The sequence below is a fragment of the Podarcis raffonei genome, chromosome 9 (genome assembly GCF_027172205.1).
Source record: "Podarcis raffonei isolate rPodRaf1 chromosome 9, rPodRaf1.pri, whole genome shotgun sequence".
In the NCBI taxonomy this organism is placed as follows: domain Eukaryota; kingdom Metazoa; phylum Chordata; class Lepidosauria; order Squamata; family Lacertidae; genus Podarcis; species Podarcis raffonei.
In genome coordinates, this window is record NC_070610.1 from 29494080 (window position 1) to 29566168 (window position 72089).

At 42.2% G+C, this 72089-nt stretch overlaps 3 protein-coding genes across 6 annotated transcripts in view; all 3 read right to left on the reverse strand.

The window, feature by feature from the left end:
* The window catches only part of LOC128420684 (cytochrome P450 4V2-like), a 15314-nt gene extending 12949 nt beyond the window's left edge, over nt 1–2365 (reverse strand). The window contains exon 1 of the mRNA XM_053402414.1: nt 1998–2365. Within this exon, the coding sequence (XP_053258389.1) occupies nt 1998–2208 (211 nt within the window). The 5' untranslated portion in view covers nt 2209–2365. The remainder of the gene's footprint in view (nt 1–1997) is intronic.
* A 9975-nt stretch (nt 2366–12340) lies between these two features.
* FAM149A (family with sequence similarity 149 member A) lies at nt 12341–47235 on the reverse strand. Of its 4 annotated transcripts, none has more exons than XM_053402408.1 (14): nt 46425–47230; nt 32737–32847; nt 31088–31220; nt 29050–29192; nt 28035–28160; nt 27299–27475; nt 26150–26340; nt 24864–25018; nt 22770–22873; nt 22256–22477; nt 20068–20188; nt 18910–19038; nt 17945–18023; nt 12341–14727 (listed from the first exon to the last, which is right to left on the reverse strand). In XM_053402408.1, exons 1-14 carry the CDS (start codon nt 46856–46858, stop codon nt 14654–14656), a joined length of 2199 nt encoding a protein of 732 aa, XP_053258383.1. In that variant the 5' UTR covers nt 46859–47230; the 3' UTR covers nt 12341–14653. The 4 variants fall into 4 exon arrangements, with proteins under 4 accessions (XP_053258383.1, XP_053258386.1, XP_053258384.1 ...); XM_053402411.1 differs by lacking the exon at nt 46425–47230 and adding an exon at nt 35166–35516; XM_053402409.1 differs by lacking the exon at nt 17945–18023 and having other exon boundaries at nt 46425–47235.
* Nucleotides 47236–51939: 4704 nt separating this feature from the next.
* On the reverse strand, nt 51940–59999 carry TLR3 (toll like receptor 3). Its single transcript, XM_053402407.1, has 4 exons — nt 59103–59999; nt 57723–57914; nt 54827–56643; nt 51940–53521 (listed from the first exon to the last, which is right to left on the reverse strand). The coding sequence occupies exons 1-4, from the start codon at nt 59565–59567 to the stop codon at nt 53293–53295; spliced, it is 2703 nt and encodes a 900-aa protein (XP_053258382.1). The 5' UTR covers nt 59568–59999; the 3' UTR covers nt 51940–53292.
* Between the last annotated feature and the right edge of the window lie 12090 nt (nt 60000–72089).

A 72089-nucleotide genomic window follows, 5' to 3' on the forward strand; every position in this document is an offset into this window, starting at 1 on the left:
CTCAACATGAATAGGGGGTTTGAAGCTATATACATATCAGCTCCCTTTCCCAATGCCCCTTTCTATGCACCAGCCTTGTCCACAACATCCCTGACCTTCTCAAATAATAATAATAATAATAAGACTTCAGGAATGCAGGTTCCTTACCATAGGGAACATTTTAAATGCGTTCAACTCACTGTACTGAGAACGTCCTTTAAGACACATCCACTCAATTCAGGAAAACCAAGGTGCAAGAATGCTGAGGTACAGTAAATGAGACCAAAACATAAGAGGGGAAGTTGAATGCAGCAGCCCCATTTTCATTGGGGCCAGTACACAGGGGGATGTTGATGATACTTTCTCTCTCTCCTGGCATCTGTCTGTCTTGGGAGACAATGGAAGAGTGTGCCTTCGGGCGTAAAGTCAAACAGTTGGAGAATTACAGCACCTGCTGTGGTTGTAGAGACCAATACAGGAGGGACATGTTTTATTGCAGGCAAGATAGATGAAGGCATCTGGTTTTGCTGCTACAGGTGCACCATGGTATTTCTCCTCTCTGCACTCCTCCCAGCAGTCATTCCTCCTCTGGTCACTGCTGTGGATGCATGACCTGACTGCCTGTCTCCAGACATTGCAATCATCTACAAGAGATCCCCACACAATGGGGTTGATGCTGCCAGTCTTCACGTCACGTTTGTAGATATCTTTGTAACACAGATTTGGTCTGCCAATGGGCTGGGTGCCTGTAGAGCACATTCTTGGGAGTCCTGCCATCTTCCATTCTGTGGACATGACCAAGTAGACAGAGACAGGAGTGCAAACATGCTGGAACGTCGGCTTGGGAGAGCACATCTTTGTTTGAGATGCTGTCCTGCCATGTGACTCCCAAAATATTCCTGATGCAGCGCATGTGGAAGGCATTGAGGCATCACTCCTGGCAGCTGTAAGCTGCCGACGACTCCCTTCCATAAAGCAGTGTGCTCAACAGGCAAGCCTGGTAGACCTTCATATTGGTCGTAGACATTAGTATCACATTCTCCAGTAACCTTTGGGAGAGGTGTGCCGTTGACATAGCTGCCTTGCCAATATGCTTGTCCAGCTCATGGTCAGTGGAGAGGTTGCTTCTTATGGTGGAACCCAGGCAAACAAAATCACCTACCACTTCAAGCATGTGGCGTGGAGTGCTGGTGATGTTCTAATCCAGGATGGTGAGGCCAAACTCCATGCACTTTCTTCTCCTGTTGCAATTCTCTGTTCAAGAACAATGCCTGAGAGGCCTCTAAGAAAGATGCGTTCCAATACACAGTTAACAGACAGCCAGTGCACTAGGTTAGTTCTCACTGGGGCTGGTGGGGCAGAAGGCGGGGAACCCAAATGTAGTGGGAGTCAGAGCCAATGACAGGCAGAGGAAACTCCCTCTACTTTTCCCCTTATCCTCATCCTCCCTGCCTAGTTTTGGAAGAGAAGCCCGGAGACTTATTAGGATACCCCCAATAAATTATTAGAGGGGGCACCCCCCCAAGTTGGTGGGCATTGCCATTTGAATCATGCGTGCACGCCTTATCTTTTGATCGATTATGTAAGGCTGGGCTTACCTGGGCCCTCCCAATATTTTATTCAAGTTGGCACCCCTGTTCACAAGTGCAGCGAGGAATACATGAGAGAAGTTTAAAGAACATTAAAGTAAAAACCAGCCTTTTCCGGGAAAGCATAAACTCACACATTTGCAGTAAAAAGATGGATGGCTGCATCTCAGCCACACCTCCAACAAGAACATCTCACCTTACTGAAATTAAGAGCTACAAGGAAAGATACAGTGCCTGTATCTTTTCTGTGCCTATCCTAGGAAGCGCCGCTCCCTTGTGTATTGTTCGCCGCTTTTAGTATACAAGTCACGATCGACAGACACTTCTTTCCAAACCTTGAGAAACCAGGCTACTTTCGTTTTCCCCCTCGGAAAACTCTTGCCAAGCTTTGCAGCCGCTTCCCGCCCCCCCCCCCCCGTCGGCCTTTACCTTCCCCACCGCGTTCAAAGAGCAGCGCATTGCCCAGCAGCGGGTACCAGGGACTGATCCCCGGGATGGGCTTCAGCTCCTTGTATTTCCAGTAATGATCGAACACCAAGCGGGCGACCCAGACAGACAGCAGCGTGGCGAGCGCGGCGAGCAGGGCAAGCGCCCAGGAAAAGAGCCGCTCGCCTTCCGGAGCCATCGCCCAAAAGTCCATCGTCGCCGAGCGCGGACGGCGTCGCTCTGCTCCGGGAAGCGGGACGTTTTGCTGAGAAAAGAAGCCCCGGGGCGAGAGGCGGAGCCGGCGAGGGGCAGGACTGCGAGAGGGAAGAAGGAGGTCACGGGAGGGAGACGCGGGGCGGGATGGCCTCCGCCTCTAGTCAAAGAGGGCAGGCGGGGGCGGGGAGGAAGAGAGTCACGGCGGTGGAGAAGGGTTGCCGCCTTGGGGCTCGGTAGCCAAGCGAAAACGCGAGCAAGAGGCGACCTGGGGGGGAGGCCTGAAGTCACGCCAGGATGAGGAAATGGAGAGAGAGAGAAGTTTTACTTCCTCTTTTATATAACACTAGAACTCGTGGACATCCAACGAAGCTGCATGTTGGGAGGATTTAGGACCAGAGAAGGAAAACATTTCCTCACTAATAATAATAATAATAATAATAATAATAATAATAATAATAATAATAATAAATTATTTATATCCCGCCCTCCCCAGCCAAAGCCGGGCTCAGGGTGGCTAACAAAAATAAAATAATACAACATTCTAAAATCATTTCATTATAAAATTAATTCCAATCAAATTGATGGCAACCATTGGGCTAGAGTTCTGTGAAGATTGCCAAAGGAGGGAGTCAAGCTGTGCCCTGACCAAAGGCCTGGTGGAACAGCTCTGTCTTGCAGGCCCTGCAGAAAGATGTCAAGTCCTGCAGGGCCCTAGTCTCTTGTGACAGAGCATTCCACCAGATCGGGGCCGCAGCCAAAAAAGCCCTGGCTCTGGTTGAGGCCAGCCTAACCTCTCTGTGGCCTGGGACCTCCAAGATGTTTTTGTTTGAAGACCGCAAGTTCCTCTGTGGGACATACCAGGAGAGGCGGTCACGTAGGTACGAGGGTCCTAAGCCGTATAGGGCTTTAAAGGTTAAAACCAGCACCTTAAACCTGATCCTGTACTCTACCGGGAGCCAGTGCAGCTGGTATAGCACCGGGTGAATGTGATCTCGCAGCGAGGACCCCGTAAGGAGTCTCGCCGCGGCATTCTGCACCCGCTGGAGTTTCTGGGTCAGTCTCAAGGGCAGCCCCATGTTGAGCGAGTTACAATAATCCAGTCTGGAGGTGACCGTCGCGTGGATCACAGTGGCTAGGTCAGGGCGAGAGAGGTAAGGAGCCAACTGCTTAGCTTGGTGGAGATGAAAAAATGCTGCCTTTGTTATAGCTGCAATCTGTGCCTCCATGGAGAGGGAGGTGTCGAAGATTACACCCAAACTCTTAACGGATTGTGCTGGCACTAATTGCACCCCCACAAGAGATGGGAGTTGCCCCCCCCCCATCCCATATCGTCCTGACCCAGCCAAAGGACCTCTGTCTTCGAAGGAGACAGAATTGCGGAATTGGCTCCCGCAGCAACCATGGCTGACCACCAACCTGGACAGCAAATTAGGCAAATTCATTCAGGATGCTGGACAGGGTGAGTCATCATTGGCCTGGACCAGCAGGCTCTTCTTAAAGACCTGGTCGCTTGTGGCGTGGTAGGAAATGTGGATGCTTTCATCATCAAGGTCCTCAAGGCAGCCGTAAGGAGCACAATACACTGTAGAGGGAGCATGAGCTTCCTGGGAGTCCCCTCGGTTAAACTCAGACATGCTTTCTTCTTTCAGCCAGCTGGAGTGCAAGCTTTGGCTTTGAATCAGCAATGCAAACAACCGTGCAAAGGAACCATTTAAACTGCTAGCCTAAACCACCACTGGCTGATCGCGGAAGAATTGATGCTTTTGAATTATGGTGCTGGAGGAGACTCTTGAGAGTCCCATGGACTGCAAGAAGATCAAACCTCTCCATTCTTAAGGAAATCAGCCCTGAGTGCTCACTGGAAGGACAGATCGTGAAGCTGAGGCTCCAATACCTTGGCCACCTCATGAGAAGAGAAGACTCCCTGGAAAAGACCCTGATGTTGGGAAAGATGGATGGCACAAGGCGCAGAGGGCGAGATGGTTGGACAGTGTTCTTGAAGCTACCAGCATGAGTTTGACCAAACTGCGGGAAGCAGTGGAAGACAGGAGTGCCTGGCGTGCTCTGGTCCATGGGGTCATGAAGGGTTGGACACGACTAAACAACAACAAAAAACCACCACCACCACAAAAAGGAAAATAGGCAGCCTCTCATTAATTATTTCTGGCATTCTCTGACTTCCTAAGTGAAGGGGTCGCTAACCTTGCTTTTGCCAATGGCCACGTTCACACTTGGCCTCAGCCTTCAAGGGCTGCATGCCACCCACAGAGAGAGTGGGGACAGAAACAGAAGTAAGCAGCTTTCTCTTCTGTGGACAGCACCAGGGGAGGGGGGGAATCATTCCTCTGCTCATCACATGATTGATCTGATGACCAGGGAGGAGGTGATATGTATTCCCATCAGGGTGCTGGACTGTGCATCACCACCAAAGTATTGTCCTTTTGCTGCTGCTACAAAAAGCAGTGGGAGTCCAGAAAATTTGCTTAAGGGGGGCTGTATCAGGTCCCTGAACTGGAGGGGTTACACACCCCTACAAGATAATAAAGCTTGGCAATATTTAGGAGGATTTGCAGTGGCAGGATTGGGGGGGGGGGAAATGAAGAGTGTACATTTCTTTATACTGTACTGGAAATTCTTGAGACCTCAAGAGTGATTAAAATAATTCTTTAACATATGAGTGCTGTCTGCTAGTCTGCTGTCTCTTAAGACATTTCACAGTGCCTTGGTATTCAACAAACATAACTGGACAGAACTTGACCTTTGTGAAAGAAAACATGGCAATGTTCTTATGATCATAGTTAAGAAATCTCATCTGTCCAAAGGTTTCATGGGGCTCAAAACACTGCAGTGCAGCTTAGAAATATCTACATATGTAAACAGTTGGGACAGATTGTAACCTTCACCCTAGATCCAAAAAGCCAGCAGAGTGTGCCCAGTTCCAGGAACTCTTGGATACATCCATCCTTCTGAACCCATTCAATCCTTCTCTCTCCCTCTTCATGTATTAAAAGTTACATTGGGTAGTCATAAGATGGTATTATCCCCATTTTCAGCTGCTGTGTCATGGGTGCTGTGGCACCAACTAGGACAGCGCAGGAGTGGCATGCATGGTCAGAAGAGGAAGATGACTCCAAGGTGGGGAGCGGAGGCAGACTGGGTAGTGACTCAGATGAGTAACCCATCCCAGCACTCCCAGGCATCTCAGAGAGGAAGGGAGAACCAGCAGTGCCCTCCGAAGCCTACCATTCCTATGGTAGCTGAGGAGCTGACCAGCCAATGGGTGGAGCTAGCTGGGTCAAAAGTGGGGAGACAGTCTGGGGGTTGGATTAGAGTCCTGCTCAGTGTCAGCAACTCTTGGTTACACACATCATGCTCTGGAATCCATTTAATGGATTGTTTGTGATCTTTACCTCAATTTCTCAACAATTAAGATTGAAATAAAAATACTGACCAACCTGCATTACAGTGAAAGGATTAGTATTAATTATACTTTGCACAATGTCTTGTTGATTGGCTACTGCCACACCTTTATCCAAAGCAGTTTCTCCTTAGGTGGAGAAACAGGAATTACGGTATGACTTCCTGCTCCTTACCAACTTCCACTGTTGCCATGCCACCGCACTGCCACCATCACTGGAATGCCCTGGCTCTTGCCAAATTGCATGCATTTCTTCTTGTCTTGTCTGCCCATGGGAAGATGAATAGAAACACTGTGTGCAAGAATGCCCCAGATCTCACTGATATTGGCAAGAGCCAGGGGATTCCTTAAGGTGTCCCTACTCATCTTCTCTGTCCACCCTTATTGAGAGGGTAGAATACTCTGCAAGGCAGCGGAAGCAAGGGGGGAGGCACCGCCTCTTGTGCTTCCACTACTTGAGACTGATGCTTCACCCCACCCCATTGGCGGGCCGGTTCTTCCCTGAACACCCAAACTTTGGCAATCCCTGTGTTAGAAGTGGATGCACTGGAAACACCCAGGGAAGAAACCAGAGCAAGCAAGCAAAGTTTGCCAAATCACTATCCGTGACCTGTAAAAGCCAATGCGTTACATAGTAAATATTGACATTATGCAGCCCAACAGCTGGAGATGTCAGGGTGTAGGTCAGTTTGCTTTATCTGCATGAGAAAGAGTAGACAGAGAGAGAAACCTATAAGCTTCCTGGATGGCCCTTCTTCTGCTGACTTCTGCTGAATGCAACCTGTTGAGGTTTCATCAACTTTTCATTAGTTAAATGCTTTCTTCCAGCTAAAATGTTTTAGATCCAGCATTCCAGTCCTTTCCTTGACCCGCTAAGGTGTGTTTTTGTACACTGCATATATGAAAGAGGATCTTGAGAAATTCCACTAGGACTTGACTGCTTGCACCTAGATCAGTCTAAGTGTCTGGTTCACTTTCTGGGTACTACTGTGCAACCACACAACGACCTCTTAATCACCATCTTATACTGGAAAACAGTGTGCACAACTCCACAGCTCCAGCGACCACCCATAACTCACAACAGAATGGCTAAGTCCTATGATGCAGTTGCATTTGCCCTTATTCTTTGGACAGGAGCCTCACACCGAAACTATTTGTTGTATGTGTTCTTCAAACCAGCCAGTGAAGTAATGAAAGAGATCAACAAAGCCAAACTGATAGGTGCAGCTGACTACAGACTGATACCCACACACAGCCTAGCACAGCCTGCCCCAACCTTGCTGTTTTGAACCACAACTCCCATTAACCCCACCCAACGCGCCCAACATTGGGTCAGAAATGATGGGAGTTGTAATCCAAAATATTTGGAGGTCACAAGGTTATATATCGTTAATCCTAGACAAGTATACACCCTGGCATGGGACTCAGGTGATAAATTTGTCCTCACATGCAGTTCACTAATTTAAAACAGCTGTGCATCCAGATTGTTGAGATTTCAATAGCGATATAAACCTGGTGATTAATTCCTGCACCAGGAATCAGATGCTAGCTCCATCATGCAAGCACACAAATGAAGCCACACTTTCAGGAATTATTTCACCTGCTCATCCTCGAAAACAACATCTGCCAAGCAAACATCAGTCTCTATGCAAAAATAATAAATGCACAGAAAACATGTCAAAAATGGTAGCATTCAGAAACCAGTGGTTGAATGTTCCTGTTTTTCAGTACACTCTGTTTCCTACATGAAAGCCACATTCTACAAAAAGATAACTCCCAGGAAAAAACCTGTGGTGTGAACTTGCTGAACAAGAATGTATCAGTAAGTTCGAACTACAGTGGTACCTCGGGTTAAGTACTTAATTTGTTCCGGAGGTCTGTTCTTAACCTGAAACTGTTCTTAACCTGAAGCACCACTTTAGCTAATGGGGCCTCCCGCTGCCGCCGCGCCGCCAGAGCACGATTTCTGTTCTCATCCTGAAGCAAAGTTCTTAACCTGAAACACTATTTCTGGGTTAGCGGAGTGTGCAACCTGAAGCGTATGTAACCTGAGGTACCACTGTATTTGTTTAGGCCTCAATCAAGGTCAAGTTTCTCTCTGCCTGTGTGTGTGTGTTAAAATTAACATAGCATAGCTATAAAGATTGTATCACCCCCAGTTTCTGCTGCCATGTGGCATGCGTGCTGTGACACCATCTAGGGCAGGGCTGGAGCTGTCATTGCAGAGGCTGGATTAAATGATTCTCGGCAGTAGAAAAAGAGGTGCTAGAAGTCACAATTAATGCCTCCCTTGTTCTCTTATAAAGGCAATGGCACCAACCTGAGAGGTGCTGGAACTCAGTTCTGGCATGTTCTATCCTTAAAAAAAAAAGCCCTAATCCTCTGTGTTTCTTCCAACTCTACAATTCTATGTACCCACTTAGCACCTGTAAAAGTAGAGCAGGGGAGGCACATCAAGTTCTGGGACACGTTATGCCTGTCTATGTATTCTAGTCTCTGCCAATGTACCTGTTGAACTTTGTAACCTGTACCCTGAACTGATGAAATAATCACATTCTGAATTATAAAATAAACTTGGGGAATTTCCCAAGCCGAGAACTCGGGTCTTTGGTCCAAGAGTGGGAGGCAGGACACCACGAATGGTCAGTCTACTTACCCTGTTAAACATTTGAAGATACCAAATCTTTTTGAAATGCCGCAAAATGTTTATGCAGTCATGTTTTAGATAATAGTAAACAAATTACTGGTTGTGAAATTCCTAAAATAATCAGTTAAATCTTCTTTTAAAGTAATTGGAAGGAAATGTGGATAATAAAATAGTCCCTTCTACATCTGTATTAACTGCAGCTAGAATGTGCATCTCAACCTATGAGAGGAACCCCTCCACCCTTGTCTGAATATCTTTTTGGGGTGGGATGTAGCTACAATGTATAAGCTTATGAGAAAATAAGTATTGTTTAAAATCAAATGTATAGAAAAATGGACATTTTTTTTATTTCCTTAGAAGGGGGAGATAGTACAGAAGCTAGACAAACTAGGCAAACCTTTCTTTCTTTGTTGTGTCCCAACAATTTCTAATACTCTAGAAGTAAAATAGAAGGAGATTAAGGACAACTCTCCAAATAACTATTTAGAAATGCTTCAATTACGCAACTCGAAACTAAACAGAAAAACTAATTGAAGAGGCATGCACAACATCATAATAAATGTCTAACATACCTGGTTTGGCCTTAATTTGCCATAATCCAAGATAAACACTCAATATTTGTATTAGCTAAGTAGCAGCCTAGATCCTTTTCTAATTAAAAAGTTATTACTCCCAGGATCTTCTTTTTCAAAGGCAGTGTAAGCATACTTTAAACATTTCATTTAAAACCCAGTCTCTTATTCATATTGCAAATCATTTGGCTTTACATTTTTTTTTAAAGTATGCCATGGTCTATTTTAGCAGCAGCACACTCATTCCTACTAGTTGCAATTGGTACCTCTTTATCTGTGCTTGAAGATCACCAGCATATCATGTTCCATCGGTTGCTTTCTGCTCCCCTTTAGTGCACTTTTTCTGCTGCTGCTCTCTTTATTTTCTAAAATTATTTTAGTAAATAATTATTTCCTTATTATTTCTGTAGTTTGCCCTTCCTTCCTTTCTGGCAACCAGAATGAATTGTTCTTGTGGTGGGTTCATCTGAGATGACCTAGAAGTTATTTTCTGCAATAACCTCTGCAAATACCGTACTATTACACAGCAAGTGCCAGAATGACAAATGCGAAATGTGTAATGTGCAAATGCTTAGGTACGTCTCCTGTCATGCAGCAGCCGATGTCCAGGCACTCATTAAGAATTTACCATATAGTTATCTTACAGAACTGTGGTATACATGTCTACTTCAGAAGTCTCTTTGTGTTTAATGGGGCTTATTCTCAGCTAAATGGGTACAGGCTAGCAGCCTAGGCTTCAGTTGAGAATTGACATTGGGGAAAGCAGAGTTCTTGTGCTTTCAACAGCTGCATCTCCAAGATCAGGAGCAGCAGGTTATAGCTGACTTGCCATGGTAAACCTGAGGTTTTTGGTTGGGTCAGTCAGAGAACTAGTAATGACTGTACTATCTCACCTTTTGTGTTATGCCATGCAACCCACGGCAGCCATTTTCTGACTGTCTCCCCCAGCTCTCAGAGCATTTGAAATGTGCCCACTTGTCCCCCCCCAAAAAGGTTGGTAAGCTCTGGCAGTTTAGCTTGTCCAATTTCCACATAAAGCACACAGAACACTTGTGCAGTCCAAACTCTGGTCTCTCCTATATGAAAGGTATACAGACATAAAATGTATGATGTGCTCAGCACATGAAGAGTTGTTGCTGCGCCAAAAAAACCCTGATATGTGTTAGTTTCTGTTTTGCCACTGTGCAGCTGCTTAGAGTCACAAGGCTCTGTTTACATTCCAGAGACAGTCCAGGCTGTTGGAAGTCTCACAGATGTGACGTTACTGGTTTCCTGTTCCTTTGCTGTTCAGTTGCTCTCTGCTGTCACAGAGAGAGGATGTATTATTGTTTTTTGTCTGTGTAGTAAGAAATAAAGCATAGCGATGTAGCCATAAATCTCATCACTTCCCTGTGCTAGAAACTCTGCTGAACGGGAATGTGCCTGAGGCCTCATCAAAGGCTCAGGTTGTTAATTATCATTGGAGGCGATTCCGAAGGACTCGGCCGGAGGAAAATGAGCTTTATCAGCTTGGCCGAGCGGAGATCCTGACAATATGCTCCATTGACTGAACAAAGTGGGATAAATTATTCTGTCCCACTCCTTCTTCCCCAAAAACACTGGTACTTGGGATCAGCTGGTGAAATTAATTAGTAGTGGGTTCAGGACAAACAAAAAAAACTCCAAAAATGACAACGTTAAACTATGAAATTAAATTTCACAAACTCATAACGGACACCAGCACATATGACATTGGATATTAACAGATAATTAGTCCTGTAACAATGGGGACAAATCTGAAATTTTCTGTCGTTTATTGTTGTAGAGCATGGCATTAGTGCAGTTGGCATAACTTTTCATCTTCAATTGTGACAGTCTTTATCAATGGGGGTGGGGAGAGAGAAGACAGACTGATGATTCATGACAGCCAAGACATCCTATCAACAATAAGATGACTCCTTAATTTTTCCAGCTCAACTTCAAGGTGAATGAGGTGCTTTTCTTCCATACTTCTGCTGACTAGGGCTTCTTCTGAAAACCCAGGCAAGATATAAGCAACCAAACAGAACTATCAAGGGCAGTGAATGCCTTGCATACATTTCTCTGCATACAGATGGGAGACTGTGAGCCCTTTTAAGTGTTCACACAATGGTAGGGAGAAAAGCAGCTGTAGATCTTGTAAGTATAACCAGGATGGGTATCCCACATGGTTGGCCTCTAGATCCTGTAGGACTACAACGTACATCATCCCTAGCCAGCATGGCCAATGTTTAGTCCAAATAACATCTGGAAGGCTGCCCCTGATGTAACTTTATTCCAGTGATTATCAAGACAGCTTGCCTTGCATTTTAGGAGACAGAAAATTAAAAAAAGGAGTAGAGTTGGAGTGGCTCTTGTGCACAGTAGCAGCAGACGTCCCTCTAATACACTGCCTTTGTCATCTCACTGTTTTGTGCATTTGATATTTCCCTCATTTTTTTAAAGCCTCCCCAAAAAGGCAGAGTATGATTAACATGCAAGTCACAGGCTATTGCTGCTGCAACCAGACTGCTCCCTAAATTTAGAGATAAAGCTGCCTTTTCAGCATTTCCAGTTTCTTTCTCAGTTGAGAAAACAGCCTGCAGATAGGCAAACTTTGCCTTCTCCAGTTATACAGCCACAAATATATTTTGAATACCGCCCCCCCATCCTGCAAATACATTTCTCATCCATTTCCTTGCCTTTCCATCTCCGACATAGTTTAATGGAGCTGTTATTTGTTCTTCAAATACAGCGTTTGCAGAAAGCATGCGCCACAGGTGAAATAGAATGACAGTTTGTTCAGCCCCCTTCAAAATTTCCAGTAAGGAAATCGAGCCCTAAAGTTCCTCCCAGTTTCTGGCTATTCCCATAGCCAGCCAAGGATGGTTCATAAAGCACACTTGGCAATACACTCAATAGAGCACTGAATTACAGACTCTTCAGAGCTAATGAATTATTGCCCAGTACAGTCCTCTCAGACCAAAAGAAATGGAAGCAACTCACAGAGCTACTATTATGTCCTGCCAATTTAAAAATTAAATCACTTCTTATCGGAGGAGCTGGATAAAAGTATTTGAACAAAAGTGGCTCTTGTTTTCAAGAACATTTTTTAAATAAATGTGCTGGAGAACAAGACTGATATGCTTATTTAAACATTAACAGGAAGGGACAAAACCACTGCTCAAGAATCTTTCCTTCAATCATGTGACTCAAGCTGTTATGAAAAGCTTTCTTGACTACTAATACAGTTTGAATACAACCTGGATTTTAATCCTGGGCTCAGCAATGAAGCATTCTGATCTAGTCACATGCAATTCATATAAGTAAGACTTGTGTGGGTGAGTTGGCCAGTCATTTTTAACAAACAATGTGTACGCTACAAACAAACTTGTGGGCCTAGTCTTTTGGCTAAATGGCAAGAGTTATCACTACTGTAATGAAAATAGCAAGTCCTCAAAAATGGTTCCGTACACATTTCCACAGATTCATTGGCTCATGAAGCAAATTTTTATTAGGGTTGCTTGAAGTACTAAATAAATCAATTCATTTTACATTAGCAGGTGACATCAAAGAAGTTCAGGAAGGAAAAACTCAATAAACAGAATATCAGTTGCAGCCCAGCAAGTGGGCTAAGTCCATGAGGGTCTATGATATAATTTTGCTGCTAATTCTTTCTGAGAAAAAATCCATCTGAGCTATTTTACAGTGCTTGATGTATTAATTACTGGTAATACGTGATGGTCAGCCCTCTAATTATCCTTCACAGGGTGACATGCCAAATTAATAACAAAGAGAAGGTAGGAAGATGCAACAATGGTAATCAACAACAAATAACGTATGATTAAAGATATAAAGATACATACATTAACACAGAAATAACTTTGCAATTCTTCTGTTTTGATTTCCACAGTTAGTTTACACCTCAATATATGTACTTTACCGATTTTCATATTTTTGATTATTTTACATATTAACTATGTGAATTAGGGTATAGGGGAACTTATTAAAATGATGCAAAATGAAATCAAGGTACCTTTATGCAGTGTGCATGCACACTAACCCATTTGTTTTTCTCAATCTAGAAGCATTCATGTTTGCTCCCAACATGCTGCTTTCTGTCTAGATCAGGCATCCCCAACCTTCGGCCCTCCAGATGGTTTTGGACTACAATTCCCATCATGCCTGACCACTGGTCCTGTTAGCTAGGGATCATGGGAGTTGTAGGCCAAAACATCTGGAGGGCTGCAGGTTGGGGGTGCCTGATCTAGATTAATTCCAGATCCTACTGTCCACCAGGGTAGGAGTGGCTACTTGATCCACATTTGAAAACCCTCCTCTTGGTTAGGTTATCCATACATTTTCATCCCTTTACATGCCCCAGGTGAATGGAGAAGGAAGAAGTTACTGCTCTCTTGGTATATATGCCCTACCATGTCAATGGGCAGGTGTGGGTACCTCTGGCTTCAAATGGACACACTGTGGAGTAATGCACAAGAAATATACAATGACTTCTATTTTCAGAATGAAACTAAGTTTCTCAAAAAGTGCTTTTGGGTGGGGGGCAAAAATATGCAAAATATCTAGATTATGTGTAGAGCACATAGAATAAACAAGTACTCAAATCTCCATTGATTTCAGAATAATATATTGTGTCTATGCAACAGTAATATATGGCCAAAGGTTCTTAATGCAATTGCACAAAAAGGATCTTGATGGGATTGCATCAATATTTGTTTTTTCATGGTGTTTAATCAATGTGCATTAGCTAAGTTTGTGCATGAAGAAAATATATGAATCCAACCTGCAGCAACTTATGCCTACTTCACTTCCAAAATTAATTTTAGAGATTGCCCAAGCTAAACCAGAGAGAAGGGATAGATTTTTCTTATGGAACCATAACAAAAAGAGTCCAGGAATTAAATCTGATTATCATACTCTTCAAGGGTTTATAGACTGCATTACTACAGCTGAGCTAAAACCAACTCCAACTATTTTGGTGTCACTTTCATTCCTGCGGAAACAATTCCTGGCTTTTGCAGTGTTTGCTTCCTCAAAATTTCATTAGAAGGAAATGTGTGAAAGCCCTGCTAAGGTTTGTTTTAATGGCTCTAAGTTGTTTTAATGCCTGTGCAACACCCCCACACACACACCAAACTTGTCTGACCAAGATCATGGAAGCTCCGCCAAAAGAACCGAGGCAAAGTCTAGCTCAAATTCCTTAGCATGCTTCTCTGTGAAAAGAGTACCCTTCCTCCCAAGGCTTCATAGTTCTGTGGGCTAGCTCAGATAATTAAAGACCAGCCTCTGAGGGCTTTTACACAGTTCTCCCTGAGCCCAGAACTTTGATGAAAAACAGGGAAACTATTTAAATTTTGTGCAATTTGTTTAGCTGCTTTATGAAAGCTTCCCTTGTTCGCTACAGAAAAAGAAAAGGAAAGCTAATGACAATTTGGCTCAGCTCTACTTGTACCTGGTCCACAAACAAAACAAAAAAAAACAGAACAGAACCAGGAAGGCACTTTCTTTTAAACTTGACTTCTGCCTTTAGAAAAAAATTGGCACCAATTCATATTCTGTTTTCCAGATATATGCCACTGTCTTGATGCGCTTGCTAATGATTCTTTGGTGAAACAATTTCCAAGCTGGCTGTATGCAGAGACACAGAACACTAAGGCACAAAACTACAATACTGGAACACCATCCCTTCTGATAATATAGTTGGGAGTATTGCAGAGTCCCATAAAGCACAGATCAGGTTGGTTGGTTGGTTGGTTGGTTGGTTGTTGTTTTTGCCTTCTGCTATATGTTATGAAGCAACTTGAAATCTTCTTCTAGATACAGGTGGATTTCTCTGGAATGATTTGGCATGGAACTGTGAACCTGCAAGCAAAAACATTAGTAGGTAATATTGAGGGTCAAGTGGATACAGTGCATTTGAAACAAAAGGGTTCATGCTCAAATTCTTTTGGCGAGTGACCTCTCCTAGCCTTTTTTTCCTATCAGTAAAATGGGAACAGTAGTGTCACAGGAAGCTGATCGAAAAATACACAAGTTGAAGCCAATAATATGTTAAGTACAGATCAACTATTTCAGACAGAGCAGGGATGTGTTTTTGGTTTTGGACTGACACCCAGTCCTGTGCAAATTAGGGGCAAGAGCATAGGAGGGGTAGGAAGGGCCTGCAACCTCATATAAGGCTTGTGAGCAGAGAAGCCAAACTTGCTATTAGGGACCATTGGGGTAACAAGTCCTTGTTTGAGGTGCGTGAGTTTTCATTCCCCACCAGCTGTTTCTGGGGGTGCATCCTTTCTTTCCCTATGCATGGTAATAGCAAGAGCAATCTCCCTATTAACGTTCATTGGGGACAAGTCCAGTGTTGCAAATGGGAGAAAGAAGAGGCTAGCCAGCCTGACAAGTAATACCCTAGGTGAGTTCATCAATTAGGTTGACTTCAATCACCTTGATGAATTTCTTAATGATAACTACTTGATCCACACCCTTCCTGATCCCTGCCAGATGGATTTCCCCAGCGTTGGCACTGCCTTCTTCCTAAGCCACTTGTTTTCTTGATTCCACATCTTCTGCAATCCCCAGTCCTTCAAGTTTCTGCCTCATTCACATCATTGCATTTCAGTCTACTGTCAAATTGGTGCAGGATCTTTCAGCCAGGCCAACTCTCCCCACTTCCCCCTTAGCTTTCTAACCTTAGGGGCCAAACTACACAATGCATCATGAGAAAGCACACCAGAGGTGTTTTTTTTTAAATTGCAGGCATGGGCAATCCTGATTTTCACAAGGACAACATACACAGAGGACGACTGTTCACGTTTAATTCTTCAGCCCCAACCACAATGCTGATATGAACCAACGCCCCACCCCCCCAATGCTGCTATTACCGTATTTTTTGCTCCATAGGGCGCACCGGACCATACGGCGCACCTAGTTTTTAGGGGGGGAAATAAAGGGGGGGAATTATTTTTTCCCCCAGCCCCAAAGAGCAAAGAAGCCAAGACAGCTGTCTTAGCTTCCTCTTTAGCCACACGCAACCTCTCCAGCCGGGAGAAGCTGCGCGCGGCTTTGTTCTTAGCCGCGGGGCTGGCACGGGGGAAGCCTCCAGAACAGGCAGCTTTCTGCAAGCCTTCTGAGCCCGGCGGGAACTCTCGCTGCTCTCAGAAGGCTTGCGGATAGCTGCCTGAAGCCCGGGGAGCGCAGCAGTAGTTGGCGCTGCGCTCCCCGGGCTTTAGGCTTCAGGCTGCTATCCGCAAGCCTTCGGAGCGCTCCGAAGGCTTGCGGATAGCTGCCTGAAGCCTGGAGAGCAAGAGGCTTCGGTGCGCACCGACCCCTCTTGCTCTCCAGGCTTCAGCGAAAGACTGCATTCACTCCATAGGACGCACACACATTTCCCCTTCATTTTTGGAGGGAAAAAAGTGCGTCCTATATAGCGAAAAATATGGTAACTTTGGAGGAAAAGTCCCCATTAGCACAAATGCTGGGAAGGGGAGGTGTTGAACTGCAAATGGAAGGATTAAACCACGTCTTCCTGAGTGCTGTGGTCCCCATTAAAACCATGCTCATTATTATTTTTTAACACTAAAACCCTTTTTCTAATTTAGCATCTCCTGCAGCTCGACTCTCAGTCTGTCTGCCTAGGCAGAGCACTGTTTCTGCTTCTTGCCAACATGCAGCTACTACCACTTGCAATCTCAAGTCCCCCACCCCACCAGACTGCTCTCTCACCAGTCACTAGGAACCCCCCATTGCCCTTTCTCACAGGCTTCTGCTGAACCTTAACTCAGGTTCTAGTGAGCCTGCTGCCTATGTCTACCCACTTTCTGTCTCTTAGCATCTTACCCAGTGTCCTTTCTAGTTCTCAGAATTTCTGCCTGTGCACTGAGTTCCCTCTGTCCCTAGACCTTGCTTGAGAGGTTTTATTAAAATTCACTACCCTACAAGGATAATCATGGGCAGCAGGAAGTTGAATACCTCTGGGGATATTTTGTTATTAAAAGTAGTCTGTGCAAGTGCAAGAAAATACATTATTTCACGTTTAATAGATAGCTAGACAACATGAACTGATGGCAAACTTCAACACAGCAAAAAAAAGTGTGTGTTTTTCTGCAAGGATTGTCACCTTTCACTACATTACCAAAGTTAAAGAAGGATTGTTTTTCAGTTAATTTACTTTTTACACTGAAGAAGAGTTTCCATTTCTTGTGTATTTCACAAACAGAACAATTCTGGAGAATATGCTTGGGCTAGGAGGTATTGTAACCTGGTATGAACAGTCATGCTACATGTACACATGATGAGTTTATGAGATCTTAAAATAGCAACAACCAATTTCTGTGGCAGGAGAAAAGGACTGCTTATCATTGGTGCTTTCCAGTGGAAAGGTAGCCCTCTGCTGGCTCTCTGCTAATACTACAGCTGAACCAGTGACTTAGTCTTAGATGAATTAAGTATAGCTACAAACTCTTGAAAAGAGCCACCCTAAACATCTTCACTTGGGGCTCCAACTGAATAATGGGGTTTACTCAGGCTGCAGTAGTGAACACTAAGTGAATAGCTGCTTTGCAAAAACTGACCAATTTATTGAAAGTCTATGGCCAATTTATCAAAAATCCTGGATTGTACCAAGGAATAGAAATTAGTATAAATCTAGTAAAGAAGGGACAGGGTCCTTCCAAATGCTATTAGGGTCTAACAACATCTGGAGGGACCACATGTTCCCTGTCCCTTCTTTACTGGATTTATACTAATTCCTATTCCTTGGAACCTCATTCACCCCCAGCCAGCATAGCCAATGGATGAGGATTGTGGGAGTTGTAGTCCAACAACATCCACAGGTTCTCCATCCTTGCTGCTCCACTAAATTTTGCCTGCTGCTGCACCTCTTTCATACAGAGGCAAACTAGTATAAAATGGTTTACAGCATTTGTTTTTTGGGCTCAACTTGTGATGTAGAATACAATGCTTATTGCTCAATTTACCCCATTCTCCCACAAATGCTAATATGGTGAAACTGAGAATCACAGTTCTGAGGGGATTGGCATCTTGTGCTACAATCTTCTTTTCTTTAATAAAACAGAGGTCTTACCTATCAATACCCCATGACCTGTCCACATGTGATTAGCAAAATCCATAGGAGTCAATGATGTTTTATGAGGTGTATCTGACTGAAAGAGAAAAACAGATTTTTACCCTTTATAGCATTCGGCCGCCCCCCCCCCCCGCCACAAGTCAAGGGCAAACAGTGACTATGTCTGCATACACGTTTTATTAAAGCTCATTTGGAGTACATTCTTTCCCTTAAATAATTCTGAACCCTGTTGTATACCCCTACCGAGAAACAATTCCCAACAACACTTCGCAAAGCAGAGAGCCCAAAATTATTTGAGGATAAATGTGCTTCCAATGTCTGTTAAAGATATAGCATGCATATAGCCCATGACATGAAAAAGAGCTATGAAGATGTAACTATTCCACAAGGAGCATTGAAAAATGTCCAATACTAATTCCACTTTCCTGTTCAGCACTAAAGGCAATAATGTGGTTAAACAGTGAGCAAACATTCAAATCTTTGCAAGTGGGATATTCTGGCTTTGGATCATTCTCCCACCCCCAACACCACAAAACAGGGTGTTCATTCCACACACATGCACACCACAGCTTCTCAACATCTTGTGTCATTTCTTATGAGGCTGGGATGTGTGGTTTTTTTTGGGGGGTGTCCTTTCTTTTTTTCTAAAAAAAAAATTAAGCACCTGTAAAACAGGGTTGTCCCAAAGTGTAGAGTAACCGCAAGTCAGCTAAAAGCTCTGTTATGCATGGTTAGCATGGTTTGGGCTACAAAGCATGAGAATATGAAGACTTTTATTTGTATTAAAGGAATGGTATCTGGAAGGCAGGAAATAATTCCTCCCAGAATTGCAAGACTGCATACAACTAAGCACATAGGAATAATCTAATACAGTTTAACAGGGAATAAAAGAGTGGTATTCCCACCCACCCGTTTCAATTCCAGTTTCTTATTAAGAGTCTCAAAAGCTTTCAAATACCTACCCGAAATGTGTGAGTAGTATTGGGTCTTGAAAACTGATCTATTATGACAGTTCGCTCTCTAAGTGGCCGCCGTTCTGCACCATCAGGTACCGCGCTGGAAATTCTGCTATGAAGATACCTTCCTTTATGCTGGAAAATGTTTGGGGTAGGGTTGAGAAAAAGAAGCAAGTCCATCACTGGGAAAAGTGTAAATTATTATTAGCAGAAGTATGGTTTTGCTTTTCAATTGATTATTTTTTGTCTTCCCAAAAGCTAATTTTCCATTAGTCACAAAACACTGAGAAAAGAGCTTCTAAAACTATTTACTTAGGCTTTTTCAATTGGGTTTCAAATGGATTAGAAGAGACAGATACAAGCAGAATTAAAAAGGCTAGGAAGGATCTGCAGCTCCTGTCTGCATCTATCTCTGGAAGCAGAAGTGGGGTGACTGGCCCCAGAGAAGGTAGTAAGGGTCTTCTCCTTCCCACAGTTTTTGTTATTTTTTCATTCGGTGGTGAGGTTGAAAAGTAAACAATTCCATCTTTTTTCTGGCCTTAGTTTACCATTCACAAGGTTGGAACAGCTGTTTGCTTGACTTATGCTAAGGCTGCTATGACTTACTTTGACAATTCATATCCATAGTGCTTAAACTACATTGTAATATTTGGCAATGTAGTTCCAATTCAGGGAATGCTAGCTAGATATTTCCCAGCAGGAAAATGGGTAGCTGTTTAAACAACACTGTTAACTAAGTTGCCAACAAAGAACAAGCATATGGTGCAAAAGTGAAGCAATTAAAACACAAAACAAACTATCATGCAGTAACAATGTGCAACAAATGAAGCAATATGAATAAGTGTCAGTGGAGCAACAAATTGAATAAAGATCCTTGAAAAGTTACAGAAAAATACATTTTGCTGAAACTATTAAAAGTTATTACGTCATGCTGATTTCATGTAGAAGTTGTAAGTTAGAATGAGAGAGAGCATGATTTTTACAAGGCCACTCAGCAAGCTTCATAGATGGAAGGAGAATGGAACCTAATTTTATCATTTGCAAGCCCAGCAACTAACAATTGTACTTGCTTGATTTTAAAGTGCTCCAATGACAATACTATTAAATTCTCAACTGAATTGCTAATGGTATAAAACAAAGAATGACACACACTCTCTCTCTTACAAAGCCTAGCTGCGATCCAGGAACGGAAAGATATTGCTCAACGGCATCTGATGTAATCGGTGGCAGCTTGTTCCGGGCTGTAGGCAGAAGTGGAGAGGACAAGCGATCTAAGGCAGTACATCTGTGGGCCAACAATAAGGATGCATGAGATTATATGTATTTCACTTCCTTCTGTCACTGCAGGAACTATTCTTAATTATCAAGGGTTATCAAGGGTCTGGAAACCAAGCCTTACGAAGAGAGCTTGAAGGAGCTGGGTATGTTTAGCTTGGAAAAGAGGAGACTGAGAAGAGATATGATAGCCATCTTCAAATATCTTAAGGGCTGTCACATGGAAGAGGGAGCATGCTTGTTTTCTCCTGATCTGGAGGGTAGGACTTGAACCAATGGCTTCAAGTTACAAGAAAGGAGATTCTGACTCAATATATAAAAAAACTTTCTGAAAGTAAGAGCTGTTTGACAGTGGAACAGTCTCCCCCAGGAGGTTGTGGACTCTCCTTCCTTGGAGGTTTTTAAGCAGAGGTTGGATGGCCATCTGTCATGGATGCTTTAGCTGAGATTCCTGCGTTGCAGGGGATTGGACTAGATAACCATTGGGTCCTTTCCAACTCTACAATTCCAACAACAACAGAATTCCTGTTAATTAGAGAGATATAGTATTATGTTCTTTGTGAGAGACATCCCTTTAAAATATGATGTTCTCCAAAAATGTGTTGATGCCAAAGTCATACCACTGCTCACGTTCCCCATTGACTGTACATGCTATTTCCCCCTTAATTGTCAAATGGAACCATTTCAAAGATCTGGCCATTACTTTTTAGTGCACACACAACTGGGCTGCAAGCTTAAAAATAAATTAAAACCTACATCAAGTCAAATTCAGTGCCAAGAATGGCTGAATTCTGCAACCTGAATGCTGCCCCTCAGACCTGAATCTAGTTTCTGTGGAAATAAAAAAAAAATTGTCCAGTAGCACCTTAGAGACCAACTAAGTTTCTTCTGGGTATAAGCTTTCGTGTGCATGCACACTTCTTCAAAAGTTGGTCTCTAATGTGCTACTGGGCATTTTTTTTATTTATTTCGACTGCATCAGGCCAACACAGCTACCTATCTGAATCTAGTTTCTGTGGTTTCACCAGACACTGTTCACAGAATTTCAAAGGTACCCTCAAAATGTGTAGGAGGGAACAGAAATAAAAGAAGGTTGGTCTCAGTGCCTGTTTCTGAGATGCAACCACAGGGTGGTGACACACACCCTGACTAACTCCTATGCTGAGATAGAAAACTCCCTTTCCATGGAGGCGCAAGTTACAGCAACAGCCAAGGCGACATTTTTCCACCTTCGCCGCATCAAGCAGTTGGTCCCTTACCTTTCCCGCCCCGACCTGGCCACAGTGATCCATGCAACGGTCATCTCCAGGCTTGACTACTGTGATTCGCTCTACGCGGGGCTGCCCTTGAAGCTGTCCCAGAAACTCCAGCGGGTACAGAATGCTGCAGCGAGGCTCCTCATGGGGTCTCTGCCATGGGAGCATATTCACCCAGTGCTTTTCCAGCTGCACTGGCTCCCGGTGGAGTACAGGGTCAGATTTAAGGTGCTGCTTTTGACCTTTAAAGCCCTTCACGGCCTAGGACCCTCGTACCTACGGGACCGCCTCTCCTGGTATGCCCCACGGAGAGCCTCAAGGTCCATAAACAGCAACACCCTAGTGGTCCCGGGCCCTAAGGAAGTTAGATTGGCCTCAACCAGAGCCAGGGCCTTTTCAACTCTGGCTCCGGCCTGGTGGAACGCTCTGCCTCATGAGACCAGGGCCCTGCAGGATCTGATTTCTTTCCGCAGGGCCTGTAAGACAGAGTTGTTCCGCCTGGCCTTTGGCTTGGAGCCAATTTGATTCCCTCCCTCCCTCTCTTTCTTTTTTCTTTTCCTTCTCCTCCTGCGATGAGGCTACATTTTAATATTTTAATGTTCCATTATTTTAATGTTGTATTTTATTTTTGTTTTTAAGTTGTAATCATTCATCTTGTTTTTATTATTGCTTGTAAGCCGCTCTGAGCCCGGCCTTGGCTGGGGAGGGCGGGGTATAAATAATAAATTATTATTATTATTATTATTATTATTATTATTATTATGCTTGAGCTTAATATGTCACTAAGGTCACGGCAGTGAAGAATACAAATGGAGCCTCACAGTTTTGTCCCCCTAAGGACTTCATCGCTGTAAACATTGGGGGTCTTTGAGCGCAGAGGATCTGTAGCTATTGATGGTAGCCTACGGTGGCCTGCTGTTTTTCTAGAGGATCCAAGCAATACTCGGGAACATGAGAGAACACTACTGTCAGGAATTCGCCCTAGCCGATTTCGTGCTGAGTTAACACTGGAACCCACTTGCGGCTTGTCTTCCTGTTCATTCCTGAAAAAGAGCAATTTCAGCAAATGTAGTTGCCACTTATATAAGATTCAACCCTTCTGCAGCCTGCCCCAAAAGCCCTTTCCCCCGTGGAAGAGAATATGCACTTTAATTATACTTTATATTTGAAATAAAATAATTTCACCAAGGCCCAAAATTAAAACACATAACATAAAATTGAATGTTGACTTCAGAAAGGCTTAATAGAACCGTATGTTGAAGTATAGATTGAAAAATAAATATAGCATGCACTGTGAGAGTGAAATGTGATCTCATAAGTCTTTGCAACACATACTGTATCTTTTCTGTTAGCCCAGAGTGCCTCTGTTGCAGTGGCTTGGCTTGGATTGTCATGACACCATTTAAATCGCTGTGTAAATTGCTGGGAAACCGGTGGATCTAAAGAAAGCAACAGAAGCAAATCACTTAATGTTTCTGAGGTAATTTATCAATATGTCTGAAGGCCTAAAACATGTGCAACATTGTGGGTGAAGATGTGCAAAGTTACCTAATGCAGATGCTGAAGAACATTTCATCCGATGCAAAAAGCATGTATGAAAACATGAAGAAATGGATGTCAATTCTATACTTATCCCTCTCTCTTTTTACACAATAACACAGAATTACCCTCCAGGACAGGTCTTATTAGTGTAATTTTGTTGAGACATATCTACAGTAATACCTCTGGTTACGAACCGTCCTCCTTATGCACGCTTCAGGTTACGAGTGCCGTTAACGCGGAAGTAGATGCTCCTGGTTGCAACCTTTGCCCCGAGATGTGAGCTGAAGTCACACTCCAGAGGTGAACACACAGCAGGAGGCCCCATTGGTGAAAGCGCGCCTCAGGATAAGAACGGTTTCAAGTTGAGAATGGACCTCCAGAACGAATTAAGTTCGTACCCAGAGGTACCACTGTACAGGCCACAAGTAATGCATGAGTTATCTTGCACATGTTGCAATCAATAATAAGAATAATGATTAGTAGAAAGAGAGATGTGCACAGGAGTGGGTGTTTAATTAAATATCAACCTGTATAGCAACTGCTGCAAAAAATTCTTGCATCACGTTTACATGCTTGCATCTTGATTACATGAGTACTTTCTGTGCCAGCATCAGTGGCCCTAAATGGAAATATGGGAACTAGCCACGAGCAACAGATACAATAGGCCTCTTTCATACATGCTCTTGAGAGTTGGCCACAGGCTATGTACAGGCTACGTGGAGAATGTGAAAACTGGAGCCTTCAGCATTACAGTGGTGCCTCGCAAGACGAAATTAATCCATTCCGCGAGTCTCTTCGTCTTGCGGTTTTTTCGTCTTGCGAAGCACGGCTATTAGCGGCTTAGCGGCTATTAGCGGCTTAGCGGCTATTAACGGCTTAGCGGCTTTAAGAAAAAGGAAACAAACTCGCAAGAACGCGCAAGACGTTTCATCTTGCGAAGCAAGCCCATAGGGAAATTCGCCTTGCGGAACGACTCAAAAAACGGAAAACTCTTTCGTCTTGCGCGTTTTTCGTCTTACGAGGCATTCGTCTTGCGAGGTACCACTGTACTAAATACATATAATAGGAATTCACTTTTTCTTTTTTTAGCTCTGTGGCTCAAGGACTGCAATGCATTGTGTCAAGGAAGAGTGCTAAGCAGAACCAGAGGTTTGTCTTGGTTGTGTTTACATATACACACAAAATTAACACATGTACATACACATCTAAAAAGCAGCTGCTGCCTATCAGGAAGCCTAAAGGCTAAAAACAAAAGGCCAGTTGTGGAATGCTGAAAATCAGTACAGTGGTACCTCAGGTTAAGTACTTAATTCTTTCTGGAGGTCCGTTCTTAACCTGAAACTGTTCTTAACCTGAAGCACCACTTTAGCTAATGGGGCCTCCTGCTGCCACCGTGCCGCCAGAGCACAATTTCTGTTCTCATCCTGGAGCAAAGTTCTTAACCTGAAGCACTATTTCTGGGTTAGCGGAGTCTGTAACCTGAAGCGTATGTAACCTGAAACGTATGTAACCCGAGGTACCACTGTATATGTCATACAACCAGTGCTTTTCTTCTGGGTACACAGTACCAGCACCTTCCCTCCCCCCTGCCCCAAATGTTTAAAGTGTGGTACTTAGTTACTTATTTACTGTAACAACTTCATGGTGAGTGGTGGCACCTTTTTCCTTTTAAAAAAAAAGCAGCACTGCATACAACATCTTAAGGACAGCAGAGGTGTGTGTTGAAGTGTGGCTTGGCTGGGCATGATCACTGGCCACCGGGATAGAAGGAATGGAGAGGAAAACCTCACACAGGGCCTGGGGACTGGAGAAGTTGTGTGCTGCTGATAAAAAAGAAAATAGGATTTCATATGCTGACTAATGACAGCTAGTAGGAAGATAGTTTACCTGTGGTGGGACAAAATGCAAACCAACAGATGTGCCTCGAGCTTCTGACCCTCTTGATGGGGGTACACTTGATGTATCCATTGCAACACGGGAAATGGATAGATGTGGTAACTTGTTTCCAGTAGCTTTCAATTTCTCCATCTGTTTGTCTTTCTCTAGTTCATCATTAAAAAAACAAAAAAACACCCAAATTTCAATCAGACATAAATGTAAACGTTTGCTTTAGCATAGTAAACTGGTGAATATGTAACAACTTTATGCACAGATAATGCTGACTGCCTCCAAACCATAGTTTGGAAATCAAAGCAAGCCTTGGGAATACATGTTCCTCTTACCATTTCACTCTCATCTCAGGAGTCAGTGCTAACCATAGGCCCATATTACACATGTGCACAAACCATAGTTAACACACTTCATGGCCCCCAGTATTGTATGTGAACTGGGCCATGAAGACCAATACAGAAATATGATACCATACATATGGATATGTTAGCATAGACCATCTCTACTGCTGCACATCACCCCAGCCTCTGTGTTTCATTCTCAAAAGAAACAAGAATCCAGGGTAAGCACCTGAGCAGTGTGAGATTCCAGGACTTCCAGGTGCTTACCCTGGATTCTTGTTTCTTTTGAGAATGAGACACAGAGGAGACTGCTATGTGGTTTATTTACAAATACAGTGGTACCTTGGTTTATGAACTTAATCCGTTCCGGAAGTCTGTTCTTAAACCAAAGCGTTCTGAAACCAAGGTGTGCTTTCCCATAGCAGTGGGGGACTCAATTTACAAATGGAACACACTCAACAGGAAGCGGAACATGTTCTGCTTTCAAGGCCAAGTTCACAAACCAAAACACCTACTTCCGGGTTTGCAATCCAAGTTGTTCATAAACTAAGATGTTTTTAAACCAAGGTACCACTGTATATACAACCTGAGTCTACAATGGAGGGTTCACAGCATTAACATCCCCAAGAAGCCTCGCTTCCCCCATATCCACAGCTTCGGATTCAAACACTTCCTTTCTTCACTTAATGGCCCATCACCCAGGCTATCACTTCAACAAGAAGCTAGCCTGGTTTACATTTTACCACTTTCTGCACCCAGGGGTTATGAGGGTCTCGGCATACAGTCAACTCCCCCAGTCCCTCCCACCACCACAATTCGTAACAATACATTTCTAAATCATATTTAGAATGCGTTGGAAGTCCTGGAGCCACAGAGATCATATAAAGCATCCATTTTTAAGAATGTTTTCGCAAATGGCTTTTCCATAAACATTCCAGTTACCTGTGATAGACGATTCCCAGTGTTTCCTTATTAATTCTTCCAGGACTTGAATTACATTCTTCCAGACGTGATCGAAAACTTCTGCAAGCACAGCATCTTTGATACAGGCATTGGGGGAAATAGGAGGAATGCCATGTTTAACCCTCTTTTGGGCAAGTTGATATATCTTTTGCTCCAACTTTTCATCATCACTAATGATTGAAGCAAATTGAATCTTTATTACCAAGCACTACTAACTATTAATAAAAAACAGTCTACTTCTATTTACACAATCCTGTTATATAAAAAAAGGCGGCACAGTGCTACTTCAACTCTGCCAAACAATGAGCATTAATTATGTAATATTCAAATTCTACAGGGTTTAGGGATGCTTACTACGTTATATAAAAAAACCTATGACATGTCTACGACATGTATGTAAAAAAGCATGAATCTATGCACATGTCAAATGTGTTTCTAGCCACTGGGTCATACAGATTAGCCCCAACCCCCCTATCATTTGATCATAAACTACTCATACAATCATAGAATTGTAGAGTTGGAAGGGACTCCCATAGGTCATCTAGTCAAACCCACTGCGACAGAAGGCACATGTGTGCTTAATGTTTAGGGAGGTTTTTAATTATTGAAGTTTTATTCTGTTTTTAGTGTTCTGTTGGAAGCCGCTCAGAGTGGCTGTGGAAACCCCACCACATGGGAAGGGAATAAATAATAGAATTATTATTATTATTAATGTGACTGTTTTTATTTGGAGAAAAAGCAGATTTGGAATGTGCTTCTGATCCAGACTGGGGGCTCCACATGGGTTTTCTCCTGATAATTGCTCTTTCCTGACCTTTTTTTTTTTTTTTTTTTTTTTGCATCTGAATGTTGTTCATTGCAAACAGCAACTTTGTATTCAACAGCAGCCTGGTAGGGACCATTTACAGCTGCAAATTGGTGCAATCTGGATTGGAAGTCCACAGCAGATTGGAGACCTAGGGATTTCTCTTTTGTAACCAAAATAAACAGCAGGCAGGTTAAGTACACTTGTTTAAACACAGTCTGACATGATAGTATTTGCCATTCTATAATAAATGAAACAGTTCCTAGAGGTAAATCTGGTTCTTTTCAAAGTGCATTATAATCCATTAAAAATCAAACATTTACAGTTCCTTGTTGTCGAATGCAAGATACTCTTCGATTTTTCCTTCTGCATCATAGATTTCTTCTTCCAAGAATGAATATACAGGTGATTTCGCTAAAGAAATTTCTGGTAATTCAGAGCTGAATGCCTTCTGCACTGGAAAAGCTGCAGGAATCAGTTTAGAGCCTGAGATGCATAACCTAAAGACAGCAATTTTAACACAGAAGGGGAAAAGGTGCAAAAATAAAATGTACAGTAATCTTTTTATAGGAAAGTAAAATTAAGCAATTAAAGCATTTATTAAAAGTGGCACAAAGCAAAAAAAGATGGGCTAGAAAGACAGCAACTATCTCAGATTTTTCAGAGATGTCTTCCAGTGGCTTTAACCCAGTCAAGAAATGAGAATTTTTCCAGGTTGAAGAAAAACAGGAGGATGTTGTAACTGTGAGAAGCCATGGGATTCTTTTGCTAATCACCTACAACAGGCGCCTGAGCACTGCTTTGCAGACCTATATCCAGGACAAATGTCTCATGTTGCCAATAGTTGTCCAATGTATTATTTAACCAAGAAAATGGCATAATACACAGTATGAGATTTGCATTAAAGATCAAAGCTTAAGAAATAATGGCTGTTCATTTTGCTAAGGCAGTTGCATTCATATTCTGAGAATATGTAAAATGTGTACTAGAGCATTTTAATAGAAAATAATGTCAACCAAACAGAAATAGGAATATGTCTGCATTAAAATAAAAACTTACTCTTTCATACTGCTGGTGATTTCACTCAGGGTAGGTAAGGACCTGGAGTAAACAGAGCTGGCAGTTCTGCCCTGGTAATGCTGAAAGCCCTCATCTTTTGGGAAAATAAGCTGTTTTCCCAAAATCCTGAATAAAATAACAAATATAGGGTTGGCTAATGAAGTGAAAAGAAAATGCAGATACACACAACACAACTGAACCAATATTTTTTCCCCGAAAAGCACTCTGTAGTATAGGAAGCCAGAACTTTAAATAGTGTAAGTTAATGCCAATCTAATTCCCCCCACCTTTGGGAATAGTAAAGTGTCAATTCTGCTCTATGCCAATGATGGAGTTTTGTTATCTCAGAATAAAATCGGACTTAGGAGGATGCTGGTTAAATTTGGACAGCTGTGTAAAAAAGAACATCTAAAAATTACCGTATTTTTTGCTCTATAAGACTCACTTTTTCCCTCCTAAAAAGTAAGGGGAGATGTGTGTGCGTCTTATGGAGTGCGTACAGGCTGCGCAGCTATTCCAGAAGCCAGAACAGCAAGAGGGACTGCTGCTTTCACTGCACAGCGATCCCTCTTGCTGTTCTGGCTTCTGAGATTCAGAATAATTTTTTTCTTGTTTTCCTCCTCCAAAAACTAGGTGCGTCTTGTGGTCTGGTGCGTCTTATAGAGCGAAAAATACGGTAACTATGATAAAAACCAAGGTCACTGTATTTGGCAAGAGGACTACCAAGTCCAGGTGGACTCTAGATGGTCACACCCTTGATCAAGTATTCAGATTTAAATATCAAGGATTACTTATTGATGAGAAGTAATCATGGAAACACCATCTGGAAGCAATTAAGCTAATATCTGGCCATTCTACTGGGCAGCTATATAGGTTCTTCCATTCAAAGGGTGGGCAGTTAATCAACTCACAAGATGCTCACTACTCAAGCCAACACATAAGAAGCAAATAAAGTGCATATTTGGGTGAAAATGCTTCTAGAAAGAAATTATTTAATCCACATGCATAGACTTGCCTTAGGTGAAGTGATCTGTTAGTCCAATCCTTGCATTCTGCCTTTAGGCTCTCCGTTTGGGAACTCACTTTGCCTTCAAACAACATTTCATCCACATCCCAAAACAGCTGATGAACTCTTTGTGTATTAGCTTTATCAAATTCCTGGGGAATTTTAGGTTAATATTTTCAAATAATTTTTCTATACATGTTTGAAGCTGAATAAAATTACATATTTGTCACTATAGTTATATAGGAAAAGTCACACATCTTTTAAATAGTGCTTTTATTCAGAGACTGGAACTCCACCAAAACAGGTGAGGCTATCCTCCTTTGGTCTGGGGTTGGCGAACTTTCCGAGAGCTACGTTTCACCAAACATGTTACCTGCATCAGTCTCTCACACACACTGCCCCGTATACAGCAACATACTACACATACATACACACACTCACTCACTCACTCACTACAAATGCAAGTGCACAGCACACCCTCTCACACACACCATACTCATATGGACATCACATGCACGTCACGCACTCAGGCACACTCACCTCCCCCAATCCCAGCACTGTGACAAGAAGATGATGGGTGAACTATTCTTCTTTATCCCCAGCACACTGCTGTGCTGAAGAAGAAATGACTCCGGTTGGTATTCAACTAGGTTTTACTCACAGAATGAAATGAATGGACCTAATTTAGTCCCGTTCATTCATTTCAGCAGGTCTGCACTGATTAAAATTTAGTTGAATGCCCCACACATCACGGAGCTGGGCTTGCCAGAGAGGTTTGAACCTCTACTCTCTGCCTGGCCCTATGATGTGGTATAAACCACTTCTCCTAGTTCACTGCTGTGATGGGAAGGAAGATGAGGGCTGGCAGGTTAATAACACAAATGGCTTCACAGGCCTATGAGCCCGCAAGTATGTTACTCCTTCACTATCAAAGAAATTGGGCTCCAAATAGCATGATCTTGTGGACAGTAACCTGCATCATTACTGCAGCTAGCACTGCATTCTTTATTTGCAAAGGGAGGAAGAATCACCTGGCACTGCCCCGGGCTGTTAAATTCTTCCTGTCAGTGTTGAAAAGGACTAGTTTGCATGGGCAAAACAGCTTCTACAAAAATGCTTTTGACCATATGAGGAGACGCGTGGTGTGGGGGGCAGGTAGCAGCATGGGGAAAGGAAACATCAACTGTTCAGGTAGGTTTGGGGCAGCAACATCTGCTTCAGGACAGAGGTGCTCAGATTTGGAATTTGAAGCTGTGGTCTTAAATTTGCATAGTAGCAAGTTCCTCGAAATGACCTGAGCAAGGTTTACAAGAACGTTTCAAAGTGAAGGTAAAGGAGAATGTGAGAAACAAAACAGATTCATAGCAAAAAAATAAACAGCAGAAGAGGGTGAGGTTAAAGTTGATATAAATGATGAATACTAAAGTAAAATATTTTAATTTAGAGTATAGAAGAGCACTGAGCAGGGCTTTTTTATGCTGGAACTCAGTTCCGGCACCTCTCAGGTGGGCACCATTGCCACTATAAGAGAACAAGGGAGGCGTTCACGGTGATTTCCGGCACCTCTTTTTCTAGACAAGTAGTACTGGGACTGAGCATTAAAAAATATTGGTTTAGATCACAGGCCACTGATCCATGGTATTCAAGACTAGAGCTCTCATCTTCTAATACCACTGACCGTGCTGGCTTTGGTTGTCCAACAACATCTGGAGGGTCAGAGATTAGCTACCCCTGATCTAAATCAACCATATTTGCACCTAGCTAATCAAGATGACAGCACTGAAAGCAGCATGCAAGGCAGAAACAGTGTTCAGTAAGGAAGGTAAACAATAGTTTAGCAAGCCTGGATTATTCCATGCAAAACAACGTTAAGTCTCAGTATAGTCAAGGAAGTCATCAAGCGGAAAACTAGTTTCTAACGTAGCTGAGTATAAAAATTGACCTTGATTTCCAGCTAAGTGCAGTGGAGGACAGGACATAATATAGGCAAATAAAGATTTTTTTTCAGGAGAGGATACACAAAACCTGTTAATAAATGCTAACATACATCATCTCTCCAGGAGTAAACAGAGCTTCTTTCAGTAGATGGGCCAGTGGTGCAACTCTGAATCCCAGACCAAGAATTATTCAAGTCTGTTGGTGTTGTCCGTCTGCTTGATGAAAGTGATGAAACAGAGACACTGTGGATGAAAAGAAATTTCAAAAGTAAGTCACGGCATCATGGCTCATTAAGAAAGAAAGCAATTGTGTTTCATTAAGGACTTTGTGGCACCACAAAGATTAACTCCCCACCCCACCCCAGAAAGCCCTAAAGAGCAGCAATAGGTAAAGGTAAAGGTACCCCTGCCTGTACGGGCCAGTCTTGACAGACTCTAGGGTTGTGCGCCCATCTCACTTAAGAGGCCGGGGGCCAGCGCTGTCCGGAGACACTTCCGGGTCACGTGGCCAGCGTGACAAAGCTGCATCTGGCGAGCCAGCGCAGCACACGGAAACGCCGTTTACCTTCCCGCCAGTAAGCGGTCCCTATTTATCTACTTGCACCCGGGGGTGCTTTCGAACTGCTAGGTTGGCAGGCGCTGGGCCCGAGCAACGGGAGCGCACCCCACCGCGGGGATTTGAACCGCCGACCTTTAGTTCGGCAAGCCCTAGGTGCTGAGGCTTTTACCCACAGCGCCACCCGCAATAGTAATAGCAATAGTAGCTAGCAAATATAAAATGCCATTGATTGACACATGTGGGCAAAAGGTCACTATCTCATTCAAATATACTGGCAAAATTTAAATATACAATTCCCCGTATAAAATGAAGCTCTGTTTAGCATTAGGGCATGAATGGAAAAACTGTGGCCCTGCAGACCAGCTTCCAATTTCCATATGCCTTAGCCAGAATGGGTAATGATTAGGGATGATAAGAACTGCATTCCAACAATCACAAGACTCTTTATGATTCTGTTCAACTTCCGAAACGTTCAACAACTGAAGATCAAAGGTTGGTTAGCAAAGTCAATGGAGAAAAAAGAAAAAAACTCTCCGGTTCAGCTTCCGAAAATCATTAAAAACTGGAGCAGTTACTTCTGGGTTTTCAGCATTTGGGAGCCAAAACGTTCCAAAATGGAGGCATTTGGGAACCAAGGTTTGACTGCACTTAGTTTCCTGGGGGGGGGGGGGGTTGCTAACAAACCTTGCTAACAAAATGAACACTTTCATGTGTAGAAGATTTGCACTACTCTCCTTTTAGACCATTGTTCTGGCCCATTCTTCTTCCTTAAAGTAACCTTGAGCGTTCTTTCCCCACCACAAAATCTTAAAGAAGAATGATTTCAGCAGAAAATGCAAGTCACAATACCAAAAGCTAACTAGGATTCAAACATCTACTTGGGCTCATAAAAGGAAATTGCGCTATCCCTAAAGAACTTACAACCTTTTCCCCCCCCTCCACTGAAAGCTGAATGCCACACTACAAAATACTTTTGAAACCCCCCAGTTTCAAATTGCCATGCTATAATGTATATAGGACAGGTGCTGCCCCAGAAATGCTACAATGCTGTGATCTCCAAAATCAATTTCATTCATATATATATATATACACACACACACACACACACACACACACACACACACAAACACACAATTTTATCTTATTCTTTTAACACATACTTATGTTGTTATTCAAATAATGTCAGACATAAACACATACAATGTATATTTATCAATGGCTTCTTGCACGCTTTTGGTAAAAGGTGCTGGAAGGCCATCCTCACTCTTTCCTTGGAAACAGCGGTCTGCGTCTCCTTTAGATAGTCCTTTTCTGGAAGAAAAGAAGGGGGGGAGAGAAGCCAAATTAATTCAATTTTCTCGTATGTAGTTAAGATTTCAGCTCTTGTCCCCTTCTGCCAACACACATTCTTCCTAATGTCAACTTCACTGTGCAGGAGTCAGATCTCAAAATATATTAAAATTTATAGTCGTAGGTGTCTACAAGTTCCACCTTGAATCCACACAGGCGTGTGTCTCACTGTGTACTTACTTACCTATGGCAGTAATAGGAGACTGGGGTTCACATTTGAATTGGACCCTACATATAAGCATTTAGCATACCATGTATTCATGGCTACAGAGTGTTCTGCTAATACTGCCTCTTTGGAAGCTGACCATGTGAAAAGCCATGTATTATAGCCTGCCCTGAATCACTTATAACATAGGACTTGTATTAGGCAGGAATGTCCCTAGTCAGCAAGAGGTTTTTTTTCTGGAGGGCCACTTTGAGAAGTAAGCAAGAGGCTGAGAGACAGCACCATAACCCCCATCTATACTCCCTAAACAGGCCTACCAGGATGAAAGGTATTCAGTCTGTCAAGGAAATTTGCAGAACACCTTAAACTTTGTGTTTACTGTTAATATGTTACTGCCCTTAGTAGAACTCTGGCAAAAAGAGAGGAAAGAGGCAGACTTCAGGGAAGCTGTCCTGTGATTGCTAGATTCTGTTTATGCCTCTTTTGAACTGCAGGAGTTGTTCTGCATTGACAAAGGTTTAATTTCTTTACATCACCCCTGACTGGGGAAAAGACACCAGCCAACTCCTGTAGCCAGAGCCACTTTTCTGAAAACCTCTTTTTGTATTTATATTTATTACTAGGGGCCATCAGTGCTATTTTTCTAGAAAAATAGGTGCCGGAACTCACCATGAACACCTTCCTGGTTCTCTTAGAATGCCAATGGCATCCACCTGAGAGGTGATGGAACTGAGTTCCTGGTATCTCCCCCTGAAAAAAAGCCCTGGGAATAGTTATGGCCAGTGAGTTCTGGCTGAAAAAGCCCTGATTTTACCAAATGAAATGGGCTTGGGAAAGGAAATAGTGTTGTGGGAGAGGGTAGAGGAGAGGGGGTATTATTTGGTTGCTTTTTGTTCTTGTTTTTATTATGTATTTTGGTTTTTGTCTTGTATTTTTATGTTGCGAACTTCCCTGAGATCTACGGATGAAGAACAGTACACAAATTTCAACAAATAAATAGTTGAAAATTATAAGTTCTCCTCCCCTCCCCGCCTATGCTACGAAGCCACTTAACATATTATAAGAAACAAATCCATGGGTTGGTTTTTTTAAAAGAAAAAAGAAATCCATGCAACAGGGGAGCCAATCACCAGCTTCTTAAGCCATGTGGATATGCCCCTTCCAGTGAATCACTATTTTTTAGCATGCGCACTTCTGAAAAATAAAATCTTGTGACGGTTTAAAAGGAAGTCTCTTTTCTTAAAATACAATAACGTCCAATGTAATACATAATGAGTTTTCACAACGTCACTATTTAGATGAAAATCTAGGCTGTTTTCTTCCGTGAAGTACAAGTTTGACTATTCATTCACTCATATTATAGTTAATGATCGACAAATTCTTCCAATGAACATTTGAAAGGAAAATCTGGGGCCTGCCATTTCCTTATAAAAGGCATATACTGCTTGGAGGTGGGATAATGAACCTGAAATCTTATCCCTGTAATAATATACTTTGTGATAGTAGTACTATATAGGGAGCCCAACAATTTTAAAGTACAGAAAAAGGTATGGAAATACAGCACCAGAAAGCATGTTAAGCTCTTTCATTCAAAATTACTCCTGCGGATAGGGAAGCACATTGCACTTGTTACGCGTAGGTCGTACAGGGTTTTAAATCAGTACTTGATTGGGATGGCTCACCCTGTAAACATTTCCCCAAATGTAGCATAGCCCCATCTTAAATTCAATTTGAAATAATAATAAAAATAGAGCATTAAGAATACTGTACAAATGCAATTGAGGGAAGACTATTTTCCCATTGCACCATTAAAATATCATATTTACATTTTAGTATTTCCAGTGTGTTCATTTTCTTCTGCACTGTATTAGGGTGTTTACGCCCCTATGTGGAAATGCAGCATTTACAAGGCACTACAACAGAAACATAGGAGGGGCCACACAATGCTTTCCCCCCCTTCCCTTCCCTAATTCTGCATAAGGCTAGTGCACGTTAAGGCCGAGTTTACTGCTCTGAATATGAGTAGGTGGATGAGCAAACGGCCAGAGACCCATGAGCTGAGAATATGCATATACATTTATACCCATCTTAAGCCTCATCCCTTCTGACTTACCCTATAATAACCAGCTCTGGCTCCGGTTGTTGCTCACGTTGCTGAGGGTTGAAAGCTGCAGACAAATGGCAGGGGCAACGTACCCCGCTAACAAAGCGCATGAAAAAGCACAGCCGGAGAAGGCTCTCTGTCCCTCCCTCCTCAACAAGCTCTGCTCGCTCCCTTTCACAAACACACAGTGTCGTTTCATTTCAGCACATTGTCCTCCATCTCCCTCTAGGAGAGGTGTGTGTGCGCGTGTGTGTAAGAGGGGAGGAGAAAGAAGGGAGGTCTTGCAGTACTAAGCTGCTCCCAGAGGCTGTTCCAGCTTTGCTTCTGCCTCATGCTCTGTTCCTAGTGCTTTTCAAAGGGCTGCGCTTCCCAGATACAAACACATCTTGTGGAGAACAGCATTCCAAAACAGCTGCATTGAAGGGGAAGGGGGAGTGTAATAATGTACAGATAAGCAAAATCTACCAGTTACGTTTTTGCTACAGTGTCTGCAATCTGAAAAGGTGTGTCTGACTTGCACAATAATGTACTTCTGTCACAGTGTTGATTCACAATGCATTTGTCTGATGCTGACATGGATATCATCTACTACTGTCTAGCTGGAATCATATCCTGAGTCTGTCAGCAAGCAGCTTGAGTAAACAAAGGCAGCAAAACGTTATTTAGCATTATACCGTTATTTAGCACTATGCAATTTCTCCTAGTGTTCATTCCTTTCTGATCATCCAAAATATTGTGACAGCATCTGGACCATGGCACGCATGGGAGAGAGAGAGAAGGGGAAGGGGGGTTGGAGATTCATGATGCATCTTCCTGCAGCCCTTTCATTGGAACTGAGGGGAAGGGTTTATAAAGTCCTGTGTCTGAAATGCCAGATTTCCATCCAAACAGTCATACACATCAGAAAATACAGAAGTGGGGAGATTTGGTTCTTTTCAAAATTGTGCAGTTCATTCATATTTCCATTCCTTGCAGGTAGGAGAGAGGTAGGGCAGGTAGACGTTACAGTTTAGATGTTAATGTTACAGCTTAGATGCACATCACTGGGGCCTAAAATGGGCATTTGCCTGCGATCAAAACATGTAATTAGTGCATTCATGTACAGTATTCCCTAACCATAGTCTAAAAATGTTAATGTGCTTAATACATACCCTATTTTCAACGTACAGTGGTACCTCTGGTTATGTACTTAATTCGTTCCAGAGGTCCGTTCTTAACCTGAAACTGTTCTTAACCTGAAGCACCACTTTAGCTAATGGGGCCTCCCGATTTCTTTTCTCATCCTGAAGCAAAGTTCTTAACCCGAGGTACTATTTCTGGGTTAGCAGAGTCTGTAACCTGAAGCGTATGTAACCTGAAGCATATGTAACCCGAGGTACCACTGTATTATCACAAATCCACAGAAATGTTGTGGACAACCTGAATGAAATTTAGACCACAATTTAGGAACCCCTGCACTAGGGCAACAGCTATTTGATGCACTTTAAATGCACAATCCTCAAGTTCTGTTATGCTCTTGAATCCCTCCCACAAAATACTGACAGTCTGGAGGCACCATATGCAGAGTTTGCTTGCAATTGACGGAATTATATACTATTTTGACAAAAGTGGGAGATCACAGTGGGCAACTGGGGAACCTTATTCTAGGCTACTCTAAGGGCAAATGATAGTATTATCAAAAAGAGAGTTCTAGATGTGTAAAAGAATGCTACCTCTGCAGGGGCCCATGTAGTTGGTGATGTGCAGGGCATGTGAATATACTCAAAACTTCTCCTCTGACTTCTATTTGCCACATGAAAGGAAAAACACATCTACATCTATTTTGCCCCTGTGGTGCAGGTTACATGAAGAGGACAATTTTTGATTGGTAAAATGGCATAGTGGAGAAAAGATTAAATACTCCACCCCTCTGCTGCTACACCAAAGAAACTGGCAGTCTTACCACCACTACCAGCCACCACTGCATTTAAATTTATTCATTTTTGAAAGGAGCTATAATACGTGCGCTGCTCTGGTTTCGCCAGAAGCGGCTTAGTCATGCTGGCCACATGACCCGGAAAAACTGTCTGCGGACAAACGTCAGCTCCCTCAGCCAGTAAAGTGAGGTGAGTGTCACAACCCCAAAGTCATTCGCGACTGGACTTAACTGTCAGGGGTCTTCTACCTTTTTATAATCACAGCACTTCAACATCATGCATTGTTTACATCATTCCATTAGTTTCACGATAGAATAAATGTTAGCAGCACATCCAAGTAGTACTATCACCCCTGAAGAATTAGGTCCAATCTTAGCTCTTTTATTAGAATGAAATTGAGAATGTTACTTGATGCCCCAAAGCTAGAAACAATGTTTTTTTTAAAAAAAAAATCTATTACTTGGCTTGCCTGGTGGTGCTTAAGCCCACTTCATGAGGAGTGATGCTGGTATATTTTCTATTTCTTCTGCAGAGGACAGTTTAACTCTACTGCAGAGTTTGTTCAGCCTACTTGTGCCCATGTGTTCCATCCTTGTGCCATTCCTTTTCCCCAGCCCTGCAATAATACTCCAGGAGGTATTCCATTAACCATTGTTTCCCAGTACATCTGAACCAAGAAATGGAATGTTATCAAGTTTGGAACAAGCCGTGAGCAAACTTCAGACTGGTTTAAGATCTTGGCTTGCTCCAAGAAAAGTTTCCAGGTTGAGCTACAAAAGGGAAACTACAATTAAACTATACTTATACTAAACTATAAATGCCTGACATATGCACATCCAAACCATGCCATCATGCCTTGAAAATACGTTTTGTTTTCGGCAGCCATGACATCACCACTAGATGTCGCCATTAATTAGATTGTTTACAATTCTAGTTTTCTTCCCTTGTCCTGTCTAATTGAAATGAGCATACCTTTTCTCTTATTTGTTAACCTTTCATTTATTATGGGCAATCTGTCGAATAAGAAACCTATAGAGGGGGTTCCTGTTACGTTTCTTATTTGTCTCTCTTCCTAGGGTAATATCTCTCCTCACTCCCCCCCCCCGCCAGCATGCTGTCATGCAATTACACCTTTATATTATACAATTTCAGATGCCTTTGTACTTAAACAAAACCAACCAAGCATATACTATATACAAATTCTTAATTCATTCTATCGATTTTAATCCAGTTATGCTACTACAATTAAATTCAAGTTCATCAGATAAATATCATACATTTTAAAAAAATTAATCATAAGCCACTAAATCAAATCCAGAATTCATAAACAATACAAATATTCATTAATTATGTAGATAGATTCCTTCAGGTCGAAACAAGTCATTCAAGTATTTGTATGGCATTCATGTTTTAATTTTTACTTCCAACATGTTGCTTCAATCAGCTCTAGGACTAGGTTCAACTAACCCATTACCATGCAAATAAATCAGTCATTAAAATATATTTTTAAGTTCATGTAGCTATTTCCCAAATTAAAATAAAACCCAGCTGTAGAATCAAGTACTGTATTTTTCACTCCATAAAACGAACCTAGTTTTTAGAGGGGGAATGCAAGAAAAAAAATATTCTTTAAAGGGAGCGCTGAGTAGAGCCTGTATGCATCCCAGGCTCTGCTCAGCGCTCCCTTTCATGAGCTGCGTGGAGCGTGTGTCACTGACGGGCTGCCCTTCTCCCTCCTCAGAGAAAAGCCCCCAAGAGCCGCACACATGCTCCACACAGCTCTTTAAAGGGAGCAAGGCTCTTGGGGGCTTTTCCGTGAGGTGGGGAAGAGACTGAGGGGCTCCCACAAAAGCCAGCAAGAGCCACGCACTCCTCAGGGCAGCGGGATGAAGACTCCCTATGCCCTGAAGAGGCTTCGTGCAGCTAAGCCAGAAGCTAGAACAGCAAGAGGAAGCGCCGCACAGCGATCCCTTTCACTGTTCTGGCTTCTGGCTTAGCTGCGCAGCCTGAATTCACTCTATAAGACGCACACACAGTTCCCCTTACTTTTTGGGAGGGAAAAAGTGTGTCTTATAGGGCGAAAAATACCTCTATCTCAAACTTTTATTAATTAGCACATCCATCAGAACTCGTGTGCAATCCAACCCCTCGTCACTGACTTAATGGAGTAGAAGGACCAGCACACCATTCTAGTTTGTGGTGGGAAGCCTTCTTCCCATTTACTCCAGATCTTCTGTTGCTGCCTTCAGAGTTCCTCGGCATTTGTTGTTGTTGTTGTTGTTTAGTCATGTCCGACTCTTCGTGACCCCATGGACCAGAGCACACCAGGCACTCCTGTCTTCATTGCCTCCCGCAGTTTTGTCAAACTCATGTTAGTAGCTTCGAGGACACTGTCCAACCATCTCGTCCTCTGTTGTCCCCTTCTCCTTGTGCCCTCAATCTTTCCCAACATCAGGACATTAATTAGCAGCAAAGCAGATGCTTGTGTGTTGCTCACACCTGTTCCTCATTCCCCCCTCAGCTGAGATGCTAAATTATGCTACTGCAATGTGGATGGGTTCAAAGCATTACCCCAAGATAATCATATTTCTCCCATAGCCACCACTTTGGATTCCATCAAAAATCAAACATACTCTTTCTCTGTCTTTCCAGCTTGCCATTCTTCCAGCTTTTGGCTCATATAACAGGCCTTATCCTTCCAACTATCTGAGTTGATGGTGGGGCTGCCTCACCCAGATCCACTTCCTTTGTTCCTCCCTAATGGCCCATCACTCAGGTGATCACCTCAACAGGAAGCTAGCCTGGCTTATATTTTAACACTTGCAGGTTCCAAGGGTTAGCCTACTTTCCTGCACCTCAAACTCATAACAAAAGTTAATTATGATTAGCTATACTTCAGTTCTGACAGCAGCATATGTATTAAGAAAGAATAGTGTCAATGGGGGGAAATGACTGCAATTTATTTTGTATATAAATAATTTATAACTCAAGAAAAATGCAATCAGCTTAATTAACTGTCACAAAAAGGAGACTAATTAGTGCCTTGGTAGAGGTGTTTTATTTCTTTGGGATCAGATAGGAAGCATTTACTATAACAAGATCAAGTGTCCCTGAAACAGAAGGGATGGAAGGTTGAATAAAAATCTTGGAAATGGTCCATGTGCCTCTAAGAATGGTAAGAATACAATCTTATAACAAGGCACAAGTTGCAGATAGCAATAATCTCTCCATCATATTACTGGTTATATTATATAAGACCTGGTAAACATCGGTCGCGCCATTATGTGAAGTAAGGTGGGCTGGAATTAGAAGCAGGATCCTAGTGCCATTTGAATAAAATCTAACTGATGTAACTGGTTAAAAATGTACCACCCTCACTTTTTCTTCATTTTTTTAAAATTGCATTTGAGAGTTCTATTTCCTTGATGTGATATTGTCTTCTCCCCAAACACGCCTTTTTAGCTATGTGGTTCAAAGCAATGCCCTCTTAAGCACTTGTAAATTTTGGTCAGAATAACAAGTTTTATACGCTTGGCTTGGCTACTGAAAATATTTATCATGGTCTTGTTTTATGAAATATGTGCTTTCCCTTGGAAGAAGTTTATTGGAAATGTGTTAGTAGGGATGTCGTTTGCTGATGATCTTTCTAAAACTGTTTATTTATGGTCCAACTATGTCACCTTACATCTAATGTAGAGATGTAGGGATTCTGGAGCTACTTAAAGAGAAAAGGCAAGGAGGAAGTTATTACCAGCAGCTTTAAAGAGTATCTACCATACTGTTAACCCATACTGGAATGCTGACACTGCTGTTATGTTTTATTTTATTTTATTAATGCCAGAAATCAGGTCAGGGGGAAAAATGGGAGACCACCACAAAAATTGCTGGGATACAATGAGTTGGCATCAATATCATCTGGATACTCTGTGAAACCTGAATGAACAAATTTTGTCTATTCCAGGCTAATTGCCTAATATAAAAGCAGCCAATATTGTGCTCATCCTCATAAGAACCTTGAAGTACAATTAAAGTGGTTGCTAGACATGAGACTTCAACAGAGTCTGATGCATCTGCTACTCACTCTGCTCACTCTTGTAATAATGCAGATATAATGAAAGGCCTTGCTGAGTTTTCTCAAGTGGATTTATTATTCAGTTTCCAATGAATTCCAAGCTGCCCTTGCAAAATAGCACAAGTACATCTCACCACCACTTCCTCCTCCTCTATAATCATTAATAAAAGAAGAATACATTTTAAATCGCCTTGCTGCTGTCAAGAGGATGTGGCTTTCGCCTATATTTTGGAAGCAATATTTTGGAATATTGTGTTGTTTTTGTTTCTGAACAAAAGGTTTCATTCAGTGCTAGCCCCCCTCAGAGTAGAAATAATAATAATAATAATAATAATAATAATAATAATAATAATAATAATAATAAATTTATACCCCGCCCATCTAGATGTATTGATGTTAATGGACATGCATAACACAAGTTTCAATATACTCTGAGTATAACTTAGTTGAATACAACCCAGTGCTCATTACTAAGCTATGAATGACTCTTAGCGACTAGACTCCAGAAACACATCAGTGAGTTGCCCTTTTCTCTCTCTGGCAACTACCCTTGGCCCTGGCCAGCACAAAGATTCTGAGTTCTTTGTGGCCTGGGGATGTAGGAGAGATGTTTGCCATATCTTCAACAGCTAGGGGAAGAACGGAATTACCCCTCCTCCCTCTTATCTGTAATTCACAGAGAACTTGGGGAAGGGTGTTTTTCTGTTATCACTGGGTCTTTTTGGAAGACAGAATCTTACCTCGCCGACATCTGCAAAAGCTGAGCATAAGGAGAGAAATCACACACCCTTCAGGAGGACTCAGAAGAATGGGTCGATGGCAACCACAAACAAGGGCTGGCAATGAATAAACCATGCCAAAATCTGTGAATCCCTGTTAGCAACCAAATCAACAAGGCAGAGCTGTTTTGTTCATTACCAGGGAGCATTTACAATTGAAAGCAGAAAAGCTGTGCAAAACATGTCTCTTGAATAGAGGAACGAAACCTCAGGAGTAACATTACCGGAAAAAATGCATGTACACAAGCACATTGTAATCACATCAGCTATTCCCATGATGCTCACAACATTTGCTTGCAACTGACTTTCACTTATCAAAACCAAACTTGCTGCATGTCTAGTGGTCTTTGTTTTAAATTTTTACTTTATATTCCACTTTCCTATAAACACTTAATTTTAAATACAGTACTCCGTAACTACTGCAAAATAGCTTTTGTCAGCAGTGTTTCCCATGCTCTTTCACAAGGCCTTCCATGCATATGATGAAACTGTGAATTTGTTCACCAATAAGGTCATCCATATTGGAAACTTGTACATATTGGATAGCAGCAGTCTGTGATCAACCTATAAATCTGGCGAACATGAAGTTATATTTTCCCCTGCACCAGGCACCTGCATCTAATGGCCTAGTTCACAAGTGCATGCAGATCCCCTGATGATGGCTGACTGTCTGAACTGGCTCCACTCTGAAACACTAAATCTGAGGTGACACAAGATGGAAATTCTACCTATGGCATTTGACCTGTGTAGGGTCATTTATACATACAAGTCATCACTTGATGCTTTGATATTTCAGATGATGAATGTGCAAGCGTGAACTGGCCCAATGCCTCCAATAGCTATTTAGAATTGATTCACATGATAGCTTTCGCACGAATTTTCAAACTAGGTTAACTACTTCTGCATCTTGAACTTACCTACAGTGAGTGGGCAAGCAAATGGGTTCATGCGCCAAGATCACCTGCATACATTATCATCAGCAATTAGAATTTTGCATTTGGCCAATGACACACCAAGAATCAATCTGGGCATATGGCAAACACATTTCCACAAGTAATTGAAAAAAAATCGAATTCAAATGAAACTAACTGGCAATATACTCTCAAAACTTTCATGTGAATTTATGGTTAATTACAATATATCTTAAATTTGAACTGAAGTGCCTGTTGACAAGCTACATTATTTTTTCAGCTTCAGTAAATTGCAAAAGGCCTTTCCAGTTGTTTTCTTAACCAGAAAACCCAAGCCCTGCATGCGGACTTCTCATCGGCGACTCTTGGCTGTGGTAAGGCCTGGGTGCTGACCAGATGGACATTTGGCCTGATCCGGCCATGCGTCTCTTATGTTCTCATGAGGCAATGCATTCCACACATGGCTGAATAACAATTGAAATAAATAGCATATTCTGGAGTCTAGGTAAACTTGAATTGGAACTCAGGGTAAGGAGGCTGCAATGATCAATATTTTATTAGGGTGTTTCTTCTAAAAGCTTAAGTGGAAATGTCTAATTAAAAAAATGCTAATGTGAAGGTATAGCCTTTCCTCTTCTAAGAGGCATATCTTATTCCCTCTTATGTATCTTTTTCTTTTCTAAAAGGCAGACAATGCAGGTTCACCACATACCTTCCTAATATGAATAAAATATTTGGTTTGCTATTAAACATATGCAAAGAAACTCAGCATCAAGAGAAGCATGTCTGGAGATGTTAAATACACCTTAGCAAACGTCTGGTAAAACAAGTATAGTTGTCATCAGGAGACCCAACTTTTAATGTTATTTAGTGTTGTAGCTGTTAGCACTTGCTAGATATATTTATAGATTATTTAAATCTGCAGAGATATATTTCCAGGGCTCCGAGTGGAAGGCATTTGCCATACGGCATGGCTGAGGCTCATCTGGAGAGCCCATCGTACTCCTGCATGGCCAGGGGATGGGATGGCCACCTGACACCCCCTCTCTGGCCACAATGGACCTTTCAGGTATGGGCAGGCAGCACCCACAATGCCAATTGGGAGCAAGGGCATGAGAGCTGTGCTCAGCCAGCCCCTGGCCTATTTAAGGGAGCGGCCAAGTGCAGGCTGCCCTCTTGGTTGACTGTTGAAGGATTTTCTTATTCATCCACCCACCCAGTGGAGGAGTGGGTGAGTTGCATATGGACCTTGCTATGGTTTACTCAGATGCCTTATTTGCAGCCAGGGAGAAATTCTCTCCTGCAAGCAAATTGGCTGGCTTGCAGGTTTTCACCTACCTCATAGCAACTGTCACAACTTTAAAGGATAAATAGCCTGTTAGAGGGGTCCTGGAGGGGCGGCTGTCTGGGATTCCGCAGGGAGACCAATGGGCCAATACCCCTCTCCCAATGGTGGCCTATGCAGGTTTGTGACACCTAATCCATGTTGGGGGTGACTCCTCATGGGGCTCCTAAGCTGCCTGATGCTGGATACATGCCCAATGCCTTAGCCAAACCTACTATTTCCCATAATCAATAAAGTTGCGGCCTAATTGAACCCAATATCAGTCTCCTGTGTCCATACATTTAAGCCTCCTTTGCACCAGCCACTAGGGCTGGGTGATATCTGGTTTTCAGCATCGTGATGTATATCAACAGCTAAACATAGTGATATACTGATATATCACGAGGTCTGAAATAAGGATAGAGCTATGTAGCAGCATTGGCTGGCTTCACAGTTTCCCCTGCATTGTGATTTTTACTGGTGCCTGCTCTTGTGATTCATTGCCCGTTGCAGGAGGCAGGGGAGAGCTGAGCCGGCAGAGTTAACAGGGGCTGCAGGAATCGAGAGGAGCACTGGCTGGCTTCACGATTTCTCCCACATTGTGATTTTTGCATAGCACACACACAAACATATCATAATTTGTGATATATCTCCAGGTCAAAAAAACTGAAACCAATATCATGATATGGACTTCAAATCTTTTTTGGACTATATATCGATATATTGCCCAGCCCTATCAGCCACAGTCATCATGCACCTTTGGTGACAATGGGTGCCTCCAAATTCATATGAGGAACATAATACCGCAATAACCATCTTGTTAGATCAGAGCAAAGGGCCCACCTAGACACACCTTCTGTTTCTGACACTGGCCTGTCATAGGCTCCTATGAAGCTCTGTAATCGAACATGAAGGCAACAAGTTTCTCCCATTTGCTCCATGACATGCCAATCAGAAGTCACAGTGCCTCGGGAGAGTGATAGCTCTATGGAGATTGGTCCTGAAACACAAACGCGAGGGTACGCAGGCACAACCTCTAGAGCAATTTCACAAGCAATGTTTTAAAGTCTCTAGTGTATCACTTTTGAAGCTATTCATGCAACAATACAAAATGGAAGCAGGTCATTCTTTAATTTACGAAAAGGTCCATTGACTGGCTTTTTTAATCTGTTGAAAATTGACATTAGTAACTGTGGGCATTATCAGATATGAAATTAAAAGTACTTTTGAGCTTCACTGCCTTTATCTATATACATGTGTGAATGCTAATAACAGTAGAAAGAAAGTGGATGAGAACTCTTTTTATTCTGAATTTATAGCCTAGCCAATAACTTTTGAAATGTTTTTACATGTGCAGTTAGCGCTCATATGTTGGTCACAGAACACAGAATTTCTCTCCCACATTAAAAGCTTTCATACAGGACACAGGGCAGGAGAGACTGAAAATTGTTTTATACCATATTGCTTTAAAGTATGTTGTTGAGCACCTTTAGAGCTATGACTGGCAGGTAGGGTCTATATGTGTAAATGGAAGAAGCTTAAATGCACTGATCATATATAAAAGTAATTCAAAACTCCAAACCAGGAACATACAGAACACATTTTTTTACAGCTCTATCAATTGCATGTTTATTTGGAAGTAAGCCCCACTGAGTTAAATAGGCCTTACTCCCAAGTAAGTTAACATAGAATGGTATCCATGGGAACTGTGTAGGAAAATAGCCTTCAAGTTGGGAACTAGAATATGAGGTTTATTCAAGATGAACTGGACCACCAGAAAAAATGAGATCTTGCATTTGCAATATTAGAAATAACTTTAAACCTTTCTCCAATTAACAAAGCAAGCAAATCCCTCGCCACCCCAAAAATACAAAGCTGTCTCTCTCAAAATAAAAAGGTCTATACAGCCTCATATACACAGAAAAGCATTTTGCAAAGTGCGCCCGCCAGCCCCCTTGTAACCTGTGATATTAATATTAATATCATTAACCAATTTATCATTATCATTATTAATTCACGATGTGGCATATACAGTACTGCATTTTCTTCCCAAACGATGAAGAAGTTACCACCTTCTGTACCTGATCAGAAACGCAGGGAAGCGGAGTTAGTGTCTCCTCGCCCCTTAAGGAGAAAATGTATCCCTTGGGAAGGCAACCAGTTGGCCAAGTAGCTACATCCACCCGGAGATTATGTTACCGAGGGTAAAAGGGTCTGCATTTCCCAGGGCGCCCCACCTCGCGGGGTCCCCACGACTCCCACTTGCCTGGGCTCCGCTGCCTCTTCTGGGGGGTCGGCGTCGGGCGCGCCCTCCTCGCCGATGTCGGGCAGAGTGACGAAGAGCAGCTGCTTGCCCGCGGGCGCTGCCCAAGCCCCGGGCTCCCTCGGCAGGGACGGCGCCGCCGCCGCCGAGCGCGGAGAGCTGTTGCCTCCGGGGGACTTCGCCGCCGCTGCCGCCCCGCCGGGAGCGCTTCGACTGGCTGCCGCTATGCTAGACGAGCCCCCTGCGGGTTGCAAGGCGGCGGGGCGAGCGGGCAGAGACCCCAGCGGAGGCGGAGGAAGGGGCAGCAGCGCCTTGGGCTGAGGCGCGCTGCTGGAAGGGGAGGCGGCGGCGGTTGGCGAGTAAGGCGGAGACGAAGAGGAAGAGGGCTTGAAGAGTTTGGCAAAGACGGTGCCCAAGTCGAGCACCGCCACCTTCATGGTGCCGCCTCCGCCCGGCCCGAGGAGCTGCTCAGCGTCTCCTCAGCAAGAGCGGCAAGAGCGCCGCCGCCGCTTCCCTCAGGGACTCGGGGAGCGAAGGAGCGCCTTCTTTCACTCAGCCGCACGCTCGAGCGACGAGGCGCGAGACTCCGCCGTCAGAAGGCGGGAGAGTCTCCTGGTCTTGCGGCTGCCTGGGGCCTGCCTCGCTCGCTGGTGCCGCCGACGGAGGGCGGGAGCGCCCGTTGCTAAGCTAAACAAAAAAGCGAGCGAGGCGCCGGCAATTGGGCACTTAGCAGCAGCAGCTGCTTCTGCAGCCGCGCGCGACCTCACCGAGCTCGAGGCGGCGGGAAGGAGGCGAGCAGGGAAGGGGCGTGCGCACGTCGGCGCCACAGCTCTGCCAAAACAGAAACCTGCAGGCTTGGGCGGGAAGCCCGTTCATTGTAACGGGAAGCTTTCTCTGGAGGTACTACTTCCCATATATTTTAAAGTATATGCCACATAGTTTCAGCCCGGTGCTGTGTAGACATTTCCTTAGAAGTATGTAAAGCTCCTTGGAGCTCAGTAAAAGGCCTAATTCTCACAAGAAGCAAGTGACGAGGGTCAGCTGTTTCTCCCTTCAGACTGCAGGTGAAGGGCTGGGATGTCTGAATATGTTCTTCCCCTTTACAACAAATAACTCCCTGCCTCTAGAAAGCCATATTGAAGGGACAGAATACCCAAATCCTGTCTGAAATCACCCCAGGCTTCAATAATCACCCCCAGCCTCAAAACTGTCCAAAACTCCTTTTGTCTTCTAAAAATCCAAAACAGCTTTTCTCTGCTTGTCTCTGCTATTCTCACAAGATGCTGTGCATAGGCAAAATGTTACTTTTAAAGGCTAATGAATAGGCTCTGTTCATAGCAGGCCTGAGAAATGAATCTTATCTCATTCTAGTTGCAACACATCTGAACAAGCTGAACACAAGGCTTCTCACCCCCCCCCCTTTCCTGGGAAGGGTGCCAAGAGTCCACAATAGTCCCAAGACAGCTTTCTGTTCATGCTCAGAGGAACTCATGGGCAGGACTCCTGAGGGAGGAGAAAGGAGGAGGGAACTGGAAAGGGGTATATATGCTTGTGCACATGATTGTGAACTCGTGCATGCTTTTTGTGACTTATCACACTTGCTCCTTCTACCAGTTCATGGATGGTAGAAATAAAAGCCTTTTCTCCGAAACTATTCCTTGAGTGTCTGTTGACTCCCACTTCCCTTTCCCAGGCGCAATATTTTTCCCACCCGAGGGCAAAGCCTCATAAGGCTACAACATGCCTCAGCGAAGGATCCCAGCCAAGCCTTCTCATTCATTAGCAGACTTGTAAGGAATGTACTTGGAGAAATATTGTAAGAATGTGAGGCCTCATCCTGAGGCCATACAGTGGAGTCTGCCTGTTTACAGTGGTACCTCGAGTTACATACACTTCAGGTTACATACGCTTCAGGTTACAGACTCCGCTAACCCAGAAATAGTGCTTCAGGTTAAGAACTTTGCTTCAGGATGAGAACAGAAATCGTGCTCTGGTGGTGCGGCAGCAGCAGGAGGCCCCATTAGCTAAAGTGGTGCTTCGGGTTAAGAACAGTTTCAGGTTAAGAACAGACCTCTGGAACGAATTAAGTACAGTGGTACCTCGGGTTACATACGCTTCAGGTTACATACGCTTCAGGTTACAGACTCCGCTAACCCAGAAATAGTACCTTGGGTTAAGAACTTTGCTTAAGGATGAGAACAGAAATCGTGCAGCAGCGGCGCGACAGCAGCGGGAGGCCCCATTAGCTAAAGTGGTGCTTCAGGTTAAGAACAGTTTCAGGTTAAGTACGGACCTCCGGAACGAATTAAGTACAGTGGTACCTCGGGTTACATACACTTCAGGTTACATACGCTTCAGGTTACAGACTCCGCTAACCCAGAAATAGTACCTTGGGTTAAGAACTTTGCTTCAGGATGAGAACAGAAATCGTGCAGCAGCGGCGCGACAGCAGCGGGAGGCCCCATTAGCTAAAGTGGTGCTTCAGGTTAAGAACAGTTTCAGGTTAAGTACGGACCTCCGGAACGAATTAAGTACTTAACCTGAGGTGCCACTGTACTGCTTAAATCTGTGAGATGTTCCCATTCTAAGTGTGCCATGAGGTTCCAACCTTCAAATATATTTTATTGGATGAATTTGGCAAGAGTCGGTTTGAATGTCTGTCGTTTTGGGATTGGGTGTGTGTTTTCAGTGAGCCCATTTTTTTTGGCTTCAGCTCCCTTCCCTGGGTACATGGATCTGTAACAAACTTTGTTGCCCCATGATGTGTGAAGAAGTCACGGGAGCTGTTTACACGTTAAAAAATAATATTCATACTCAATATCTATGAAGAAAAAACAAATTTTATGTAAGTTGCATATTATTTAGTATATCAGTGAATAATTGTGTATGATGTGAAACAAACGACCTTGATTAAAACACATCCGGCTGTATTTAAGTGCCATAGAAATAGAAAACTGCTAAACATTTCGCTCAGAAGTAAATCTGAGTTCAGCAGAATTCATTTCCCTAGGAAATGTGTTTAATAGCACAGTTCTGTGCATTTTTACTCAAATGTACGGCCCACTGTATTTAAAGGTAAGACAGTGGTTTAAGAGTGGACCAGTGGGCAATATCTGTTAGACCACATAATACCAACTGGTTGCCTGGATTATTGAAAAGGATGCTGAAGAAGTTAGACCTTGGTCTGATTCAGGTGGTGCTTACATTCTTAAATTATAATTTACAGGAATACTCAGCAGATTAGTTACACCTTAATTCTGAATAGAACCGGATCATGTATTTTTGGTTTATAAACTTAAAACACATAATTGGATTTTGGTTTTTAAAAAGAGTAAAATATGCAAGACTGATCAGCAGAGTATTGTTAAGAACTGCATAATGCATTTATAGCACGTCTTGACAACTAAACTGCGACACAAAAAATGTGATTACCGTTATCTAACAAGCTTTATTTTTCAAGAAAACTATTTCTTGTGCTGTGTAGAGAGCAAAGCAAACTCAAATTTCTAGAAAAGCTTTTTTTTTTTAATAGCAGGAATCTGGTCTTAGAAAAAAACCGCCTTAGAGAAACATATTAGGGAAACAAGATTTGACTGATCTGTATAATCAGTTTATTGTGCAATAAAGATTCAGTGGGCCCAGGGCAAAGTTAGATGTGACATTTGTGCTATTACCAATTAACATGCAAGATTTGTTTGTTTGTAAATCGCCGCTAGGAGATGGGGATAGACAACTAGAGACACATAAACACCTCCCATTCTGGCATCTAGTGGTACTGATCTCTGTAAATGTGAGAGAGCATCCCATTTCTGGCTTTCAATATTAAAGCTGCACAGGAGTGTACCTAGGGGTTGGTTGGGTTGGCCCCTGCCAAGGGCGTAGTACCAGAGGGATGCAAAAACCACATCTCTGCCGTGGCTCGGAGTCTGCCCACCTGCTCTCTGGGCCACTCCTCCATTGCTGTGGCTGCCTCAACAGAGCAGTGCAAGGGACCGCGGCAGGGGGCATACAGCTCCTTGCCAGAGAATGGCGGAAGGGAGCCTAGGTATGCCACTGAATGTGCAAACAGTGAACTGATAGTGTGAATTACAGTGCACTTCTAAGTATGTTTCCTAAGAAATAAGTCCCACAGTATTCAGTGGACATACTTCAAAGTATGCACACCCAGGACTGCAGCATTGGCCATCATACATGCGTACAGTATGTTTGCAATGTGGCATGTGAAAACTCCACACAGTTGATCACAAATACGCTGCAAATTTGTGGTTGATATAGCCCTCCGTTTCTGTCTTTCCTTCCCACAGTCTCAAGATATTGTTGCCTTTAGTAGCCATGGCCATTAGCTGTGTGCCTCTGTGCAACCAAATGCAGATATTGTCTGTGCTGCAGCTGGCTGCGCATTCAGATGCTATCTTTCTTCCTACTGCTGATTTTGATGGAAGGTGTATTTCATTCATTGTGGCATTCTGAAATCCCTAACTGGCTGGCAGCATTTACTTTTACTCTCCAAGCAGTTTGCACAATAATTCACACATCCATAAGGAATGTTTGGGAGTGTAGTTGTAGGAAATTTACCATAGTATCACTATTTAAAACTAACTGCCCGAAACAAAAATAAGCCAGTTAGGCCTTCTACTTGACAGCGTCCAGGTTTTTGACACATTTCTTTAAAGTTCAAAAACCCAGGAACCGTATAAATACAATACTCTATTTATCAGGCTAAACTAGCCAAATAAAGCTAACCTAGCCAAATGTTTATGAAAACATTTTTCACTGCATTAGTTCAGTGTGTTCAGAATTCATGGATACATTTACTTTTGTTTTCTAACTAATAGAACTATTTTATTGCAATTTATACTCAATGTGCAAGTTCAACCTTACTGGCCAGCTGGAATTTTTAAAAAATGCACCCCAACCATAGGAAATATTGGAAACAGTTACTTTTGACATGGTCAAGGCTTTGGGGTGCCCAGCAGATTCTCCCTGCTCAGTGGATCTCTATGCTTTAACACAAATTGCTCATAAAGCTCCTTGAAGTTTCCAAAGACAGCTTTGTTATGTGGCATCAGAGAGGCCTCTTTTCAAGTACTTCACTTGGGTGCCTAAAACTGGTGACATGATTCTCTTGAGTACATGCTGTTTGTTTTATTCTACCAGAGGAATTTAGATCTTTATGAGCTCTTCTTTAAATAGGAGAAAGTATAATTTACCTGGAAAGAAACCTGGCATTACCACCTTGAAGCCTCCTCAGCTTTCATGGCTTAAACTAGACAAGAGAACTTGTCACTTCAAGTGAAAAGAGGATCAGAAAGATGAGATGAGCGCACCACAATGGCGATAATCCAATTACTGTAATTAAGGAATCGTCACATACCAGTTCATCTGTAAACAGGATCCTTTATTTTCAACTTTAGATCTTCTGAAAGCGTCCCTTCAGACACAATTTTTACATATACAAAAACTATTATTGTTTCTTTAAAATTTGCCCTTTCCGCTAAATTTAATTACCAAAACTGCATATTTTTAAAAATCAAGTTTATTCAAATAGAATATTTACAACCTGTAACTATGTACCAAAGCTGGGGGAGTTTATTCAAGTAAGTATAAAACATTCTATATTTTTAATATATATGCATGTAGTTACTGTATGGTTTGAAATATGTATTTTCTTAATCAGGTCATAAACAGGTCTTCTTGATTAGTATGTATTTAATGCTGAATCTGAACAGAAAGGAGAAAAATATTGTGAAAATATATAGACTTTACGCTGTCCTAATAGATGCTCCCAAATTTGTGGCTTCTAATACCAGAAGAAATCTACAAAAACATACAAAATATATTGAAATGAATATACAAAAATGAGTTTCTTTAGTAACAAAATAAGAGACCATGTGTGGTAATGCCTGTTTTCCCCAAATTTGTTTACACTGGATTTATTAAGGGACCATAGTGATAAAGTAATTGAACTTATCTCTTTCTTTTTGGTTGCGCTATTTTGTATGTGCCAAAGCCAAAGAGATTCTGACGGAATCCCCTTAGTCCTACACACAGAGAGACACTTTGATAACCTGTACAGTCATAAATCTCTCCTCACTGATCACTCACACCTTTTGTCTATTCCAGGTGATTTGCTAGATGAAGCATGAATCAAAATGTAGAGTAGGCAGGGGTAGTCATGCGTGTTTCCCAGAGAAAATAAACAATAAACAACTAAGTTTCACACAGAGTAGACCCACTGAAACCAATGAACATGAGGTTGGATCCATTAATTTCAGCTCTGTTCTGAGTAAAATAGGGAGGGGAAGGGATAAGGAGAAGAAATGAGGTGAGTCAGCGCTGAAAACTCAGAAAGAAAAACTACATAACATTTTTTTAAACAAAAACAAACCTTTTTTTCAACAATACAGATTGTTACATTATTATAAACCTGTTAACTCTATATGCCTATTAACTATCACAAGGGACACAGCCAATTCACCATATATTATTTAACTGTCATACCATTATCTACCCTAGGCATCAAGCCTTATCTACATTTTCTGCCTCCAAGCCCTATATCTTCCAGCAAGAGGTATCAAGACTGCCTGCTGTAGAACAACTTTTCTCCTGTGGGAAGACACAGCAGAGGGCGTTGAACAGAGCTCTCATCTGGCTGGGTAAATGATTTCCCCCTTCAAGTGTCTGTCTCCTATGGGGTGGTGAGAAGGGATGTTGAGGCTACTATCTATAATCCTCTAGAACACTTTGGAAAGTTCTACATTCATTAGGTAACAATTTATATTTTTCCTGCATTCATAGTATATATTTTGGGTAGCATTTTGACTGCTAATTCAAGCATACAAAATAATTTACTGCAATCCTTTTTAAAATGTCATAGTACCCTGCTACTAGTTTTAAGTGCCAATTTTAACTGCTGGTAAAATGCACCATGACGGTCTTTCTGTACTGGCCACTCCAAGATGCAGCGAGATTTGAACATTGCTCTTCGTAAGCAGAGTGCGTTTTTCAATTTGTAATCAGGAATGTCATGCCGAAAAACTAGAATGATGGAATCCCGACTTTGTTCAATGGCTTGCTGTATGGCATGATACACTTTGAACCTGGACAGAAGACAAAGGGGATGAGAGCTAATTTGGGAAATAACAATATTTCACTTACAAATGTATGCAATTGGTAATTTTTTCTTACGATGTAGTGACTCTGAGTCAATGGTAAAATACTAACAAAAACAATCAATGTTCACAGAATAGGGTATTCAGGTGGTCTTGTCTTTAGCTGAGGTTGTGATTATAATTGCACTCTACTTATGGTGCCCATGGTTCTACCCCATTGCAACCCAATCAGGTAGAGGTTAGGCTGAGAGACAGTGATCATTTTTTTCCATGAAAACTGTTTCCAGAAGTGTTGAGATTCTGCCATGAACTGCATGCAAGCAATTATGAAAGAGAAGTCAAGGACAGCCTGGGAACAACCTGCAACTGCTTTGAAGCCACATTTGTTTTAAGCCACAGCTTCTTCATGCCACAGCCAGTCAAGGAAGGATCTTGCAACAATCATGCAAATGTTATGATGCCCTGTAGCCAATACGTTTTGGCTATGTGACAAGACCAAATAATTTGGACTGAATGCCAGAAGCATTGCCCTGCCTCTAAATGCATGAACACTGCCACCTCTATTTGCAACCTTCCCTAAATATATTAGAGTGTTCCCACCCCCACCCCCTGCCAGCTTGTGACCTCTCAAACCCTAGTTGCAAGAGCAAATAGTTATTATCCTCAGGGATGGTTCCTGATTCTTGAGTCCTGACAATCTGAGTGCAACATATGGATTGCCTGCAAAGAGACTTGGTACAGTGCAATATATTATCACCTATTCCTGCTCACAAAAGGAAGAATGGATTTAAGGCATTTGAGACACTAAGAAAATACATCAATTCAAATCATTATTTGAATCGTTGTGCTTCCAGTTTTGAGTTTGCAACAATTTAACCATTTATTTCCAATTTTATAATTCACTTTTTCCTGTACAAGTGTGCATGCAAAAGTACAGCCCAGAAGGGTTTGTGAGTGTCCTAATAAAATTTCCCAAAATCTCAAAGACCTTGTAAGATTTGCACCACCTTATAAGACCTCTACCACTATCTTCTCCTTTCCCAGCCTCTTAGGGCCCTTACAGAACATCTTTTCCACCTGGGGACTGGGACAGAAGCTAAAAGCCCCAGAAACTGTGGCAGGAAACTGACACTGCATTCCTCGTTTCCCCCAAAGAGACAGCCCCAAAGATTCTTTGACTGAGAATCACACCAACTTAAAGGTTGGAAGCTAGTTTAAGATGGTAGTGAAGACATGCTCTAAAAACAACAACAAACAAATGGAATGTCAGTTATTAAAATAATTTTAGCTTACCTTTTGCACCATGGATCTTTTAAGAGATGTTCAGTTACAACAAATATAATTTTCCTGCTCCTTTTTATACTGTCGATGATTGCTTCGAATTCAGATATCCCAGCTTCAAAATCTCGTTCTTCCAAGCAAAACCTAATTTCTGGTTGGCTGTTTTCTTCAAGAGGAATAAAGTTTTTGGACACCCAATTCCTGTCTTTTTTGGCATGAATGATATAGGCATCATAATCAAACTGTAGCAGTGGCCTGTCTAATTCCCTGTGGCCAAAGACTCTGTTTACGGTCACACTCCAGAGAAATTTGATTCTCCACCCTTCGAAGTGGACGAGTATGACTACAAAGATGAGGAGCAGTACCAAAGAAGTGCTCACAATGTAGACCAATTTAAAGGGTGCACTATCACATGGTGAGGTATCAAACTGTGTAATCCTGTTAGCATGATATTTAGAAGGGGTGTTGCAGATATAATTATTTAATCCTTGGATATATGTTATGCTTCCATTGAGCCAATTAACAAACCAAGCTATACTGTCACAAGTGCAGTCGAAAGGATTGCCCTCCATATTTATTTCCTTCAGATTTGTGAAAATTCGCCCAAACACTTTTTCGTCAACAGCCGTGATAAGGTTCTTCTCTAGGAAGAGTGAGCTCAGAGATGCCAGTTCATCGAAGACAAACTCTGGAAACAAATTAAAGTTATTTTTTCCGAAATTCAAGCTTCTTAATTGAGATAAGCCACTGAAAGCCTTTCCTGGAATCTCATCAAAGCCATTGGATTCTAAATCAAGTAAATGCAGGTTTCGAAGACCTTTTAAGAACAGAACAGGGCCATCTGGGTTGGCATGCTTCCACAGTCGATCCAGATTATTATGCTGCAAATCCAGAATTTCAAGCTGGTGGAGTCCATCAAATATCTCCTCTCTCATATTAGCTATGTTGTTGTTACCAAGGTCTAGAATAGTCAAATTGCTTAACTTACGGAATGGTGAGGGAGAGATGGCAAGATTACTGCAACCAACCTTTCTGAGTCTCAGCTTTTTAAGGCTTGGAGTGAAAGTGAATGATTCACTTGTCAAATTCAGATGACTATTGTAAGAAAGATAGAGAGTCTCAATATTACTGAGACCTTGAAATTCATGGCCAGTGAGGTCCTGCTTAATATTATTTAAACCTAAATCCAGAGATGTTAATTGTCCCAACCAAGAAAAGGCCCCAGCCTTCATATAAGTGATTCCACATTTTGTTAGGTTGAGAAACTGCAATGAAGAATTAGCAAGAGATGAAAAGGTTTTCTCTGTTATTACAGTCAGATTGCACTCGCTTAAACTCAAGTTTTTCAAATTTTCTAAACCTTTAAATGTATTAGGGGTAATTTCCAGAAGTTTATTGCCATCCATAATAAGGCACTCTAAATGTTTTAACCACTGGAAAGCAGAATCATCAATTTTTTTTATATTAGAGTTTTCCAAATTCAGATAATTTACATTGTGCAACCCATAGAGGGAATGAGAGTATATATATCTAATATTATTATTCATTAGATTCAAACTCTCTAAATTTTCAAAATAGACAAAAGAACCATTTTCAATGTGAGACAAATCATTTTTAGATAGGTCTAAAATTGTGAGGTTTGTTTCTTTCATTCCAATGAAAGTTGAGTTGGAAATCTGTGAAAGCTGCACATGGCTCAGTGAAAGATTCTGAATTCTTGTTCCCGATAATTCAGAACTAAGATTCTTTGTGCGATCAGGTCCCAATGGAACATTGTCAAGGAGAAGACCATAGAGATTACCAATAGCACGGAAACATCCCGGATGAAACTAGAAAGATACAAAACAATGGGGTTACAAAAACAGTGGCTGCATGAAATTAGCCCTGGACTGAAATATTCAGCTAATTCTGTTTCGGGATGTGTGTGAAATTGTGACTGATTAATGGCACAATTTTGTTGGGGGAAAACAGTATTTGTCATAATGTAGCATTGTTCCCATTGGGCCTTTCTGTAAGGGTGCACAGTCTACAGGCACCATGCCACCCTGGGGGTCCCTTTCTTTCTTTCTTCCCATATCACATCCAGCTTGCAGGAACCCAGCCCTCAGATGAAGAGAGAGAAGCAGGTTGGTAGGCAAATTCACAAGACCACAACCACAGATGTTCTTCTGGAAAGATGCTCTAGCCATTGTGGCCTGTGGTTGGGCCTCTGAGCTTACTGCCTTCCAGTCTTCTCTCTTGTTCTTGCAGTAGCAACAGCTGGATCACTGTGGGCTGGATGAAAACAGTCCAGCCGCCATTGCCACAAGGAAAATGAAAGAGAAAACTGGGAGGCAGGGCTCTTTCCAGACATTGTCCAAAAATTCATAGTAATTCTAATTCATTGCTTATCTTCAACTTGTTCATACAGTGGTACCTCGGGTTACATACGCTTCAGGTTACATATGCTTCAGGTTACAGACTCCGCTAACCCAGAAATATTACCTCGGGTTAAGAACTTTGCTTCAGGATGAGAACAGAAATCGTGTTCCAGCGGCAACAGAAGGCCCTATTAGCTAAAGTGGTGCTTCAGGTTAAGAACAGTTTCAGGTTAAGAACAGACCTCCAGAACGAATTAAGTACTTAACCCGAGGTACCACTGTATTTAGTTTCAACTCTATGTAAGCTGTGTCCCTCTTATGCAACAGGACATGCTAATCAAAATTCTTTAAGCTGCCAATCATATAAAGAAAACAGCAAATATATTAGTATTTTTACCTATAAGGTATTTAAACAACTATTCATTTATCAAATTCATTTTTAAATAACACAAACCAGTATTATAGCCTGCTAAGGTTATCCTAACTGAATACAACTAACATCTGTACAACTAACATCAATAAAACAAGCCCAGTTGTATGACATTTACCTGCATTGGGGGGTTTGATGACAAGTCCAGTTTTTTTAACGAAGAGTTTCTAAGAAAGTCTAGGTCTTCTTTCCTCAATTCAGTAATTTTATTCTGAGACATCAGAAGTTCCTGAAGACTCTCCAGCTGTTGCTGGGAGCCTAGTCTGGGGGTACTTAAATGATTGTGAGAGACATCAAGCAAACTCAATTTCTGAGGAAGACAAAGGAGGAGAAAGTTATGTCTTTTCCCTCATCTCACAACTGACTGCATAGCTTTTAAACTCAGTTTTACACTGTCTGGTTAGAACATGTCAAACGATGACTACAGCATGTTTGAAACGCTGTTTCAGATTGCAGCAAGTTTTATCAGTTAACGCTATCACCCTTTTAAGCTTGTAATCCTTAGGTGTCATGAAATAAAATATAATAATTCTATCATGGGAAAGGATGGATGATATCTTTATCCACTAAATATATTTCAACACTATAGCTTTCAAACTTTCTTTCTGCACAGGATACATGGGGATTGTGCTTAATTTTCTCTTTTTCTCTCTGTGTGCAAAGAATTTACATTTGTATTCACAAATGACAAGTTCAAGATTCCTCAGGAGAAGTCATGAAAGGTGAAACTAATTCAAATGTGCTAGGTAGACAGGCCCTAGAAGTTTGTATGTATTTTGAGTGAATTTAATTCTAGGATTTCAGCTGGATAACTTAGTTGGTTAGAGTGTGGTGCTGATAATATGCCAAAGTTGCAGGTTCGATCCTGTAAGGGATAGCTGCATATTCCTGCATTGCGAGGGGCTGGACTAGATAATCCTCAGGGTCCCTTCCAACTATATGATTCTATGATTTAATTTAAACCATAGCTCACCAAACCTTTCAATCTGGATGTTTTAACGTCCAGTGGCTCGTCCTTGAACACGGACAATAAATGGTATGCTTTCAAACTGCTAGGTTGGCAGAAGCTGGGACAGAGCAACGGGAGCTCACCCCATCACATGGATTTGAACCGCCAACCTTCTCATCAGCAAGCTCAAGAGACTCAGTGGTTTAGACCACAGCACCACCCGTGTCCCTTATAGACTCTAATGACAAGGAGGAGGCATATATAAGAGCATTTATTTCATTGTGTACTCATCTCTAGGTTGAATCCTGGAATCTTTGAATAAAGGATCTCAGGCCCATCTGGAAAATACCTCTACTTGATAAATTGGATAAGTGCTGCCAGTAAAAAATAACTAACTATTAGCCAGACAGTTTGATCCATGATCTGGATTTTGTGTAAGGCAACTACTTACTGCCATGTCTTACCCACCCCTCTTCCCTGCTGATCTGAATTTGACTCGGCCATCATCCAAGTTCATGTGCAAAATCACAGGTGAAAGTTGCTTCTTACCTTCAGATTGATGAAAGGCTCATTTTTTATTTCCAGTATATTGAATCCCAAATTAAGTTCTTTCAGATTGCCACAGTGAATAAAAACATCGTCAGGAAATTTATGCAGCTGATTATGTCCCAGCTTCAAAACCTTTAACAAAGGCAAATTCAAACACAGTTCTTGGTGGAGTTTAGAGATGGTGTTGAATCCTACATCTAAGTAAACAAGCTGTCCATACTTTGTAAGGTTTGCAGGTGGAAGTGTTTTTAGCTGGTTATGGGAAAGATCCAAAACTGTTATGTTGGTTGGGAGATCAGAGGGAATCTGAGTCAACTTTAAATGACTACAGTCTGCTGTATTATCTGTAATTTTGCAAATACTCCCAGCTGATTCACAGTGAACCCAGATGGTCAAGAGGGTGAAAGACAAGCATATCCAATAAATAAAAGGCTTCCTCATTTTCCTGAAAAAGAAGACGCACATTTAACATTAATGTTTGCTTTTCAAAAGATAAAATAAAATACAGGCTGAAGAAATGCAAGTAAGGCTCAATAATTTATATTTCTGAGATACATCATCTAACCTACAGCTGACAACCCTAACACTACCATCCTTTGTATCTTAAATGATCACATACGGAGAAAGTTGAATACTGGACATATAAATGAGAGGGAAGGAATGTTTCCTCTCCCTCATCCATCTCCATGGTATGCTCAAATCTGTCTCTTCCCAAGCATTTCCTCCAGGTGAGATGACAGGTAGGAAAGCTGAGTAAGGTCAGGCCATACCAAGGAAATGTGTTCTCTCCCTTGAGCAGTTTGCCCTTCTAGAGGAGGTCAGTAGGAAACACGGGCTGGATGTGCACCAAAGAGCAGAAACGTAAGTGGTGACTTAGGTTTAGCTTTTAGGAAAGCATGTATGGAAAACAGAGAGAAATTGTGATGAAGCAAAGGAAGGGCCTCCCCACTACTTCTTTGGTATCTCTTCTTGCCCCTCAGGTAGCACAAATTAAATAAGATTGGCTAGGTAGAAAGCAGCCAATGTTTTTGACAGGCCCCTTTCGTAGGAATACAGTTGTGTGTACAAAGCCTTGGTTCAACTGCAGTGCTGAACCAAAGGAAAGGAAGTATCTTAGGACATTTAAGGAAAACAATTGCTGACTTTGATTTTCTCACACACACATCAGATCCCACTGGTGCCTTGCTGGGTATTTTGACTAGCAGGCTTAAGCACTGGCACTGGCATAGCCAGTGTGGCTTACAGGGGGTGAGTGTGTTGAATATGTGTGCCTGATACTGAAAGAAGGAGGGGGGGGAATTCTATACAAAAGTGCCTGTAACAGTTTGACATCTGCTTTCAAGTTCCTCTCCTTGTTTCATGGCCACAAGTTTCAAAGTTCTGTTTATTAAAAAAGATCCTAGTGTTAACCTTGATGCAATATTCCTATATCCCAAATGCTTAAAAAAGAGACTTATCATGCTGTTTTCTGCGTACCGTTTATACCTTTGAAGCACATTCAAAGCAATTTCCCTGCTCAAAGCATTCTGGGCATGGTAGTTTGTTAAGGGTTGCTGGGAATTCCAGCTCTGTGAGAGGTAAACCACAGTGCCCAGAATTATTTGAGGGGAAAGAATGTATTTTAATAACTTGGAGCAAAAATGGCTTCCTTTGCACTGGGTATGATCATGGAGTTCTGCTTATCTGAATCAGAATTTATGTCATTCTAAAAGACCGTCAGCACCTTACTGGAAAACAGGCTTGCAAGCTACCAAGCATGTTCACTCATCATTTCATCCTGGAAAGCCAGGACCATGTCCCCAGGGCCACTTCTGTACACAATGGAGGAAGCAACAGGTCCTGGTTTTGCACTAATCTTTTGTCATTCACATCATGGACCACTCTGGGGGAGAGGGGTTAGGAACTGGAGAATATAGGACCACAAAAGGGTAGAGTAGCTGTCATGGCAGGGTAATTAATAATAATAATAATAATAATAATAATAATAATAATAATTAATATAAACATAAAATATGCAATAAAATACAATTAAAAATCAACATGGATGTTTAACATGGCGGGTGTGCTATGTCCTGTCTTCAGCCACAAATCCACAGATATAATGCAAACCACCTGAGTGAAGTGGATCACAATTTTGGAAACCCTAGTATAAAAATCTGAGAAATGAAGTAGGGGGCTAATGAAACAAATCCTATGTAAACTGGAAGGGTAGGATGGGACCTACCAATACTTTTCATTGGTACCTTATCTGTCTGCAAGACACACTTCCTGCTTTCTGGTGCTTGTCTTTGGTAAATCACAGTCCCTAATTTGCCTTTAAAAAACAACCACAACCCAGGACTACCCTTCCACTATATTAGTAAGCTGACCATAAAAAGGAAACTGTTGGGACTAGCAACCCTGCTTCAGAAGCCAGTGGCTTTTGCAAACTAAAGGCTGCTCCAGAGCACCTTGCTTATTCAGCATTCATCCTGATTGGCGAGACTATGACCAGGCTGTACTAAACCCTCACCTTGATATGCTTTTTAGAGCAGTTATATAACAATGCACATTCATACAGATTTGCTTGAGGGGTGTTAACATGTCTCCATGCTAATCATTCACTCAACCCACACTTTTCAGTGCAATTCCCCCATCACTTCCCGAACAACAACAACAACAACAACAACAACAACAAGTCCATTAAATAAAAAAGTGGGTTTGTGGCACTGGGCCAAACATAGCACTTTAGTTGTGCAAACCTAAATTTCCAATGTCTTCCTCAAAATAGTGTGCAATTCCCCCTGAACAATTCCTCTTAACAAGCGGGGCTGCCAGTTTTTCAAACCTCCAGCACTTGGGACCGTTTAACCACGATTGTGATCTGCAGGAAGCCACAACTGAAGCACAGTAGCAAAGGATTGGTTAGTAAGCTGGCAACACTCCACCAGCAGGCAGCAATGTGCTTTCAGCAGTTTGTTACACTGAAAACAAAAGGAAGGATGGCCATGGAGTCTTTGCTGTATACTACTTGTCACCTGCAAAATACTGAAGGATCTAACAAGTGGAGAGAGCCTGAACAATTGCTTAAATATGGACTGAACTTCTCCAGGTTATACCAGAGCTGCAGCTATGAACCCTGAAATCTGGAACCTCCTCAGCTGAAGCCTTTGCATGTTTTTATTCAGCAGTAAACATCCCAGAAGCAAACACTGATTTTAAGGGGACTTATGCACTACACTATCACAGGTCATGGGAACAAGACCCTTGAAACAGGTTAATATAAAGATTGCAGATTACAATATGGCTAGGGATTTTCATGTTAACCTTTGGGGAAACACTTTTCTTCTTTAATGATCTACTTCTTGGGACCTGGCTCTTCTTCCTGATTTTAATCAAAAGACAGCTCTTTTTCTTGTTTTTAATCAAAAGACCTCGCTTTCTGGCAAGGGTGGGCTCAAATTGTATATCCACACCGCTGCCCAAACTGGAGAAAGTTTGAGCAACACCAGACTATACAGAACATACCTTCCTTAACTCTCAAAACACATACTTGTTTCTTTTCTGTGGAGTTACTGCAGAGAAAAAGTGTATTGCTTCCTCTTCTATTTTTATTCCAGCTTAGTTTGCTTTGAGGTCTGCCAAAATTGCTACAACGTTCTAAACATCCCTCTTTGAATGCCGTTTGTTTTGTTTATTTTTGCGCTCCAACTAGAATGCAATGCTTTTTTAAAAATTGCAAGACTGAAACTGAGTTCAGGCATGAATGAAGGGCCTGCAGGAGGCTGGAAGGAATGAAGGAATTCTGTTCTGAAAGCTGGCCCACAAAAAATAACTACCATGATAATTATACTTACTTATATTTCTTTGCAGCCTGATTGTTCTCCACTCTGTTCAAGCAACTTCAGAAGCTGATCAACACATTCCTGGCACTGCAGTTCTTTGCTAACTAACTCCAAAACTTTCTCTTAAATATACCAGGAACTCAAAGAAGCCTGCACAATCTGACTCATCTGGAACAAAGGAAAGAAGGCAGGACACTGCAGTGGCAAGAAAAGCAGGAAGAAAGGAGCAAGCCTACTTTCGTTTTCCCACCTCCTGCTCTGCAAACTTCAAGCACAGCCCATCTGTTTGGCTCACTTCCTTGTTCTCCTCTGCACTTAGATCTTTCAGATAGCACATGTTAAGTGACCCACAACAAAAATTTCACCCTTGAAGATTTGCTTTTCTTGGTAAAGCACATTTCCACACACAAATGGAGCATGTTTTTAAAGCATGCTGAGGATTATTATTGTTATTTAGATTTCTTACCTGCCCTTCACCACAAGATTCCACGCTGGGCTCTGGCAATTTAAAATTCATTATTAAAACAGTTTGAAACAAATTACAACCACAGGAATAAGATACATTTCTCTGTTGTCAAAGGCCAGGGTAAACAGGATTGAAAATACCCTTACTTTAGCACTTAGGGAGTTTGAGAGCAGTTTTCTTTATGCTGCATGCAGCCAACGAAAACAAATCTTTAATCATGCTTTATTCAGCCCATTGAATTGACCTGATCTATATAACAGGGACACAAGGAGAAGGGGGCGACAGAGGATGAGATGGTTGGATAGTGTTCTCGAAGCCACAAACATGAGTCAGACCAAACTGTGGGAGGTAGTGGAGGACAGAGGTGCCTGGCGTGCTCTGGTCCATGGGATCACGAAGAGTCGGACACGACTAAACGACTAAACAACAACAAAACAACATATAACAGGGAATGGACACGGGTGGCGCTGTGGGTTAAACCACAGAGCCTAGGACTTGCCCATCAGAAGGTCAGCGGTTCGAATCCCCACAACGGGGTGAGCTCCCGTCGCTCGGTCTCTGCTCCTGTCAACCTAGCAGTTCGAAAGCACATCAAAATGCAAGTAGATAAATAGGTACCACTTCAGCGGAAAGGTAAACAGTGTTTCCATGCGCTGCTCTGGTTCACCAGAAGCGGCTTAGTCATGCTGGCCACATGACCCGGAAGCTGTACGCCGGCTCCCTCGGCCAATAAAGCAAGATGAGCGCCGCAACCCCAGAGTCAGTCACGACTGGACGTAGTGGTCAGGGGTCCCTTTACCTTTTATATAACAGGGGGGAAACTCTCCCTCCACCATATGCATTCCTTGCTTAGGGTAGAGCACCACTCTGGTTATGAAGAATGCCACAGAAGAATGGTCTCTACTGCCCTATAATTGGCAATGGACTTGTTGCTGCTCATGCATGCATTTATTTATTTTTAATTTTGCTGCTCATGCATGCATTCTCATCAAAATGCCATCCAATCCCCACCCCAAAGTAACCTGGATTAAATGGGAAGATTAAATAAGGAAGTAGGACTGGTTTTTAAAAAAACCTTCTTCACAGGGCTGCTGATGCTAATCATGATGTCCTCGCTGTGGAACTCCAGAGTAAAAATATATTAAAAAATTAAAACCAGAAAATAATACCAAGCAATATAAATATATCTGCACTTACCCCTTACCCCAGCAGGCAAAACATCAAGGAAAACCAAGGGAAAGGCAGAAAAGCAACCATCCCATCAAGACAGTAAGAGCTGTTTGACAGTGGGACGGTCTCCCTTCTTTGGAGTTTTTAAAGCAAAGGTTGGATGGCCATCTGTCATGGATGCTTTAGCTGAGATCCTTGCATTGCAGGGGGTTGGACTAGATGATCCTTGGAGTCCTTTCCAACTCTACAAGTCTATGGTTCTATAACATAGGCATTACAACCTTTGTAGTATACCTATCAATTTTAGGGGACCCCGGTTCCCTCAAATATTATATTGGAGTGGCCCCTAGAAGTTGGCAAGTACCACATGAACAGGCTATAATTTAACCTGGTGGCCTCACCTGTGTGTGCTGCAGAAGCCCACCAAGGAATCCATAGTGCAGTTGAGAATATACAATGTCAGGCTTAACATTCCATATGTAGGAGTGTCCAGTTTAAATAAGGAATCGGCATGTGCAACACCACACGGTTCCCTTCTTCGTTATTTCCCAGGATCATGTTTAAATGAGACTAGAGCCAGTGTGGTGTAGTGCTTAAGAGCTGTAGACTCGTAATCTGGTGAACCGGGTTCGATTCCCCGCTCTTCCACATGCAGCTGCTGGGTGACCTTGGGCTAGTCACACTTCTCTGAAGTCTCTCAGCCCCATTCACCTCACAGAGTGTTTGTTGTGGGGGAGGAAGGAAGAGGAGATTGTTAGCCGCTTTGAGACTCCTTCAGGTAGTGATATCAAATCCAAACTCCTCCTCTTCTACGACTTTGCAGGGCCGTTGCAGCAAAGTGAGGTTTGTCGGATGGACTCAGAATCCATATTAATCCACACAATGGCTTGATAGGAATAAGAAAAGCAAGTTGTTGACAGGATACCTTGATTCCACACCAGCTTCCACACGGTATGCAATTGTATTTGTACCATGAATTCCCCATTAGAATGTGTGCCACATAACTGTGGCCTTCACCCCACACTGTTCTGCAGCCCTAAACTGAATCACTTCACCCAAGGTGGCGGTTGTTTGTTTGTTTGTTACAAAAAATGAGAAAATACAGGAAATCACAGCTCTCTGTTCTCTTGGCCAGCCTGACTCAATTTCGCTGGCTAATTGGAGGGGGGAGAGAGATTTTACTCTGATACTAAAGCTGTAACTGATTAATCTACCACACATACCTGTAATGGATAGAGATGATTAGGCCATGATTATTCCTTAAGAGACAACATACTACGGCTATTTTGATTGGGACCAAAATTGTAACAGGGGTGAGTATATAATGTATGTATTATGTACTTTTTTGTGATTTTATCTTGTGATTTTATCTTGTGAACCACCCTGAGACCTATTACTACTAATAATAATTCATTCCAAAATATGAATGTTTAATATAAAATAGAAGGTAAAGGCTGTAGTTATTTTAAGCTATTACTACTAATAATAAAAAAGTGGAATAAGTTCTTTTGTTTCCTTGCCTTGCCACTCGAGGCAGGAAATGAAAGAAGTGGCATTTCATGTGTAAGGAAGTATCTTTTTGTATGCATGATACTGTCTGAATGTTGTCCTACAGACTCATAAAGTGCTTCCCACTTTTGTCTGGTTTACCAGTTTGCGGTGGACTTTTTTTTAAAGTGTTAAACAACAGTATCAGGATCACTTCCCATTTGAGGCTACATGAGCACCAACTGTTTGTATTCATGCACTGGGATCCACATGAAGTGCTACATAATTGATTCCAACATTTAACTGTCATTTTTCTGAGTGTATTCATCTCATGCTTGGGGAAAATGTGGCTATCCAAGCAAGTGACCTCATGGCGGGGGAAAGCAGGGGCAATTATTCTGCATATATGGCACTTGTCATCTAATTGAGATTTCAAGGCTGCATATCCCTGCATTGCAAGGGATTGGAAGAGATAATCCTCAGGCTCCCTTCCAACTCTATGATTCTATGAGATATCTTTGAGGAAGGCTCTCAAATTATACAACCCTCTAGTTTTTCCTTTCATGTTGAGAAGTTGTCTTCAACTGCTGAAGGGTCCTCCATGGCCATGTTTCTTGAGGTTGCAATGATATTATTAGAAGAGATCAGCAGTGCCCGCTAGACCTGGTTGAGGTCATGAGGGCATTGCCAATGGGGCCACTGAGCATGGCCAAGGTGTACTAGTTTTCTCCCTATCTTGCAAAGGTACTGTGAAAATTAAAGAACTGCATTGTTACAAATACTTAGTAACTTACTAAACTATGTGTCAGGAGTGCGTGCAGGAGCCAGGCCCTGTGACCAGTAGGACTTTGCAGGACTGGGGCCTTCCTAAGTTTGTTCTGAAGAGGCAAGGCACGGCCGCACAGGTGAGGCCGATTGGTAACTCACAGCACCTGGTGGCAAGAGCCAGGAAGGGATATAAGGTCAGCATTTCCCTTCAGCTCTTTGCCACAGCAACACGTTCCCTGCCTTGCTGCATTTGGCTCCTTGACTCCTTGCTTCTTGATCCTCGGACCCCTGACTTTGTGACTCCTTGCTTCCTGACCCTTGGCTTCCTGACTCCTGGCTTCTGGACTCCTGTTCCTGCTCCTATCCCGCCATCTTTTCCCCGGTCCTGACGTCCCCAGCTGGGACTTTGATCGCCCGTGAACCGGACCGTGACACTATGTGCTATGATGGTAAGCTATGAGATGCCCCCTCCCCCCAAAAAGTCTGCACACACTTTGGTATTCAAATGAATTTTGCTCAGAGTAGACCCGCTTTTAATAACCATGACTGAGTTAGAACTATTAATTTCAATAGGCCGCCCATAGTGTGTTGTGATCAGAATAATAATGAATGAGATAACAAAAGCATCCAGCAACACACACAGGCTGCAAGTCCTAACCCTAGTACTGCTATAATGATGCTGGTGATAACATTGGTTAACAACATCTCCTCCAAAGTAAATGGAAAACTTAGGAACACACACACTTAGGATGCAAGTCTTACTTCACTACTATGGTGGTGCCAATGTGATGATATTGCTAAAAAACATCTCTTTCGCAGAAAATGGGATATTGTGCAAAGAGTACAGGAGAACAACGGAAACATTGAGCAACACACACACACCCCACTCATTTCAACAGAAACCTCCAGAATTACCTCTTCTCTTCCACCTTACCAGTTTTTCCTCACCCCACACATGTATTCTGGCATAAGTGTGTGGTATGCAATCCTACCCATAGCAGACCCATTGAAGTAAATAGACATGATTTATTTAGGTTCATTAATTTCAAAAGGTTTTCTCTGAGAAGAACTTAGTTGAGTACTGCGATGAATGCTCCAAACACAAGTGCAACGCTCCAAAAGTACGTGCAAAGAAAGTTGTACAGGATAGCTCCAGAATTCTTTCTCCTCATTCCCATTCCCCTACATTCCCCTACTTGGGGGGGGGGGAGATAGGTTTTCTATGCAAGCAAGTGCCCACCTTTTCTCACAACCATCTTGGCAGAGGAGGAAAGATGTGCTATTGCATAAATGGATTAGCCACTATTTCTATCGCCTTAAGTTTTACAATAAAAGCAATGGGCTTTACAGTAACTCCTGCATAAATGAGAAATCCCCTGTGCAACTCGTACAAAAGTCTGTTGGCTGTGAGTTCTGATACCTTTTCTTCTAGAGGAAAAAAAGCCCTGTTTGCCAATATGTCTGATTCTAATGTGGTGTCAGTGTCATTCTCTTGATTGTGGTAAGAAAAGTGTACAAAAGAAAACAAATATGAAAAGGTGTCTCCCAAATCTGCTGAAAATGGAGAGAGAGAGAGAGAGAGAGAGAGAGAGAGAGAGAAGAGATTTGCAGAAATGAGTACCAGAAAATGGGGTAGATAGGATGTAGGTAAATATACATATGTAGTTGCTTGTGGATGATGTCTGAAATCCTGTGCAATACCTCCATCTAGTGGTTTGCAAGCAGTGCTATGTGTCTGCATAATGTTTACATGGGTGGAAATAACGGCAATCAATTACTGTGCAAGTACAAACTTGTTTATGTCTGCTTAAGAGCTTAACTGAAATTTCTCAGGAGAGCTTTTCCTGAGCAGTTTTGTTTTGTCCCTGCCCCTCAAAAAAGGCAGTTCTGCACAATGATGTTCTCTAAATATCTGCAACCTTTTTTGTGGAAGGAACTATTTCCTCCCTCCTACCTGTTCCTCCCCACCCCCCACCCCATACCCTGGAATGATAGTAGGGCAACATTAACCTCTCCGTATGGGAAATCCCTGCAGACAGACAGTTGAGTTGTGTATCCACAGCAGTGACCAGAGGAGGAATATGCAGAAAGAAGAAACACACAACTGGACACCTTCCTCTGCCTCGGCTGTAACAAAACATGTCTCTCCCGTATCAGTCTCTACAGCCACAGCAGACGCTGTAACTCTACAACAGTTTGACTTCACCCCTGAAGATACACTTTTTCATTATATCTTGGGATAGATGGATGCTAACAATAGTAGGTCAGGGGCATTGTGGTAAATGCAAAATGGAGGCCAGACTATCAGCATAGCTACCAACAACACACACCCCCAAGAAAAACTTAGGAAAAAACAAAGATGTACTGTTGTTGATGGTATTGCATAGAATCAAACTGACAACCATTGTATCTACTCTAATGAGCTTCTGTGCAGTCAGTGAGAAAACATACCACAAATAGATTTCTAGGAATGCAGTATAAGCACAGGGCCTTCAGATGTGCACCTAACTTCTCACTGACCATGCAGCCCAGCCTTTGCCTCACAGAGGGAGAAAGAGAAATGGTAACAGGAGAATTAATGGCACTTTCACAACATGCTTAAAAAGTCTCCTGCTTCAATCAGTCTTGAAAGGAGAATGTAAACATCTATATTGGCCTAAAGGCTCATTGACAGTACAAGTGCCACAACTCTACTTGTGCATTACTGTGCTCAAGGATTTATTTCTGCCCGTATTTTTAAGCAAAGTGACCTGATTTGCACTTCCCATACACATTTCACAATTCTCCCATGTATTGCAATACAGTGTTTGTCTCAAAATAGCAAAAAATGTGTGCAAGAATGTGTGCTTTAGATTAAAATGCATATAAAATGCCCATTTTAGGATAAAATGCATAGAAACATGTTTATTTGGGGCTAAATTGTGCAGATCCTCTGGAGCAGATATAAAAAGCCCCATGCACAGAAGCAGCCTTGAGAGCATGATCTATGCTCCAAACAAATGTTGAAGCTCAGGAATAAAGAAGCCTGTATTGACAGGGAAAACAAACTCAATCTGCATTCTGCCTGGAACTCACTAACTCTGGGTCTGCAGAGGTAAGCACCTTTGCTGCGCTGTATTTCATTTCATTTCATTTCATCTCATCTCATCTCCTTGTTGTCCCTTGAGCTCTTGGTACAAAGGAATTTGCAGCCCACTGTTCTAATCTAGAACCACTAGATGGCAACCTTAACTTTGCACAGAATTTAAGCATGCTAGCGTGCACACACACACACCCCAAACAAACCTGAGGATTTTGTGAATACAGTCGTACCTTGGATCTTGAACACCTTTGCTCCAGAACAATTGAAACCCAGAAGTGAGCGTTCCGGTTTTCAAACAATTTTCGGAAGCCAAACGTCCAGCACGGCTTCTGCGGCTTCCAATTTGCTGCAGGAGCTTTCTGCAGCCGATCAGAAGCCGTGCTTTGGTTTCCAAATGTTTTGGAAGTTGAATGGACTTCCAGAACAGATTTCGTTCGACTTCTAAGGTACGATTTTACAAGCAGTAATTCTTCAGGCCAAATAAATTCCATGTTCAGAGTCATACTGAATGGAAGTTTGGCATTAATTTCACCAGAAGAAGGGCTAATACTTAAGAACTGTAGCAACACAAATATAATCCACAGATGAAGTTTGTTGAGAGCGATTTCTTTACCTCAACCTTCCCCTACCAGGTGCAACTTTCTTTCTTTCTTTCTTTCTTTCTTTCTTTCTTTCTTTCTTTCTTTCTTTCTTTCTTTTAGACTACAACCACCATCATCCCCAGCAAATGTGGTCCCAATGGCTGGGAGAAACTGATAAAATACCCCTTCTGCCCCATAATCTGATGTGGTCAGTTTGCATAAGCCTTTGCACGGTGCCCTTTTCAGAAATGAGATAGGATATTTCAGACAGCCAGGAGCTTAAAAACAGTAGTCTCTCAACAAGGGACCAAATGTTCAATCTTTCTGTGTCTTTTACACACACACACACACACACACACACACACACACACCTATACTGCAGCACTTTAGCTCTAAAAAGCCCACTGTATTGTATGTTGTTAATTTGAAAACAAAATGGTGGCTGGGCAAAGAGACTGGGAGGCAAAGGTGGCCAGGTCCAAAGCTAGAAGGTGCCAGCACTCAGGAGTAAAAATAAGTTAGTGGCCTTAGAATAAAGTCTTAACTCCTTTAATTTGATCCTACTCAAGGTATCCTTGAGAGCCAGTGTGCTGCAATGGTTTAGATGAGTGTTCCCCTAGGATCTTGGAGACCTTGGGCCAGTCACTGCCTCTTAGCCTAACCTATGTTACATGGTTGTTGTAACGGCAAAATGGAGAGATGGGAAAACAGTGTATGCCACCTTGAGCTCCCTGGAGGAAAGTTGGGGTGGAAATGCAACAATTTTAAAAATCCAAGGAACATCTACATAACTGTATAACATGAACTACTACATTCAAACCACATGAAGAGCATCACAAAAAGCAACAGCTGTTATACAGCCACTAACTACTTCAAGTGTACTATACAAATGAGTGGCAGCTATCTAAGCTCTTAAAATGTTTCCTTTTAAAAAATAAATTTTATTAAGGGTTCTAGAAAAAGTATATACAAAACTTGATATATTTTCCCATTTTTTAACCAAACCAAGACTTTTCGATAGATACAATAAAAACACAGAAGGTGGGGAATAAAGAAGGGGGGAGAGAAAGAAATATAAAGAACAGAAAAGAGGTTAAAGAGAAAGATAGAAAAATAAGAGTCATAAAGTAAAGAACTTCCAATTCTTCATCTTTTTTATATTTTTTTAAAAAAAGATATTTATTAAGATTTTCAATTTTTTATACGAACAAAAAACAAAAAGATTAAAAAAGACATATAGTTCATAATACAAACTTTTCAATAACATATTTCTCTGACCTCCTCGTACCTCCCCTTCTTGTATTCCCTTTCAAATTATTTGTTCAGCAAATCCTTAGCTTAAAGCATTACAGCTTATAATATCACCTTATTTTCTATCCTTTTTTTCTTCCATATTCCCTTATATCATTACAGCTAGAAACCACTCAATTTCAATCCAACATCATTCAACATTCCTTAATTTTACAATATTTCTGTAAATAGTCCTTAAATTTTTTCCAATCTTCTTCTGCCGACTCTTCTCCCTGGTCACGGATTCTGCTAGTCATTTCTGCCAATCCCATACAGTCGATCAGTTTCATCTGCCATTCTTCCAGAGTGGGTAGATCT

Coding starts and splice junctions, on each gene's coding strand:
- FAM149A (XM_053402408.1), bottom strand. CDS start 46,858: ATGAAGGTGGCGGTGCTCGACTTGGGCACCGTCTTTGCCAAACTCTTC. Junction 31,221..32,736: donor GCCATTGATAAATATACATT/GTATGTGTTTAT, acceptor TTTCATCCACAG/TGTCTCTGTTTCATCACTTT. Junction 19,039..20,067: donor CTGGATCGCAGCTAGGCTTT/GTAAGAGAGAGA, acceptor AACATTTTCCAG/CATAAAGGAAGGTATCTTCA.
- TLR3 (XM_053402407.1), bottom strand. CDS start 59,567: ATGTGCGTCTTCTTTTTCAGGAAAATGAGGAAGCCTTTTATTTATTGG. Junction 57,915..59,102: donor AGCCTTTCATCAATCTGAAG/GTAAGAAGCAAC, acceptor TGTCTTCCTCAG/AAATTGAGTTTGCTTGATGT. Junction 53,522..54,826: donor AAAGATCCATGGTGCAAAAG/GTAAGCTAAAAT, acceptor TCTTCTGTCCAG/GTTCAAAGTGTATCATGCCA.